Genomic DNA, 72,089 nt, shown 5'->3' with positions numbered 1-72,089 from the left:
TCTGGTCGAGATGTGTTATATGTGATGCATTCGTCGGGTAAGAATGTTGGATTGATTTTTTCATTGCGGTTTATGGTTTGATTAAAAGCAGACTTTTGACAGTATGCTCTTGTTTTCAAGGGTTCTTTGTCAAATTCGCTAGATTTGTTTTGGATGTACTTTTTGACATGATGAAGAAATACCCAATGAGATTTGAAGAGTTGACGGTTGATGTATAAAAACTTATTTCTCTTGATGAATTTGGAAAAACTAGGTTGTCGTTTCTTCAACGTGATGTTATGATAGAGGTTCTTTCTTCTCAAAATAAGGGGATTAGTCATGCATGAGTGATTAATGGTTTCCTTTGATTTGTTTGGATTCAGTTGGTTCTTGTATTTGAAAATTTCAAATCTTACTTTATCAGAGTGAAGGTTTAGATGCCCCTTCACGATAAAGTGTGTCAAATGATATGGATAAAAAGTTTCCCGATCTGGAAACTGGATTTGACAATTTGAAAATGTTTAAACAAGTGTTTTTGAGATAAAAATCTGTAAGATGGTAAAAGATTCTGATGATACTGATGATGAAATTTTTTCCGGATTATGATAGGAGAGACATCCTCTATTGCACGATTCGTTTAGGATTCAGACAACGTTGTTTGACACAAATTTAGCTTGAGAAATAGTTTTGATAATTTGTTTTTGTCACTGTTTGATGAAAAATGATTTTTGATAAAAAAAGGCTTCTAAAAATGTTTTTGAAAATTTCAAAAAATTTCCAGTTTTGACTCTCTATTTTTCAGCCTTGGATCATGTGCTAGAATAGAGTCTAGATGCGCTACTTAATTTACTAGATGCGCTACTTAATTTACTAGATGCGCTAAAATAATAACCACACACGCTAGGCTGCCCCCAGACACGCGCTAAAGTTTGGACTCTCTGAAAATTGTTGTCTAACTGTTGAAAAACCTATGCGCTATTCTGGGCCTGTCACGCGCTAACTTTTTGACTTTATGCGCTAATGTTTGGTTCCTACGCGCTAAGCTGTTGCTGCCACGCGCTAAAGTTTGAACTGTTTAAAAAATTGTTGTCTAGCTGTTGAAAAAGCTACGCGCTATGCTGGGCCTGTCACGCGCTAACTGTTTTGTTTTATGCGCTAATATTTTGTTTCTACGCGCTAAGATGGTGCTCCTACGTGCTAGACTGTTTATCGGATGCGCTAAAGGATGTTACACTGTTTTGCCTTAGGATTGAAATGCTACTGTTTTAATTCCACATGCTAATTTGAGATTTGGATGCGCTAACAGAGTTATTCCACGCGCTAAGAGATTTCTCTGATGTGCTAATCTGCCCTGATTTTTCTTTTTATCTGATTTCTTGTGGATTTTGAATTTTGTTGTGAAACTTTCAAGTGTGATGGATGATTTCCTGAAATAATAAATGCAAGCACGACACAAAAAGTACAACCATTTTGCCTAATCTAACAAAAAGTGTATGTTCTTGCGAGGATGTGTTCAAATCCCCAATGTTTTAATAGGTTTGGATACAAGTAAGACATTTCAGAAAGACTCTTTAGTCAAGGGTCATAAATAACATCATAGCCCACTAGTCTCGATACTCCATCAGCTCAAACAACCATGTCACCCCCTAGAGGGCGCCCGTTTTTTTTGCCTTTTGCCAGAAATTAACCCAAAGTGAATTGCTTCACAGTTGAGTAATCTTGGGGGCGGATTCTTCCCCACCCTTGCACTATGATATTACAAATGTTTGGTTACTGACTCGGTTCAAAGTTTCTAATTCTATGGTTCTTAATCAGGCTTCTTATTCGGCTGTCAGTGATAAACTCCCTCAGGAGGCTTCCCAACCTTTAGAACAAAGGCTTTACGTATCTCGAGGATACTGGGGGAAGGCTAATCACTGCGCGCAACCGTTGAAAAGGACTTTCGTCACTTTCCACATTTGATTAGAGTGGGTTGGAATTCTTGGCGTCAAAGCCATTCCCCAATTAAGTCGTTCCCTTCACACCGGCCATAAATGGCTTTAAGAGTTGATTGCAACTCCTTGGAAAGGCAGGCCTGCTAAAGGATGTAAATGCTTGAATTTAAAGAAAGCAGTAAGAGTGGTCTGGATTTTTGATCACCCAGTTAAGGGGAGAGCATATTCCTACCACTTTCAAGACAAAGCAATCAAGTTTATTTTATCCTTTCAAATTAGTGATTTGCTAAAATCTATGCGGAGATGTTGCTCCACAAAACATGGTGTTTATTTTATCCGAGCAAATCAATGATTTTCTAATCTATGAAAGGGAAATGGTCAACAAAGTAAATGTTCGATTTTGCGGTCAACAAAAGAAATCGGTTACAAAGGAAAGGCGTCCGCTCCACCTGCAAGAAATTTATTAGAGTCCTGCAAGCAAACTCAAAAAAAAAGAGAAAATTGTTAGCGAATTTGGGGGACTTCCACAAGTCTAAAATTTCAATTCGGTTACAATAATTTTTATTTTTTTTTGTTTGTGATGCGCTACAGAACAGACTGTACGCGCTACAATATATGTTCGATGCGCTAAAATGAATGATCAAAGCGCTATTCTGTTCTCTGAATGCGCTACTCTATGTGTTGGAAGCGTTGTTCTGTCTTTTTCCCTTTCCCGCGCTGTGCCCTACAGGAAAATTTAAAATTAGATGCGCTAATGTTTGAGTTGCACGCGTGGTATTATGGACTATAAGCGCTGAACTGGGGATCGTATGCACTATTCTGGTTAGTGAATGCGCTACTCTGTGTTTCACCCGCATCGAGACCTACAAGAAAATATTAGAGGGAGTCATGCGCTGCAAAAATGTTTCCACGCACTAGTTTGTAGACCGCACGCGCTAAACAGAGAGCTGGATGTGCTAGACTATTGATCAGATGCGCTAGGGAATGTTTCCCACGCGCTGATTTCTGTTTTCCACGGACCTGCAAAAGTGATTAATTTGAAAAACCAATTTGTTATTTAGGGTCGGGCCCCATGGTGGATGCCAGAAATGTATGCGAGAAAAGTGGGCTGATAAAACTTAATATGTGAAAATATTGTTTAATACTAGTCCACACACACACAGAGGACTTCTTGATGCAAGCTATGGAGTAACGTAGTGTTACTCAGCTTCCCAAGGGGGGTCCCATGGTTCTCTATCTCACAATGTCCCTCAAACCAACGTTTTTGCTCTCAGATCACTGAGCAAAATGGTTTAGGGATGGCAAATATGAGAACGAGAGATGCTTTGATAGATTTTAGTATGAAATGGAGATTAAGCTATGTATGATTCTAAAATGCAATACACTAGATGATAAGATGACGAGGTTAGTATGAATACTATCCTAACATGATATATTTAGTCTATGATTGAGCTAAAATGATAAAGAAAGTACTCTAGCATGCATATTTAGTCTAATTCCTGATCTAAAAGAGGCTAAATGATGAGCATAAAGATGATATGAAAGCTTGAAAGTATTTGAGCATAAGTATAATGCTTCAAATTTGAAAGATGATTGTTAAAAATGGAGGAATGAGAGCTCTATTTATAGCACAAATAGGGCAATGGATGGTCAGGATTGAATGGTTTAATCAAGGGTTGAGTTTGAAAGTTGGGGATCCATGTGCACAATTGGCACCAATGAAATGGTGAAAAGTGTCAACATAGGGTTGGGTTGAGAGAAGAGGTTGGAGGCATTAAAGGCCTGAGAAGACCTCATGGTTATCTAGAGGCTAAGGGTCAAGTCTAAATTAAGATTACCCACTGGATTAGGAGTTAATCCAAGGATAAACCTTTGTGCAAATGATTAAGAGATAATCATGGTCAAAGCATTAAAGCCCTGATGAGACCCTTGGGTTGGATAGAGGTTGAGTCAAAACAAATGTTTTAACCATGTAGGAGGGTTTGTGTTAACCATTAATGGTTATTGGAGACTTTGTGGATTAAGTGGTTGAAGGTTGGAAGCTTTCAAAGGTTATCAAAGACTTTGAGACATTTAGTGGTTGAAGGTTGAAAGCCTTTAATGGTTATCAAAGACTTTGAGGCTTTTGAGAAGTGACTTCCCTTTGCTTAGGGATGTGACAAAGTTTAGAGGAGGGGTTAGGTTAATTAGAAGTGATTAGAAGATTCTAGAAGGGATTAGAAAGGGGTTTGAGATTTTGCAAGTGGATGGGGGGGATAATAGGATTTAATTGATTTAATTCAATTTGGTTGCAATTTGGGGAAATTAAATAAATTAGATTTATTCAATTTAGGATAACTATTTAATTAAATTTGAATTTAATTAAAAGTGGATAGGGGGATTTAATTGAATAAAATGATTTATTCATTAAATGGGTATAGTGAATTTTATTTAAATAAATTGAGTAATTTACTTAATAAAATAGAAGAATGTGGATAATTTAATTAAATTGGATTTAATTAAATAGAGAAATGAACATAAAATATTCATTTAGAAATGTGGTTATTTTTATATGTCTACAAAGGTAATAAGGAAAACTCAAGGGAATCTTGTCACATGATGTGGAGGGGAGACCCACAGAGATCCCACGGGACAAGGATCAAACAGAAACTAAAAAGCATTTTACTTATCCCATAGGGTAAATTCGAGGACACAAATGGCCTGCGGGATAAGAACAAAGCAAGCAAAGACATTAAGGCCTTACCCAGCGAGGTAGACAAGAGAGTGAAAAGTTTCCTGAGATAAGAAACAAGGAAGAATTAAAGCAAATGCTTATCCCGTGAGGTAAGGTCAGGCTCGCAGGGGGCCTATGGGATAATAATTCAGGGGTCATTTAGCAGTCAAAAACAGTAAGGATACGTGGACCCAGGGTGCCACGTTGACCAATTATGGTCGTCGAATCTTCATAAAGGCCCGGTCTAACGACCATGTTTTAATCATTGATTGGGCCTGCTGGAGGCCTAGATGGAGAGATCTCGCGCATCCATCTTTGTGCGAATCTCTCAGATCAACGGTCAACATTTGAATTCATGGAGGCAATTGGCATTTAAACTTTTGCAAGTGGGTTCTTCTCATCCCAACTGTTAAGACATTCTTCTTGCTTAGTAAACACCTCATATCTGATCCGATCACCCTCCAACCACTAGATTTGCTCGTCATTACTTCAAACGCGACCCTGCAAGGCATTTTTAGATGCCACCATGCCCTCCTTAATGTAGAAGAGAGACTTTTTGTTGGCAGGGATTACTTTGCTGAGGGGGGCTTTTTCACGCTTCCAGAGACAGAGGACTAGCTTGTTGAGCTATTACAATACGCCATCAGATCTGTCCATCTGATTTTTTTTGTAACCTAACCCAGGTAGGGTTAGGGTTTTCTTGATGTAACCATCTAAGTTATGCTTGAACTATAAAGACAATTTTGTATATTTTTTCTCAGGATCTTCTCCCTTCTTTTCTCATACAAAATTCTTATGTTTCTCTGCCCTTGTAAATTTTTTCCCTACCCTTATATGAATAGAATTCACCTGTTCTGCCTTCTTTCAGTTCTAACAATCTGTGTGTTTCTTTTACCTCTTTGTCTGAGTACATTTTTAATTGTTTCCCGAGTATAGATGACTATGTTGATTCCTTGTGGATATCATCTGTGAACTGGATCAGTTCCTCCTGCTATCCTACAAATTCCAACCTTCACTCTGCATTTTAGGGGTTGGTTAAGATAGGAAATTGTGCATACTTGGGTACTATTATTCATTTTCTATGTAGGTACAGGCATGATAGATCATCATTTCAGTCTAGGTGCAAACCCCTTTCCCCTCTTTGAGTTATGCTTCTCTCTCTCTCCCTTTTCCCCTGTCATTCATAGATTATTTTTATCAGTATTGGGTTGATCCAACACTTGTTCTCAGATTGAAGAGGAAGTTGGCCTTTTCCAAAGACTCAGCCTCACTTCTACAAGTCCCACACTTGGGAGGTTGTTTCTATGTGTCACAAGGTTGATGAGCTCAGAGGTTCATCAAGGGTGTAGACTTTTTTTATAACAATTATTGGCACACCCGGTGGGAATTTTCAACATTCTTGCTAAGGATTCAGTGTTTCTCATAGTAAATAATCCTTTGGAGGAAAACATCAAGAACTTGATGACTCTGTTAAGGAGAAATTCAGACTCTTAGTGATACCAGTTGCTGCCTTATGCCAAGGAGACACACCAGATCATCTTCTAGAGGTATTTTCCAATTTATCCAGCTTCCTTATTCAAATTATAGGAGTAGAAGAGGTAGACTTTGTTTGTCATCAATTAGGGGAACTCAAGCAAATATATCTAGACCCCCTAGGTCTCAGTCTACCCCTCCTATTACAAGATTAACATGACCTAGAGGCCCTTCTATCCACATTAATAGGCCCTTATTTCATAATGAATCCCAAGAGCACATACCTTTATCACCTTCAATGGTGGCAGTCCCTTAGTCCTAGCCCAAAATAATGACATTCTAGTACAAGCCTTAAAGGCTATACCATTTTTCACTAGAGATACATTTACCTCCCCGGAGGAGCATATACAAGATATGGCAAGAATTTGCATGGTATTTGATGTCATTGAGGACAATTTTGCAGTGAGGCTTCTTGCTACCTCATTCAATGGAAAGGCCCTTCAGTGGTACAGAGGACTAGCTCCTAACTCTATTCAGAATTGGGATGAGTTTAGGGAGAAATTGTGCAAGCATCTTGAGGACAAAAGTGACCATCTATCACTTATGGAGCAGCTAACTACAATAAAAAGAGCACCCCATGAGTTCATGGGTGATTTTAACTATAGATTTGAAAAGACATGGGATAGAATCCCATCGTTAGTAAATCCTTCATCAAACCATGCTTTCTTATATTTTCTCAAGGCTTTGAACAATGAAATAGATGCAATGATTCAATCTATGGGAGGAGATAAACTCCCATTAGCTTATGAAACTGCTATAAGGGCATAAAATTGCTTAATACAAACATGAAAGTTGTCTCCTAGGCCTCCAATGCCCTTATTTCTAGAGGCTCCTACCCAACAGCCTGTTTTAGCTCCTATCCAAGTGGCTTTCACAATCCATTTGCTTACACCTGTGCCCTCTTCCTTAATTTATGAAATTAAGGAACTACAGGCCTATCTTGAGACATCAATGAAGAAGATGATTAGCCCATTACAACAACAACTGCAAGGACATGGAAATGAATTGGTCTCAATCAAGAGATAGTTAGCACAGGCTAACAACAAGCCTTATCAGCCCTGAAACTAGAATTATCGACAACAAAGATCAAATTTTCAAGGGCAGAACTAATGGAGCAATACTAGGCCCTTGAATAGTTTGAATCCAATAGCTGCAAGCACCTCAAAGGCTATAATGATAGTTTAGAACAATCTTGCTCAGGAACAAGATTGGTGTGTTCCATGCAATCAACCCCATAATCAGGCCTCGTGCCAGAACGATGAGTTTTCTCAGGCCCTAGTAGCACAAGAGGAGCTGACAACATTAGAGCAACAATAATTTGTTGATTGTCCCAGTCATACGCAGGGAGATACAACTTTTATGAATTTTCAAGAGGCTGATTTTTGTAGAATAAACCAGACGAGTGGGGACAATGTGGTCAATATCACAAGATAAAAAAGGAGGGCCATAGATCCTAGTGCAAGTTCTGCAATAACAGTTTAGACTCCATCTGTAGCTCAAGCTTCACAACCTATCCTACAATCTTCAATGCCAAAGACACCTGATAGGGTGGTTTCTCTACACAAAGAGCAAGACTTGACACAAAATGTCAAGGAGAGAAATCTACCTAAGGCTCCTATAATATCAAAACTGGACCTTGTTGTTGCAAATGTCTCTGCTAAGGCTCCCATCCACTTTAATATTGTTGAATAGATGAAGAGGGTCAACCTCAATTTATCTATGTGGGGATTATCATGCTATCCCATCTCAAAGAGATCTACTTCAGGAAGCCCTGAAGGGGATGGATGTTGCAGAAGGTACCGGTTAGCATTGCAGTTCTTCAACTTCCACAAGCTTGGTGCAACCTTTGGAGATAGAGAGTTCAAAGAAAATCAATAAGCCTCCCCCTTTTTAGTTGTCATTAATCATAGGAGATAAGCATGTTCATAATTGCATGATAGATAGTGGGGCTAGTAGTTCAGTTATGCCAAAGGCGATAGTTGACCGCCTAGGTATCAAGTATGAACCTATAACAAGAGGGGTGGTGTAACTTGATGGTACAGTAGTTCAGACTGTAGGAGTCATTAAAGGTTTAAATCTAACCTTGCATGCCTGCTCGGGTTATAGTGTGTTGCAAGACATCTTAGTGATTGACCTTGCTACTTATTTTGCTATTTCTCTGTCTAGGGAATTCACTTCCAAGATAGGTGGCTACCTAGATTCTTACTGGTCTCACATGTTGTTTAGGACAAGATATGATACCAAAGTAACTATTAGGGCTAAACCTATTGCCCATGATCATATAGAACCCTATAGCCCAAGTCTCATCAACATGAATTGTATTCTCTATGAGGAGAAAGAAGAAATTTTAATAAGAGAGCCTGCAACTCAGTTGGATGATGTTCCTGATTGTTTACTTGATGAGTGGTCAAATGCATTTCAATTTGACCTCATCAATGAGGTCAATAATATCAGTCTAGGCATATATTGTATACATGATCAAGGCACCCCCATTCCCAATATTTCAAAGGAAGACAGTGATATGCAGGGGATATGGGACATGTTCTTTGATGGTTCAAGGAACAAGAATGGTGTAGGGGCCAGTGTATTGCTAACCTCCCCCAAGGGGGAGAAATATTACTTTTCTTTCAGACTTCAGTTTAGTTGCACTAAGAATGTAGCTGAGTATGAAGCCCTGTTTTTGGGTCTCCAAATGACACAAAAGAGAGGGATCAAATCCTTAAAGGTGCATGGAGACAAAGATTTGGTTGTAAATCATATTAGAGCTCAGAGAACCACCAAGAACAACTTTCTCTAGTCATACAAGCATAGAGCATGGGACCTAATTGAGGGATTTGAAGCCTTCAATATTTCTAGTGTCCCTAGAAATCAGAATAAACATGTTGACCAATTAGCAGCAATTGGTGCCCAACATGACATTCCATCTCATGTTGCAACTGAGAAAGAACAACATATTAGACTTGTGGTAAGACATACAGTGCCTGATAACCAAGTAAATTGGCATGTCTTTTATTCTGATCAGTAGATTGTGAACTTCTTGCAAGATGAAACAAAGTTCTCCCATAGGAAGAAGGACATGCTACAGGACTAGTATGGAGATCAAATCATGCATCTTGGCTCTAACAAGCTGCCCAAGGGGCTGATTACCTTGGAGGGGATATTCAACCATGATGATAAAATGAAAGGGAAAGCAATGAACCTAACCACCAAGAAAGGAGACTACAAATCAATAGCCATGGTAGAAGGAAAATATCTCAATTTGGGGAAGGTATGTTCCCAATCAGATCAAAATACTTTTATAAATCTTTGTTAATAGTATAGTGATATTTTTTCTTTTATATATGAGGATCTAAAAGGGTTTTACCCTAGTTTAGCTCAACATACCATATAGTTAGATCCTAATGCTAAACCAGTTAGACAAAAGCAAAGGCCTGTAAATTCCAAACTTGAGCCTTTGATGAGGAGAAAGCTATCCAAGCTTATATAATCTACCATAATTTTTCCAATTAATAATTCCTCTTGGGTAACCAATCTTGTTCTAGTTAGGAAGAAAAACAGGAAAACCGGATTGAGTGTAGACTTTAGGGATCTCAAAAGAGCCTCCCTTAAGGATCATTACTCCCTTCCTTCCATGGAACAAATTTTAGCCAAAGTTAGTGGTTCTGAAAGAGTTTCATTCTTGGATGGATACTCAAGGTATAACCAAATTTTAGTTGAAGAATCCGACCAATACAAGACTGCATTCACTACTAAATGGGGTGAGTATGCCTACTATAAGATGCCTTTTGGACTAACAAATCCAGGTGCAAATTTTCAAAGAGCTATGGATATGGCTTTTAAGGGAGTATTAGTAGAATTTGTACTAGTATATCTTTGTGATATTACTGTATACTCCAAGCATGTAGTAGATTACTTTGCTCACCTTAAGAAAATATTCAAAAGGTGCAGGGAATATGGTGTGTCCTTGAATCCCAACAAGTGTGTATTTTCCACTGATCAGGGCAAATTACTTGGACATATGGTATCCAAATATGGTCTGGCCATAGACCCAGAGAGAGTGGAAGCCATTGTGTCTCTTCCACTTCCACAACACAAGAAAGGACTTCAAAGCTTCCTTGGAATAGTCAACTTTGTCAGAAGGTTTATCCCAAACTTTGCAGCTTTGGTTAAGCCTCTCACAAACATGCTAAAGAAGGATTTACCCTTCAAATGGACTAGTGAAGGGAAGGAGGGCTTTGATCAAATCAAGCAGGCCATTGCTTAAGCTCCTACCTTAGTAAATCCTAACTATGAGAAGGATTTAATCGTTTATACATTGGGAGGAGGTGCAAGTATATCTATTGTCCTAACACAGCTAAATCGAGATGATTTGGAGCATCCCATAGCCTTTTTTAGTGAAGGCCTAAAGGACTATGAAATTAGGTACAACTATATGGAGAAACAAGTCATCACAATTGTGAGAGCACTAAAAAAGTTCAGACATATGCTCTCAAATAATAGGACCCAATTCCTAGTCCCATATGCCAGTGTTAAGGATTTCCTTCTCAAGCAAGGTATAGATGAGAAGAGAGTTGGAAGGATCACTAAGGTCATGGAGTATGAGCTTGACATAAAAATTACCAAGTTAGTGAGAGGAGAAGGACTATGTGAGTAGTTCAATTCATCTTTAGGAAAGAGTCAGAGACCTCCCTCTTGCTGCAGGAAGAAGAGTAGGTTGACAACAAAAGAGATGCACAAACTGGTTGGTTGGAAGTTATGTCTTCCTTCTTAAGGGATGGTAGCTATCCTTCTCACTTTGATAGAACCAAGAGAAGGCATCTCAGATTGCATTCCATCCCTTATGTCTTATTGGATGACACATTATTCAAAAGAAGCTTGGATGGTGTCTTGTTGAGGTGCATACATGGAGATCAGACCAATAGGTTGTTAGAGGAATTTCATAACGGGTCCTCTGGTGGCCATTTCTCAACAAGAACTACAACCATGAAGATCATGAGAGAAGGTTATTATTGACCTTCTCTATTTAATGATGCTCAGTTGTGGGTCAGGAGGTGCAAGGAGTGTGCACTTTTTGTAGGAAAATGAAGATTAGCAGCCCCGCCCCTTCATCCCATTTCAATTGATTGACCCTTTTCACAATGGGGGTTTGATTTCAATGGCCCTATCAATATAATGTCAAGTGCAGGCCACAAGTGGATTTTAGTTGCCATAGACTATTTCACAAGGTGGACAGAGGTTGTTACTTTGAAGGATGCAAGTAAGAATTAAGTGGTTCAATTACTTGAGGGTATTACAACCCGATTTGGAGCCCCTTCCACCATCATATCAGACAATTCCAAGGCCTTCATGGGATCTCAGATTAGTCTATGAGAAGTGCAACATGATGTGTTTATGAAAACATCATCAAATTATTATCCTTAGGGTAACGACTTAATTGAGTTCTCCAACAAAAATCTCATTAGAATCATCAAGAGGACTCTTGAAGACAAGCAGAGGTCGTGGCACCTCAAATTGGGAACAACCCTGTGGGTTGATAGGGTTACTCCCAAGAGAGCTTTGGGAAGCTCGCCTTTCATGCTAGTGTATGGGAGGGAAGAAAGGCTTCCCTTATCCCTTGATTTTTCATCCTTGGACTTGGCACATCAGTTGGAGCTCCTAGAAAATGATGCCTTATTAGTGAGGTATGTTGAACTTATAGAGCTTGAAGATGTTAGGGAGAAATCCAAGGAGGCTTTAAATGTCAATTAGGGGTAGGTAAAGAGATGTTTTGACAAGAAGACCACTTTTAGGACTTTCAGGGTTGGAGACCTTGTCTTGAAGTGGGACGATGATAGAGAAAAGCCTGGGAGACATTCAAAATTTGATACAATATGGAGTGTTCCCTATGTGATCACAAGTTGCAAAGAGACTAATGCTTTCAATTTGGCTAGATTGAGTGGCAAAGACCTTCCCATTGCAGTAAATGGGATTCACCTTAAAGAATGTGCTTGAGGCGAATTCAATTTTGTATATATCTGTAATATATGTTCTTTTTCTTTCCAAGAAGTGCTTGAGCACAGCCTGCTCTTTCAGTGTGGCAGAAAATTTTGACATTTTGTAGGGGTGGAGATTTATTTTGTTCCAAGTTTTGACTCTGTGCCCAATGGATACCCAAAGGTTACTAATCAGTGTACCAAGAAGGATTTCCATCTTCTCCAAGTCATCAGAAATGTTGGCTATTTTTGTGCTAACCTTTGCAGGGAGAAAAAAAACTCAGGTCTTGCAGTATAAGGTCCTATGGGACAAGGCAAATAGAAGAACAAAGGACTTTCTTATCCCATGCATTCCTGTGAGATAAGAAAATAAAGGTTTCAAAGAACATAAGGGGATCCAATTCTATTTTTTGAGTTGACCGGGTCAGCCGAACAACTCACTTAAGTCTACTGGCTGCAGGGTTTGATGGTCATTTGTGGGCCAATTTTCCTTCCTGCCCTCTCACCGACCGATGGCGGTCTTCTCTTGGCAAAAAAAATAGCGTGCAGGATAAGAAAGTAACTAAAAAGGAAGCATTAATTCTTATCTCATGGAGTTTCAAGGACTTCAGCTGAACCACACGGGATAAGGAACACAAAGCATAAAGGTTTTTTTTCTTATCCTGGGAGCTGAAAAGAACAGAGCACAAAGTGTTGCAAAATAAGAGTAAATCAAGGCAATTCTTATCCCATGAGGAAAATAGAAAGGACAAAGGGATCATAGGATATGTGGACCCAGGGTGCCAGGGTGAAGAACTAAGAGGGGGGGTGTCAATCAGTTGTTAACAGATTATAACATTTAATCCATTGAATAACCTTTAACCAGATTAAGTACCAGTAAAGCAGAAACAAATACCGGTAAACAATGCAACTTAACAAATAAACAAATAATCAATGCAAAGCAACCATACCACATAACACCATGATTTGTGCGTGGAAAACCTAAAAAGGAAAAAACCATGGGGGGAAGCCTACCCACAGTCAGATGATACTTCTGCAGAAAGTATGTGTTACAATGAGGGCCCTGCACATGCAGGAAGGCACACTGCCTAGAGCGCACTGCTCATTACAAAAGAGTCTCACTAACTACAGAGGTTAAAACCACCTCAAGATGAATGGACAACAATCCAGGAGAATGAACTGCTAAAGATAGCATCTACCATGCCTGATTATAGTCCTGGTTAAGCTCAATGTTGGAGGACTAAATCCTCTTTTGAATCCAATTCAATCACCAATGATCAACCAACTCTTATGTCTGAATGATATTACAATATTTGCACATTACAATACTTGACCATGACCTTTTCCACAACCATGATACTCTACAAAGAGTTTCTACCTCTTATTTATACAAATCCTAAGGCCTAAACCAATTAGGTTGGCCACCTAAAAGATATTACAATAAGATCAATACATAAATCCATATTACAATGATATGCCATGTCGGCTTAAGACCAAAACAATAATAACCAATTCATAGAACATCCCAAAATATCTTGGTAATGTGTAGAGTACACATTAGCATGATACCAGTCCATGGCCTAGATAGGTACCGGACCTATTCTGAGTCCACCACGCCAAACCAATATCTTCAAGTAGTTGAAGCACAATCAGAGAACATCTTCAACATCCTAAAATCCATCTAGAAGTTGCACCAACACCACTTATACATCCTATCAAGATTCCTGAATGAAAGCTTTGGCAGTAAAACCTTAAACTAGTTCCGATAAGGGTGTACCAGAGTGTATGATCACATCTGATTACCAAGTCAATACCACCTGACCAAGACATTCTCTAGAAGCACGTACCACATGTAACCAAACATATTCCCTAGATCCAAACATTCTGGAAGTGTCCAACATGTAGTCTCTTCTGTCGGTAACACTAGATCTTCTACTGGTAACCAAAACCCGTCTGCCGGTGCCGGTAACCAACCATAACAACTAGTGTTGACATCAATGAAAAAACATCAATGCAACACATAATCAATTCATCCATAATGCCAACAATCTCCCCCTTTGGCATTGATGGCAACACTAGATGTGAAAAACATCTAAGTACCATGAAATGCCAAACAAGTCTCCCCCTATGGAAGATAACCAGCAATCTTTTGAATAAGTCTCCCCTTGTGAATTATATCTTTGTAAGGTTCTGAATTTATTACTATCTCTCCCAATTTATTTTTCACATTACTATCTCTCCCCCTTTGACATCAATGCCAGAAATATGACAAAAAATATCAAAGCAAGAATATAAACCTCAGTATCTCAAAGCCGACTACTCCCCCTGAGTAGTATCACCACTCATTAGTACGAGAATGAATAATATCTTTGATAATGCATGTTGGACTGATGACAAATTGCATCAATCAAGTCTCTGTCGGAGGGGCAAAAATCCCTAACCTATCTCTTAAATACTCAAATGATTCCTTAGACAACGGTTTAGTGAATATGTCTACAATCTATTCTTTAGTGTTCACATAAACCAATTTGACTTCCTTTCCTTCTACCTTGTCCTTTAGAAAGTTATACTCTATTGATATATGATTAGTCTTAGAGTGAAATACTATATTCTTAGACATGTCAATAGTTGCAGAGTTATCATAGTAGATAACTATTGGTTCACTACAATTTACCCTGATATCCTTCAACATCTACTTCATCCACAAGACCTGAGTGCAACTAGTAGCTGCTGCAACATATTCAACTTCTGCAGTAGAAGAAATGCATGACTATTTTTTGTTGATCCATGAAACCAATTTATTTCCAAGAAAAAGAGCTCCACCAGAAGTGCTCTTCTTGTCATCAGTATCTCCTACCCAGTCTAAGTCAGTAGATGCACATAAAGTGAAATAATCATTTTTAAAATACCATAAACCATATTTTGTTGTTCCTTGCAAATACCGAAATATCCTTTTTATTGCACATTCATGATTTTCTTTAGGATTACTTTGATATCTTGAAACAATACTTACTGCATTCATAATATCTAGTCTAGTCTGAGTCAAATATAACAGACCACCAATCATTGATTTATACCTTGTCAGATTTACCAGTGTAGAAGTATCCTTGATAGATAATTTATCACTTGTCACCATAGTACTTACCAGTTTGAAATTATCCATTTCAAACTTCTTCAACAATTCCCTCAGATACTTAGTTTGACAGATAAAAATGCCTTTGTTAGTTTGAGTAATCTGCAAACCTAAGAAAAATCTCATCTCACCAATCATGGACATTTCAAATTCATTCTTCATATTATTGGAAAATTCCATGCACAATTTATCTTCTCCTCCAAAAATGATATCATCAATAAACACTTCATTAATAAGAATATCATCATTAGTGATCTTATAATATAAATTACTATTAGCACTGCCTTTAGTAAAACCAAGCTTCAAAAGATATTTATCCAACCTTGCATACCAAGCTTTAGGAGCTTGTTTCAATCCATATAAAGATTTTCTCAATCTGCAAACCATATCTTTATCGTCTGTCAGTGAAAAAACATCAGGTTGCTCAATGTATACTTCTTCCTCAAGTTCACCATTCAAAAATGCACATTTAACATCCATTTGATAAACCTTATAGTTCTTATAAGCTGCGTAGGCAAGAAATAGTCTAGCAGCTTCAATTCTAGCTACAAGTGCAAAAGTCTCACCATAATCAATTCCTTCCATTTGAGAATATCCTTTACAAACCAATCTAGCCTTGTTTCTTACAAATTGACCATCTTCATTTATTTTATACCTAAAAACCCATTTAGTTCCAATAACATTCTTTTTTTAGGCCGGGGAACTAAAGTCCAAATTTCATTCTTCTCTATCTGATCTAATTCATCTTCCATAGCCTTTAACCAATGTTTACCCTTACAAGATTCAATAATAGTTGCCACTTCAACTTGAGAAATAAGACATACCTCATCATTTGTTAGTTTTCTTCTTGTCATAACTCCCTTATTCCTATCTCCAATAATTTGATCTTCAGAATGATTTAATCTTACATACCTTGGTGTCTTCTGAACTTCAGGTTCCCTTCTCTGATCATCAGTCACAGTTGAATTTTTTGATTGTGTCAGTGTAACTATCTCAGATTCTTGTACCGGTTGAGGCATTGCCGGTTCCGATTCATCTTCCTTTAAAGCATAGAACACCCATTCCTTTCCATTGTCGGATCTACTAGTAGATTCTTCTGCTTGTTCATCTATAGAGTCATCACTTACTCCTTCCTCATCTGCTAAAGAGCATTGTTTATATTTATTGAATCTATATCTGTTCTGGTTAGGCTTAAATGATTTCTTAACTCTTTCCTCAAATCTTGCATTCCTTTCAGGACATCTAGAAGAAAAATAACCAATCTTATTGCATGAAAAATATTTAAAGGGTGTGTTTCCTTCATACTTACTTCCAGTCGGACTTTTAGGTACTCTTCTAGCAAATAGGGCTTCAAGTTGCTCAAATTATTCATCTTCTTTCCTCATGTCTTCCAATTCTTTTGCATATAGGACTTTCCAATCACTTTTTCTGGTAGATGATGATGATGATGATGATGCATGAAAAGTAGGTTTAGACTTTACAACTCCAGAAGATCCAAATTCTTCAAGCTCAAAAGTAGATAATTTCCCAATCAGAATGTCTTTGTTAACTGAAGAGTTTTCCATTGTTCTCAACTCATTAATTGCAGTTGCCTTCATCTTGTAAGCCAGTGGAAGGGCTCTCAATACTTTGGAAACTATTTCATCTTCACTCAAGGATCCTCCACAACATTGAATTCCCATAACAATCTCATTTACTCTTTCCATAAACACAATAATTCTTTCATTATCTTCCATCTTCAAGTTTTCATATCTTACTCGGTAACCATCAATTTTAGCAATTTTCACAGTAGGGTCACCTTCATTTAGAGTTTGCAATTTATCCCATATAACCTTTGCCAATGATTTATCAATCAATCCCATGATCTAGTGATTAGTAAGTGTACACAAGAGGGCTTCTCTAGCTCTGCAATCATTGTCAATATTCTTATCCAAGTCTGCAAGAGCAGGATTGCCAGATGTCAGATCATAAGGTGTATATCCTTTCTCTGTGATCTCCCAAATATCCTTGCCAAGACATCTAAGATGAGCCTCCATCCTGATCTTCTATATTCCATAGTTTGTTCCATCAAGCTTAGGGATTAGAAGTGTTAGCTACCATATGATCTACCTCAAGCGGTTAAGCTTCTGCAAAAGAGGACCAAAGCTCTGATACCAATTGTTAGGATAACCGGTGAACAATTGAGAGGGGGGGTGAATCAGTTATTAATAGATTATAACATTTAATCTATTGAATAACCTTTAACCAGATTAAGTACTGGTAAAGTAGAAACAGATACCGGTAAACAATGCAACTTAACAAATAAACAAATAATAAATACAAAGCAACCATACCACATAACACCATGAATTGTACGTGGAAAAATTGGAAAGGGAAAAACCACGATGGGAAGCCTACCCACAGTCAGATGATACTTCTGCAGAAAGTATGTGTTACAATGAGGGTCCTACACATGCAGGAAGGCACACTACCTAGAGCGTACTGCTCATTACAAAAGAGTCTCACTGACTACAAAGGTTAAAACCACCTCAAGATGAATGGACAATAATCCAAGAGAATGAACTACTAAAGATATCATCTACCATGCCTGATTATAGTCCTAGTTAAGCTCAATGCCAGAGGACTAAATCCTCTTCTGAATCCAATTCAATCACCAATGATCGACCAAATCTTATGTCTGAATGATATTACAATATTCGCACATTACAATCCTTGACCATGACCTTTTCCACAACCATGATACTCTACAAAGAGTTTCTACCTCTTATTTATACAAACCCTAAGGCCTAAACCAATTAGGTTAGCCACCTAAAAGATATTACAATGATATGCCATGTTGTCTTAAGACAAAAATAATAATAGCCAATTCATAGAATATCCCAAAACATCCCGCTAATGTGTAGAGTATACGTTAGCATGATATCGATCCATAACCTAGATAGGTACCAGACCTATTCTGAGTCCACCATGCCAAAGCAATGTCTTCAAGCAATTGAAGCACAATCAGAGAACATCTTCAGCATCCTGAAATCCATCTAGAAGCCGCACCACCACCACTTATGCATCCTATCAAGATTCCTCAATGAAAGCTCCGCCAGTAAAACCTTAAACCAATGCCGGTAAGGGTGTACTAGATTGTATGATAGTGTAAGGAAGTTAAGTAGCGGAAACAACTTCCTACACTAACCTTGAGAGGAGGGTAATGCAAAAAACTTTCAGATCATTACAACAGTTACAGAAAATAGAAATAGATATAATAGCAATCATACCACGACACAATGATTTACGTGGGGAAAACCCTTTCAGGAGAAAAAACCCACCCTCCAAAAGCAGCTCAATATTTTATTCAGCAATCAAAAACAGATTACAACATACTTGCAGAGAAAGCTCTTCGCAGGAGTACCATTAATCAGAGATTCAGAGGCAACTCAATAGCCATAAGACTCTTACACACAACCTCTATCTCACACACCTCATAAATAGGAGATACAATACAGGAAACCGTCAAACGGTATTACAAAACCATGGACTAAAACCACCCAATAAGGTGTAGCCGACCTTATCTCCCTTCTAGATGCCCTATGACATGTTAAAGCACACATCAACATGTGTCGCTCACTTTTACAGCTCATTTATGTATCCGATACAAATTATTTTTCCTATTTCAGGAGTACAAACTTCCGGAGGCCATAACTTGAGAACCGAGTGTCTGATTGACGAACCGTTTGAAGCACTGGAAAGCTCGCGAAGTGCTCTATCACCTCGTAACCTGCTGCGCCAATTACGGCCACTTTTCAGGGCATTTTGGAGCCTCTAAAGCCCCTAAAATTAAGTTTAAACATTTTATCGCACCCCTCCAAGATGAAAACTTTAATATCTTCAAAACTAGCTGTGACCTTGCAACGCAACTTTACTGGAATGCTTATCTAGCCAACCAGAAGCTTCAGGGAGAGTTTCGCACCATTTCGTGCTCAAATAAAAACTTACTATAAATAGTAACCTCGCATAAATGCAAGGTTGAGACACCATTTTTCCCAACAAATCTCCCACTTGTCGAACACCTTGCAGGAGCGGAAGGGAATGTCAACACAATGAATCAATTGCTAGGGGCCATAAGGCCCATAGACTCTAAACACCATCTGAACTTCTTTGTGCTCACAGCCTTAGTTAAAGCATCTGCAACATTCATCAAAGTTTCCACCTTAACCAGCTTCACCCTACCATCTTCGACCATATCTCTAACAAAATGATACTGAACATCAATATGTTTGGTCCGGGCATGAAATGTCGGGTTCTTAGCTAGGCTAATTGCACTTTGACTGTCATAGTAAACTGTCACTGTACCTTGTTTTATTCCAATATCCAAACACAGTCTCTTAAGCCAAATGGCCTCTTTACAAGAATGAGTAGCTGCCATATACTCTGCTTCAGTTGTGGATAAAGCAACCACAGCCTGTCGCTTACTCATCCAACTAATTGCACCACCAAACAAAGTAAACACATAAGCACTAGTGGATCTTCTGCTATCAATATCACCTGCCCAATCTGAATCCACATAACCATGGATATCAAGGGAAGTCATGTCTCCAATTGAATTACCATGATAACACAAAGAATACTCTGAAGTACCCTTCAAATATCTGAAGACTCTTTTGACTGCATCCCAATGAACTCTATCAGGATTAGACATATATCTAGAAAGTACTCCCACTGCTTGGGCAATGTCTGGTCTAGTACAGACCATAGCATACATCAAGCTTCCAACCGCACTCTGGTAAGGCACTCTGCTCATGTCTTCCATCTCCAATGGGGATGTAGGACAATCTGAAACAGATAGTTTCATTCCAACTGTAAAAGGAACACTCAATGGTCTACAATTCTGCATGTTGAACCTCTGTAACATTGAATTCACATACTTACTCTGGCCTAGCCATAGCTTTCTGTTCACCCTATCTCTTCTAATTTCCATCCCAAGAATGGGCTTTGCTGCACCAAGATCTTTCATTTCAAATTTAGCAGCGAGCTGAGACTTCAGTTCTGAAATCATACCTTTCCCTTTACCAATGAATAACATATCATCAACATACAATGCAATGAATAAGAAATGATCACCATCAGATTTATAATAAACACAGTGATCTGATTTAGAACGTTCAAATCCCAAACTCAACACATATGTATCAAATTTCTGGTACTACATCCTAGGACTTTGTTTGAGGCCATACAAAGATTTCTTCAATTTACAGACCAAATTACTTTTGCCTTTCACCACATAGTGCTCCGGCTGTGTCATATAAATATCTTCTTCCAAATCACCATGAAGGAAAGCAGTTTTCACATCCATTTGCTCAACCTCTAAATCATAAGCAGTAGCAATAGAAAGCAAAAATCTAATGGACGTCATTTTTGCAACAGGAGAAAATATCTCACCGTAATCAACACCCTCAACCTGAGAGTAGCCTTTTGCAACCAACCTTGCTTTATACTTCTCAATGCTTCCATCTGAACCAATCTTTTTCTTGAACACCCATTTACAACCAACAGGTTTTCGTCCTTTAGGCAATGGTACAAGATCCCATGTATCATTTTTTTTCAAAGCTGCCATTTCTTCCTCCATAGCAATCTTCCAAGATTCTGCATCATTCATACCTAATGCCTCTTCTACAGATTTCGGTTCATCCACAATAGTATTCAAAGCAAAAATACATCTCCAATCATTAGTTGAATACCTTTCAGGTGGTTGTCTATGTCTTGTAGACCTTCGAACAAGCTGAGTTGGAGGTTCTTCCTCCTCTTCTGAAGATTCAGAGCTAGACGAGCTCTCCTCAACTTCTTGCCTATCTAGGGGTCTCGATTCAACTCTTTCAGGTGTAGAAGGAAGTTGAATCACATCTTCTTTTTTAGTCTGTTCTGGCTGCAATGTAAGAGAAGGAGACTTAATTTTTCTAAAAATAACACTTCTACTGTGAATTACCTTTTGTGCAACAAGGTCCCAAAGCTTGTATCCTTTCACACCATAACTATACCCGATGAAGATACATTTCACAGCCTTGTTCTCCAACTTTGTTCGCTTCTCCTTTGGCACATGTGCATATGCCTCGCAACCAAAAACTCTAAGATGTCTCAATGAAGGCTTGTGACCTGACCATGCTTCCATAGGCATTTTATCAACAAGAGCTGATGTAGGAGACCTGTTAATCAGGTAGCAAGCAGTGGCAACAGCTTCAGCCCAAAACTTTTGTTCGAGACCAGCACCACTCAACATACTCCTAGCCTTCTCCATCAGTGTCCTGTTCATTCTTTCTGCAACTCCATTCTGCTATGGAGAATACGGAGTTGTCTTCTGCCTATTAATTCCACAGTCTTTACAGAATCTATCAAAATCATTAGAGCAAAACTCACCGCCATTATCAGTTCTCAAACATTTTATTTTCTTTCTAGTTTGCAACTCAACCATTGCTTTAAATTCTTTAAAACGACTAAAAACTTCAGATTTACTCTTTAGAAAATAAACCCATGTCCTTCTACTAAAATCATCAATAAATGAAACATAATATGTGGATTTTCCAATCGAAGAGACATCTACTGGACCAAACACATCAGAATGGATAAGATCGAAAACACCACAAGTTTTATGAGAACTCGAGTAAAACTGAACGCGGTTTTGTTTTCCATAAATGCAATGCTCACAGAAATCAAAGTCAAGATTACAATCATTCAAACCTTCAACAAGGTTTTTATTTTTCAAGGTCCTTAGACCCTTTTCTCCAATGTGGCCAAGTCTCTGGTGCCATAACATAGTCTTCTCTGCAGGTAACTTTGCTTCAGAAGAAAGAGCACCCTTAGGTACCCAAAAACCATTTCCATCTGCTGAAGGTGAAACCTTCAAATCTTCCAGTGAAGTATCCGCAGATTTACTTTTTATAGAAGTGTTATTACACTCAACAGTGTATGCTTCAAGCTTATACAAAGTGCCAAACCTGACACCTCTAGCAACTACCATAGCACCCTTAATCATCTTACATCCTGCTTCAGAAAAGACTACCTGCACACCTGCATCTATCAGTTTGCTCACAGATAACAGGTTTCGTTTTAATCCAGGGATATGCAGCACACCATTAATCCTTTTTATTCTACCATCAGAAAACCTGATTCTAACTTTACCTCGACCAATAATGTCTAGAGGTGAATCATCACCCAAGTACACCTTACCTCCATTAAATCCTTCATATTCAGAAAACCAAACTCTATTGGAAGTCATATGAAAAGATGCACCTGAGTCAATTAGCCAGGCATCATTACCTGCATGAGTCGCCAAAGCCGCAATAAATGCATCGCCATCTTCCTTGTCAGACTCAGAATCAGAATCGAACTTTTTCTTTTTCTTCTTCTTCTTTTCTTCTTTGCAGTCCTTACGGATGTGACCCGGTTTACCGCAGTTCCAGCAAATGACTTTGGACTTTCCAGGAGATTTCGATCTCCCTTTGGATTTGGACTTGTCACGCTTCTCATTCTTCTTGCCTTTCTCCTTAGGTCTTCCACGAACGGTTAGGGCTTCCTTTGGACTGATGGATACCTTCCTTCACATCTCTTCACCGAGTAGGGCACCCACCACATCTTCAGATTTCAAAACAATAGAAGTACTACCGATAGCCATAACAAGAGAATCCCACGAATCAGGCAAAGAACAAAGCAAGATCTGACATTTCTCCTTCTCATCCATCTTAACACCGACGGATACTAATTGAGCCACCAACATATTGAATGCTTCCAGGTGGTCTGCAATTCGTCCACCCTCTTCCATCTTCAAGGAATACAATTTCTTTCTTAAGAAAATTTGATTTAATAAAGATTTCACTTGATACATCTCACCAAGCTTAGTCCATAGCTTCTTTGTAGAGTTCTCTTCATGGACATTGATTAGAACAGAGTCTGCCAGGCACAGTCTGATTAGACCCTTGGCTTTTCGGTCCATAACATCATACTGAGTTGCTGCAGTAGGATCTGAAGGCCTTTGGACATTCGCATCAACAGCATCCCAAAGATCTCGATCTATTAGCAGATCTTCCATCTTCAGCTTCCACATCTCAAAATTACTTCCATTAAATTTCTCCACCTCTATTCTCCCTGACAAACTCGCCATCTGAATATTCCTGCAACAAGATCAAAAAGTGTCTTCTGCACAAGCTCCCACTCAAATCTGGATTAGTTCAAAAAACCCAACTGCCCACAATTGAAACCAAAGGTGATCAGGCTCTGATACCACTTGTAAGGAAGTTAAGTAGCGGAAACAACTTTCTACACTAACCTTGAGAGGAGGGTAATGCAAAACTTTTTCAGATCATTACAACAGTTACAGAAAATAGAAATAGATATAACTAGCTGTGACCTTGCAACGCAACTTTACCAGAATGCTTATCTAGCCAACCAGAAGCTTCAGGGAGAGTTTAGCACCATTTCGTGCTCAAATGAAAACTTACTATAAATAGTAACCTCGCATAAATGCAAGGTTGAGACACCATTTTTCCCAATAGATAGCATCCAATTACCAAGTCAATACCATCTCACCAAGACATGCTCTAGAAGCATGTACCACATGTAACCAAACATATTCCATGGATCCAAACATGCCAGAAGTGTCCAACAGATAGTCTCTTTTGTCGGTAACACTAGATCTTCTACTGGTAACCAAAACTTGTCTGTTGGTGCCGGTAACCAACCATAATAGCTAATGTTGACATCAATGAAAAAAGATCAATGCAACACATAATCAATTCATCCATAATGCCAACAGTTGGATCTTCATAAAGGCCCCATCTGACAACCATGTTTTAATCATCGATTAGGCCTACTGGAGGCCTAGATGGAGAGATCTCGCGCGTCCATATTCGCGTGAATCTCTTAGATCAATGGTCAACATTTGAATTCATGGAGGTCATTGGCATTTAAACTTTTGTAGGTGGGTTGTTCTTGACCCAACTATCGAGACGTTCTTCGTGCTTAGTCGACGCCTCATATCTGATCCAATCACCCTCCAACCACCAGATTTGCTCGTCATTACTTTAGATGCGACCCTGTAGGCCATTTTCAAATGCCACCATGTCCTCTTTAATGTAGAACAAAGACTATTTTCCTTGTAAGTGTGCTCAGTCATGCTTCTTGGCAGGGATTACTTCGTTGAGGGGTGCTTTTTTGTACTTCCAGATACAAAGGACTAACTTGTAGAGTTGTTACACTACACCATCAAATCTGTCGATCTAATTTCTTCCCCTCCTTTTTGATTTTTTTTGTAACCTAACCCAGGTAGGGTTAGGGTTTTCTCAATGTAACCATCTGAGTTATGCCTGAACTTTAAAGGCAATTTTGTATATTTTTTCTCAGGATCTTCTCCCTTCTTTTCTCATGCAAAATTCTTATGTTTCTCTACACTTGTAAAGTTTTGCCTTTCCCTTATATGAATAGAATTCACCTATTATGCCTTCTTTCAATTCTAACAATTTGTGTATTTATTTTGCCTCTTTGTTTGAGTACATTTTGAATTGTTTCATGAGTATAGATGACAATGTTGATTCCTTGTGGATATCATTTGTGAACTGGATTATTTCCTCCTACTATCTTACAAATTCCAAGCTTCACTCTGCATTTTAGGGGTTGGTTAAGATAGGAAATTGTGCACACTTGGGTAGTCTTATTCATTTTCTGTGTAGTTACAGGCAGGATAGATCATCATTTAAGTCTAGGTACAAACCCCTTTCCCCTCTTTCAGTTACCCTTCTCTCTCTCCCTTTTCTCCTGTCATTCATAGATTAGTTTTATCAGTGTTGGGTTGGTCCAACACTTGTTCTCAAATTGAAGAGGAAGTCAGCCTTCTCCAGAGACCCAGCCTCACTTCTGCAAGTCCCACACTTGGGAGGTTGTTTCTATGTGTCACAAGGTTGATGATCTCAGAGGTTCGTCAAGGGTGTAGACTTTGTGATAACAATTTCTGCCATCTAGTCTTTGAGATCTTCCTTTATCCTTCTCCTTTATAGCCAAAAACAAAAACTCTTCATTTTCATCATCACCATCTTCACCCTTAGACGAATATGCCTCCATCGAGAAAAAACCCCTCTTGCCTTTATCTTTTTCATTTGTCTTCTTGTCTTTGTCATTTATTTTGTATCTATTTCTTATCACCATCACTTGATCTTTTGAAGTCTTCCTTATACATACATTTAGAAGCATAATGACAATTCTTCCACAATTAAAGAATTTCAAAGGTAACATACATTTGTAACTTTTGGTTCTTCTCTTCAATCTCCTCACAAAGTTTGTTTCAATATCATCCATATCTCCACTTGCTTTTGGTTCATCATTAGTCTTCCTTGAAACATTGAATGTAGTCTCTTTCCTTTCCCTTTTGATATCATACATTTCGATAATTTCATAGATAGATAGTGAACCATGGAGCTGGCTCATTGTATACTTATCCAAATCATGACTGTCTTCAATAACACATTTCTTGGATTTGTAGAGTTTTGGTAGAGTCAGCAACACTTTTCTAATAACATCACTTTCTTCCATTTTTCCATTGGCACCTTAATAACATTTACTATTTCATTCACCTTGTGTATATAGTCTTCAATATTATCATCATTAGACATTCTTATATTCTCAAACTTGTGCTTTAGTTTCATTATCCTTGCTTGCTTTGTCTTTGGATCTCCTTCACATGCACAATTTTCAATCCTATAACCTTAGAAAATATGGTATCACTTATATAGTTAATATTTGTAGCTCTAGCTTTCACATTGTTCTCATGATTATTAACCTCATCCAGAATCTGAGGACCATTCATTAGAATGGTATAGTCAGCCTTGACAATTTCCTAAATTCCATTTGGTAGAGTTTCTAATTAAAATTCCATCCTTTCCTTCCAATAAGAATAGTTTGTGTCATCAAACTTTGGTGCTTTGTATTTGGGTTACTACACCATTTTGGATCCACCTCAAGTGGTTAAGCTTCTCTAAGAGGAACACCAGTCTTATACCAATTGTTGAACACATTGCAAGACTGGGAGGGGGTGCATCAGTTCGAGTCAATTCTTTTTAGATCTATATAACTACTAATCTTCTACTCTAATTGCAAAGCAAGAAAGTATAAAGCACATTCAACACATGAATACATCTTTTACATGAAAAACCCTATGAGGGGAAAACCATGGTGAGAATCACACTCACAATATAATAAAATTGATTACAAGGTTTTAGGCTCATTGCAAAGGATAAATATGCACTTGATATACTTGCAATGCTAAGGCATGAAACCTTAGGGCAAGATACAAAGAGAGTTGCAAAACTAAGATGCACTATCTTAGGGAAAGGTACTTATGTCTACCATTGAACTCACTACCCATTGATAGGCAAGAGAAATAACCGAAACTAAAATGAGTAGGATCTCTTAATCATAAAATTTACCTTGAACCTTGGTATCAAGCGACCAATATCATGGCAAGCATATTTTATCACAAATACTATCTTTGATCACTATCGCTTTGGAGATATTACTACCAAGGCACTTCTCAACTAACTTTCGCCCATTACCAAAACAAAATCGACTTGAATATTATTCTCATCCACTTCATGATAATTCATGCTCAATCCATGCCTTAGCACATACAATCATACAATCTTATATACAAAGTTCTTCATCAAATCCCTCAATTAGGTTGACCAAAGAAATATTACAAAAATTGGATCACCCAAAAAAAACACACCGATCTTCTCCAAGAGATAAAGGGGACCCAAACACATTAGATTATATTTATTCAAGTAAATTACAATGAACCACACATGCTACCACCATATCCAAGATTGACACCAAATGAAACGTGTAGAAAAATAATGAAAGACATCAATCAGTCGACCCAAAAACATCTTCCAATGTAAATTACTAAGTGCAGATCACCACACACCATGGTGAGATCCATATCAACAATCTTCTCATCCTCCAAAGGTTATCTATGTTGGAAACCAATAACACTGAGAGGGGGGGGGTGTTGAATCAATATTATACTAGAATAGTAAATGTTAGCCTTATTAAAACATTCATAGACCAACCAGTATACCGATATAAATAGAATTGAAAGAAGTAAAACAACTAATAAGCCAATCACATAAATCAGAATCATAACAGACAAATTTATACATGGAAAACCTCAAATAGGAAAAACCACGATGGGATTTGTGACCCACAATATCAATCCACTGGCCATATGAAGAGATATTACAAAATATGAGGGGCCTACACTTGTAGGAAGGCTTACAACCTAGAGAACACTGAACAAACACAATAGGAGCCTCATTGACTACATAAATTCCAAACTACAATCCAGAAAAGTGTGAACTACTAAGATAGCATCTTCTATGCCAGATTATAGTTCTAGTTTAAGATTTGTCTATTCCGATCTGAATCCCTAAACCCTTTATCGGAATAACCCTTACAATAATTTCCTCACATACATGATCTCTCTAATATATTTTGCATCATATTACATTCACATATCCATATATGTCTCATGTATATATTTCAAAATGATCTTTCAAACTGTCTTATATACCCTTACATGTCTTATGTTGGCTTACAAAGATATATACAATATCAAATTACATGTCGGCCAGATAACATAAATGCATAAACATCAAAATCAATTGTCGATGATGGGTCCAAGATCTGTCGGCCTTCAATACCGGTAACCTAAGAAATCCTCTTTCCCTGTCGATATTGGTGTCGATGTCGATGTCGGTGTAGTATCTGTGAAGTGCCTATTAGAACACCATAGAACCAAAACATGAAGCCATAACACAATGCCATGTTTCCATCAATGACAACATAGTGAAATCAACCAATTGAGTGTCAATTGCCAACAATATCCCCCTTTGGCATTGATGGGAACACTCATGTGAAAAATGGTCAAGGTTTCATTTGCCAATTTCATCCTGCCCTGTTCCCCCTGAGCTAAATATGCAAAGTACTCCATATCTCCAAAACTCCCCCTAATGTATACAATTCTTTTATTCTTTTCATATCTATAGTAGTCCCCCTTTGAAATCAATGCCAAAAAGAAATAGAAAAGGAATGTCAAAGATTGAATATCCCCAAAAATGTCTTACCGGAGCTTGACAAACTTCAAAATTTCTGGATAAGCCTTGTCCAATAACTCCACATAAGTATCCCAACTGGTTTTGAATGTGTTGGAAATAGATACAAGTCCACTCAATAAATGTGCAAAAGACTCTTTCTCATTTACCTCTGTCGGTGTGGGATTTCCCACCATATCCATGCACTCTTTTTTGTGTACACAGAGTATATCCAACCATGGACTCACCAAACCTCTCAGACTTCTGACTCTTCTAGTTATTTTGTCTCTCTCCTTCTCAAGAATAGAAATATGGTTCTCTAAAATCAAAATTTGACCATCAATTGATGTAGTCCATGAAATCAATCCGTCAAAAGAGTTGGCTATATTTGCAATTTTCTTTTGAATCTCCTTTATCTTTTTATTCACATTAGCTATAAGTATTTCAATGTTACAACATACCCTATATATATTTGTACATTGTTTCAAAGAGTTTTCTATTAGGATCAACTTCTCCTCGATATTTTTCTTCTCTATTTCAATTACCTGGTCAAATGCAGCTCTCTTAGCTTGAGTAAATATTTCTAGTGCTTTCTGGTTTGAGATTTGTTGTAAGGATTGAAATTCCTTTGAGATATGCTCAGTGATTACCTTAAGCTTTCTGAATGGGATCGCTTCATTCTCAATTTTATACTCCAAGACTAGTCTGTGTAGAACAGTGATTGATTGATCTATAATCCATCTATCTGTGGATCCCTCCTTCATTAGTTTTTGAGCTGCCACCTCAGTGGGACTCATCTCTGTGATGTTTTTCTTTTCTACCTGAGAAGTGTCAATTGACAATAATGATGGGGCCAACAATCGGTTCCCTACCGAATTCCCCTGTCTTCTCCTCTGAAGATTTATCCTTTATAGCCTCCTCACTTGCACCGGTGGCTTTGCCACTTGGTACAGTCTATGTAACTATCGATTCCTTTGTAGGAACAGTAACCTCAACTTGTACATTTGTATCCAGAGACAATTATCCTCAACATTAGTATCTTGTAGAATATTAGCTTGTTCATTCTTTGTATTAACTGGTATCTCAGTATTTGTCTGCACATCTATATTTACTGGGGGCTCAATTTCCTCATCTTAATGTTTTTCAAAACTGAGGGTGAAGTACCCATAATCCCCTTTCCTTTACCTTCAACCGGGGTATCTACAGTGTCTGTCTTGGTTTCTGGTGAAGTACAGAATCCTCTATTTTCTCCAAGAAATTTAACCCATGCTATTTGAGTCTCCTTTATTATTTCATTTACTCTTCCTAGCATCAAATTAGTTATCCTATGTTTTCTATTGAAAACTTTTATGTCTGCCACCTCAAGTGTCTTTTCCATTTCATCTGGAGCTATAGTAACATAGATAAATAATAGCTCTTGAATTTTAATGTGTTTATCCTCTTGCATAGCTGACAATCTTCTAGCATCTAACATGCTATACAACTCATTTGGTATTTGATTTTATATTTCTATTAAGGCTTTCTTATAAATGTCCAAGTATAATAGGACTGCTTCCTCTACCTCTCTTTGTTCATCATTCTCTAAGTTTTCATAATAAAATTGGACATTCTTCAACATGCCATCTGTAGTAATTTCATCTACTAATTTTGCACAAGTTGTAGGTGGTATGATAGTCACATGACTAGATTCAATTGCTAAGTCAATGCCACTCTTCTTCTTTCTCTTGGCAGTACCGGATGCAGCTATAGGTGTAGCTTTAGGTGCTTGCTTTTGTGTCGGTAGCTTGATTGTGACCTTCCTAACCGGTTGCTTCTTATCTTTTGCCTTTGTTTCCTCTAGTTTCTTCCTAACAACCCTCTTAAATGCCAAAGGTGTGTCATCCTCTGATTCTAATTCTGCAATAACAGGCTCAATATGAACTTCAAGATCCTTCCTTTTTATGTCTTTCTCCGGGACATCATCAATTAGTGCTTTGATGTCCTTTGAGACCTTCTGCACAAATTTTCTTGCTTTTCCTTCTTGTTTCTCTCTTTTCTTCTGGTTGAACTCTGTTTCAACCTCTTGAGTTTTCTATTGTGCAGTGCCATAGGGCTTCTCTACCTCATTAATTGGTGCATCAATCAACATTTTTGCATAGGCATCAAGAATCTGTGCATCCACCTCATAGCCCATTTCCTCAATCCAAATTATCCGGGGCTTAACTACTTCCATGAGTGTCTCATCCGTCTTTACCATAAAACATATGTCGGTAGAATGTTTTTCTACAATATGCCTAGGTACCCTTACCCTAGACCTCATAGATTTTTGAAATGCCTTAAAATATCCCCATACCTTATCATCTCTCTAACTTCCCAAAGCAGAAATTGATTGTTTCAATTGTCTCCCCATCGGGATGTGAAAAGCCCATTGCCTCTTACCAGAATTGGGTGCATCATTTAGAAAATATAACATCAGACAAACTAACAAATTGCCATGTCGGAATGTACCCTTCTTCTCACCCTTAATCTTCCCTAGATTTATTAACAACTCATCAAGCATCCAACCACATAGATCTAATTTTACATTATCTATCATCATTTTGTATGCAGCCAAAATGAACTGGAAACATAATTTAGTCAGTTTGACTGAGTTACCTTATATCCAATGATCATGCTACCGAATTTGATATCCATGTCAGTGATAGTGCTCACTTTCATGAATCTTTTGTCAGATGTTGTGTTGGTGATCTTCCTCATAAAATCATTTGAAACCTTCTTGTCTAGATGTTGCCCAACCAATGGCAAACCAGTGATTGCCCGAATGGCTTCCTTGGCGATTTTGTAAGGTCTATTCAGCCATATAAATTCCCCATGTACTCTACTCAAGACATATCTGATTATCTCATCCTTGAACTCTGGAATATCCAAAATGTCTATAAACCATATTTCTTCAATATGTTTGTATGTCAATTTGATCTTTCCAGATTCTCTCATCATCTCAGTCATATACATGCCCTTAATTTCTGAAGTTCCCAAGTCCTCGATATGATAGTGAATATATTCCCTAACATCCTCAACATAGACAACTCCCTCCGGAACATGATAAAATGCTCCAACTGAATCTTTTAGGGTAGCCACATGTGGATACCGCTTGAAAATTGGCCTAGGGCAGTCCTTGACCTCTACTACAGTCGGGTTTGCAATAAAAACAAGAATAGATGATGATAGTGCTTCCATGTTTAAAGATAAATACCTTTTGATCGCTCTTGGTGAAAACCTCCAACAATTTCTTCCAGACACCAGTGAAATCACTTAAGAAGAAATCTGATTGCTTTGAATTGCCTTTCATCGCACTTAGTCTCTCTAAATCGCTTTGATTGCAAGGTGATTAACAATGAAGTGTATTTGACCTTTTAACCTTCGAGAAAAAAAAACCCTAATCTTCCATTGACATAAATGTCTATCGGTGAAAGATACCGGATCTCACTCAGAACATATCCATGCTGAATAATCATTTCCAATATATGGAATATTTGCCAGATAAGTAATCGGGATATTCCCATTTGATGATTGTTCTTCAATCTTCCTAACCCATCTCTGAGTATGATCTTGTCGGATTTCACTAACCTTCTCTTTTCCTTTCTTATTTGATCCTTCATTACTAACTGGTGGATTTATGCTTCTACAGAACTTAGCAATATGTCCAACCTCATTACATGCATAACATGTAACATTGTTCTTTTGAATTGCTTTGCTAAAACTGGTGAAATTGCCTGACCTGCATTGATTAGCCATATGTCCAAATTTTTAACAAGCATAGCATTTAACATTTATTCTGCAATCTTCTGTCTTATGACCAGAATTATTGCATTTAGAACATTTGCCGGGAGCAGAATCAGGGTTCTGATTTGCTCTGTTTCAACATTGCCTAGCCATGTGACCAAATCTATTGTAAACAAAACATCTACCATTGAATTTATAAGCATTAAATTGTCTTACTAGTGCCTTATGGTTTTGATCTTCATTAGCAGTACTAGAACTTTGTCCTTGCTCAAATCCAAGTCCACTAGAATCTCTAATCTGCCTTTGTCTCTTCAATAACTCATCAAGTTGTGCAGAGCTGATCTTGAATTTTTCTTTATACTCACTTGCAGTAGTTAAATCTTCTCTCGGTATTATCATATGTCTCTCAAGCTCTTGTTCATTACTCTGGGATTATACCAAATCAGTTCTCAACATATCATTTTCATGAACCAACCTACCACATTCTTCAAATTTGTTCTTTAGGGATACAACAAGATTTTCTTCCTTTTTCTTTTTATCCTCAATCTCCTTAGACATCCTCATACTTATAACTTGCATTTCATTCTTCATAACCAAGTTCTCCTGACTCAATTTCTGACATTGTTCCTTAAGTGCATTTTTCTCTTCATCGTCTTGATTTTGTAAAAGTTCCTTCCTCCTAGCTTGAACAGATGATAGCCTCTCTTGTAGGACAAGAATGAATTCCTTAGCAGAATTCAATTCATCTTGTAGCTTTAAGTTCTTCAACCTTTCAACATCATAATCTTCAAGTGCCATCTCAAGTTGCTTCTCCAAAGCCATATCCATAGATTCTGGTTTCGAGATCTTCCTCAAGCTGTTAAACTTCCTCCAAGGCACAAGGCTCTGATACCAATTGTTGGAAACCAATAACACTGAGGGGGGGGTTGAATCAATGTTATATTAGAATAGTAAATTTTATCCTTATTAAAACATGCATACACCAACCAATATACCGATATAAACATAATTGAAAGAAGTAGAGCAACTAATAAGCCAATCACATAAATGAGAATCATAACACACAAATTTATATGTAGAAAACCTCAAAGAGGAAAAACCATGATGGGATTTGTGACCCACAATATCAATCCATTGGCCATATGAAGAGATATTACAAAAAATGAGGGGCCTGCACTTGCACGAAGGCTTACAGCATAGAGCACACTGCTCAAACACAATAGGAGCCTCACTGACTACATAAAATTCTAGACTACAATCTGGAGAAGTGTGAACTGCTAAGATAACATCTTCTATGTCAGAATACAGTTCCGGTTTAAGCTCTGTTTGTTCCGGTTTGAATCCCTAAGCCCTTTACCGGAATAACCCTTACAATAATTTCCTCACATACATGATCTCTCTGATATATTTCACATCATATTACATTCACATATCCATATATGTCTCATGTATATATTTCAAAATCATCTATCAAGTTGTCCTATATACCCTATGCACATTTTGCATGTCTTATGTCGACTTACAAAGATATATACAATATCAAATTACATGTTGGCCAGATAACATAAATGCATAAACATTAAAATTAATTGTCTATGTCAAGTCCAAGATATGTTAGCCTTCAATACCAATAACCTAAGAAATCCTCCTATCCTGTCGGTGTCGGTGTCGGTGTCGATGTAGTATCTATGAAGTGCCTGTCGGTACACCATAGAACCAAAACATGAAGTCGGAACACAATGCCATGTTGCCATCAATAACAAGATAGTGAAACCAGCCAATTGAGTGTCAATTGCCAACAATCTGGACTAGAAGAGCATAATCCAAACAAGATAGATCAATCAAAATAGTTGAGGCTCAACACAATAGAGCATGTCGATCACATACCAACATAACTAACTTGTGGAACAAGACCAACACTTGAAGTTAAATTGTAATACTTCACAAACCAAATGAATATGTCCTCCAAATTGCAACCCTTGAATCTAGAAATCTAGAAGTCACCAAGTAATTTTCAGACCAGGCTAACAAACATACTTACTATAAAAAAATAGCAACAGCTAACCTCATCATTTGAGAAATCAAAGGACTTGCACACTTGATAGTACACCAATCACAAAACATAAACATTATATCCAACTCCGCACATCATGATCTTCATAATCTAGAAGAATGCAAATCATTCATCCCCTGGAACATTAAATACTCCTATCATATTAATACTTGTTTTACTACAACCTTCTGACAACTTATGTATGCAAAACATCAATATTAGGCAACATGACAACATCTAAGCATCTAATCTTGGATATTTACTAAACACTTGCAATCAAAGGTAAATGAAAACCATATAAGACTAATATCCATGACAACACAATGCATTAGCAATCATTATCTATAAGTTTCCATACATCCCTATTATAATTGTTGCACATTTTGCACAAGCTAACAAACCAAACAAGGTACCATTTTCTACACATAGGACATGAGTACTCTTACCTGCATATTAAAGCTTATTCAACATAACTATCAAACAACATATCAGTTCTCTTTTCCATACTGAAACATTCACAAAGTGTAGATGTTGAGAAAGCTAAAACCACTATCAGACAAAGCATCAACATTTGAACATAAACAACAACATCTGCACTAATATTTTTGAACCATGTACGTTGCATGACTAATCATCAACTAAGCACCAAACAAAGGATCAATAGTTGAAGAACTCGACAAACACATCAATTGATCACCAGACAAATCATGAAATCATCATCTGAACATTATTAGGCCATCAACTAAACATAAAACAAATCATAAAATATATCTAAATCTGGATGAACATTAGACAAGTAGACCATATTCAACATCAATGAAACTGATCAACTCATTATGAAAAACACAAGAATTTTTTTACATCAATGACGACATAATAGAGCATCATTTAGGTTTTGAACAGTAGCAAGCAAGGAATGAAAATCTATAGTTTGAAAGATAACTCCCACACCTTGATTTTTATCTAAAAGACACAATGTATTTTCTCAATAGCTAGCTCAACATTGTGGCCACCAAAATAGGAAGAAAAAGCCATGTTTTGTTGAAAGAAACTCACACAAAGAAAACTCGAGTTCAAACTCAATCATTTCTACCAAAATAGACATGTTTCTATAATTTTGACATCCCAAAATGGTCTTTCACCTCTTGCACAAGATCTAGATTTAGTCTACTTCAATTTTAGAGGAGTTTTAAAGTAGTTTTTTAGAGTCCCACATTGCTATTCAACCCATAATCACGTCGAGAACCCTAGTTTTGGGTTTGTTGATCAAGCTTTTTAAAATATATTTAAACCCATCATTTTGTTATGCAAGGGGTTGGATAATATATGCAAACACTATAGCAAATTTATTTTACAACTTCAATGTGGTTTCCTATAGAACTTGGTGAATTTGAATGCAATTATCTGATTCAAACATTTTGTTGTTTGCATGTGTTAAGCAAAATTTCTTTCTAGATAGTATTGATGATTGCACATTGGCTCTGTTCGAAGTGATAACCTGATTGGATTGTGTTTCTACATGTTTAAAGAAAGACTTGTCTCATATGTGTGCATGGATAATAGTTGTATGATTTGATGAGTTTTAAAAATTAATTATTTAAGTTAATTCCTTTTGTAATTGCACTGCATCTATATGAATTGTGAGAATCTAATTTGTATTTATATGGTTTTATTCAATCCAATTTAGTCATTGAAAGCAACAAGTGTATGTACGTGTGTGTGATTATCATTATTTGATTAGATTTCATTTCATCTATTTCACTCCTTGTATCACTCAGATATCTTTTTCTATTGTTTTACAATAAATGATATAATAAGATGTTATAATAGGCTCCTTTCACTTTTATATATGGTTTTGTAGGTTTACATTAAAAAATACCAAAAATAGATCTTTGAATTGTGAGAAATTTCCAAAGCTAAAAGATTTATAGATTTAGCTTGGAAGTATTGAATACCAGCAGATCCCTCATTAATCGATCATGTATCATTCCAATTGACCTATCACACAAGCTAAGACCCGGCCTTTAGTAACCTTGGAGTGAGAAATCCCACTTTTCAAGTGAGGAGAGTAATCTTGAACTTCCTGTCACTGTCTATGCTAACATCATAGTCAATAATGATCTAGTCTATTCAAGATTTAAAAAATAAATATCCAACTCTTGAGGTTTCCTTTCTCATAGTCAACTATTATTCCATCTAGTTGCACACCAAATATTTTGAGTTGATAAACCAAGATCTTGTATTTATAGATAATCCTAAGTCAATCATTCTTATCACTTAATTGAAACATCTCATTTAAAAGGCATATAACAAGAGAATGTGAGAATTATATCAACATCATATCTTAAAGATTGCAAGAATCAATGAATGTGTGCAAAAATATTTGTACATTAGCAAAGGGTATCGATTGCTATAAAATAAAATCAACAATCTCCCTTGTGTAATACAACAAGGCCCATTATTATTTTAAACAAGCATTGTATCTATTGGTATTTTTCAATTGAGTTTCCTATACTAGAAACCTTTAAAGATTAGCCTCTTCATATGATCAAAGGCTTCTAGGCTAGTGTCCAATGAAGAAGGAAACACCCTACTTAAACCCTAAGGCTTAAACCTTCTATACTTTTGGCTTTGCTAACCAAGGAGGGTAATCTTATTACAATATCACTTTAGCTTAAATTTAGGCACTAATATTACATTCAAAGCATATATAATTTATATGTAAATCCAAAATTTATGTGTATTTCTCATGGCTAGATTATATTGGATTTTCTTAACATTAAAGATCATAGCATCAAGTCTTGCACTTACAAATTAAAAACAAGCAAACTAAAAGGAAATGAATTCTTTTTAGATTTAATTTAAATGCCTCAAAACTCTAAGCCCTAATATTACTAAGACCAATATTACTTTATAGGGCCATAAAGTCAAGCCAAAACAACATCTTTTGCAACCTTTACACAAGAAACTTTCCTAACTGATTCATTGTTTTGCACCAAACCACCCAATGCTATTTGAGACACAATTCTACATAAAGATTCAAACATAATACTTAACTCCTTTGTGTCTTAATCCAACTATTTTAATTATTTCCTTGAAATAGAACAAAAATCATAACACACTGCATTACAGAGATGGAATATTTAAGCTTCCATAAGGGATCAAGCATCACATGAGGAGACAATTACACCAAATAGTCTTCAAATCTATTTTTATTATCAGATATGAAGAATGCTTTACAATAGAAAAATGATATGTTTGTCTCTACTATTAGCTCCTAATACAACACTACTCCAAGTTCTCCTAGAGATCAAAATTTTAAAACTATGCCAAAGAAGAAATACAATGGCTCTGATTTCCCTTTTATAGAAACAAAGGAGCAAAAAAAGCTTCAAGCCCATTGTACATGTGTCATTCATACATTTGAGATCATAAATGACCATTATCCTAAGAATTATGATGTCAGACCTTAGTGGAATATCAAAATAGAAAAATAAGTTAAAAAAGAAGAATATTCTACAATCAGCTACAAAATTTTAAAATTCCATTCTTTGGAAGAGAGTGCTAGCTACTTCTCAAGATAACATGTTGACTTGTGGGTTTTTAGGTCAATCTTCTCAATATCTCTCATCCCACTTGGCCAATGTAGCATCACATGGCCATGAACAGTTCACCATCCTCTTTAGCTTGTTAATATACGTGTGGTATTTTGAATCAAGGATTGCTCTTGAATCCTTCTGATAGTTATCACAAATGACCTCAAAAGCATAGAGTTCATCTAGCATTCGATTCAACTTTTCCATCTTCAATTCATTATCTTCAAATACCATGGTTGATGCTCTTTCCAATAGTGAACTCACCTCCAATTTCCATTGGTCCAATGACTTTGGATTTCCTTGGCCATCCTTGATGTTAGGCAATACTCTACATTACATTTTCTCTATCATCCTCAATTTGCTCACCAATTGTGCTCTTAGATTTGCAACTTCGCTCACAACTCAATTTAGACAATTCATCATATGAAAGTAGTTTGGTGGAATGGAACGATTCCATAGATTTTTATAATGGCTCACAATAGTTATCATCTCAGCTACTTTAGTCACTTCATCATTAATCCTCATTCATGTGTAAGTAGATTTCATATTTTTAATGATTTATCATCTTTGAATGTGCACCATTTATTAGCAACAGTCGCATAGGAATGAACAACTGAGCTTAAAAGATCAATCCCTTTAAAAATATTCACTAAGCTTCGCTTTGCACTAGGATCCACCCGAACATATGTTATTACAGTTGAATTTTTGGGGTGTGACTAGGCTCTGACATCTCTATCTCCTCGAGGCCCTACTCCAATGAAAAGGCTTTGGCATTCTCCGATGTGTCTTTGATTTCCAATAGGCCCATTCTCAATTGGACAATCTGTGTGCTCCCGGGGGCTTAATGACTCTAACATACTAGAGGGCCATGAGGCTCCACATACTAGTGATCTAATCTCCAAGGAAATAAAGAAAATCTAACTTTGAGACTTAAGGAAAAGGCATTTATCGATTGGGCAAGTTACTAGGAAAGAAGGTCGGTGACTGATGAGACCTTGACAACACAAAATTGTGACTAAAAACCTGTCTTTGATTTCCAACAGGCCCATTCTCAATCGTATGGTCTATGTGTTCCTAGGCGTTCAATGACTTTGACATGCTAGAGGGACATGAGGCTCCATAGACTATTGATCTAATCTCCAAGGAAATAAATAAAATATATCTTCAAGACTTAAGGGAAAGGCATTTATCGGGTGGGCAAGTTACTAGGAAAGAAGGTCGATGACCGATGAGACCTTGACAACACAACATTGTGACTAAAAACCTGTCTTTGATTTCCAATAGGCCCATTCTCAATCAGATGGTTTGTGTGCTCTTGGGGGCTCAATGACTCTGACATGCTAGAGGGCCATGAGGCTCCATAGACTGTTGATCTAATCTGCAAGGAAATAAAGAAAATTTAACTTCGAGACTTAAGGAAAAGACATTTATCAAGTGGGCAAGTTACTAGGAAAGAAGGTCGGTGATTGATGAGACCTTGACAACACAACATTGTGATTAAAAATTGAAAACCTGTCATCGCTGGTCAACATAAAAATATAACAATGAACCAAGGGAACAAAGAAACTTGCATAGCTAAGGGTTTAGGGTTTAAGATCCTATCAAGACTTATGCCAAACATTAAACCAAGAGATTGTAGGGTAAAAATGACTAAAATTTTGGGGTGCTACCAGTATCTAGAAGCAAGTACAAAAGAACATCATAATGTTAAAAATGCATTGACAACAAACATATCTGTGAGGAGGATGAGAGGAAGTTTGAGGGCTTTCACAATGTTGTTGATGGAGGTGATAAGGAGGAGGCGATTAAATGTGTGGGATGTAAAGCTATTTTCGAGGAACTGAACAGTGTGAAAAACAAGCTGGACTCTCTGGATATGCAGGTCAACAGAATTGCGAAATTTGCCCTGAAGGTCATGCATTCCTTGACCACTACTCTGTGTTTTTTGCATCAGGACAAAGAGAACCATGGTGGCTTGGGAGGTGACACCATGAAGGATCTGTTTGAGTTCCTTGCTGATGATTGGACCGGTCTACTGCTTTTCCAACACATGGTGGCTGGAAAAAATGAATAATGGGTATTTTTTTCAATTTTTGTTTAAGGTTTCGATGTTGGATTTGTTGGATCCTGGTTATGTTTAATCTCAGCATCAACCCTATGTGGCTTGTTAAAACTCTTTTTATTATGACCAGATATTGCAGTATGAACAATATGCTTACTATTAGGGTTAAGTGGTTTAATGTTAGTTTCTTTGTTGATTTCTGCTTTATTAGATGTTATATGGACAGGATTGCCTAAAATCTTGTGATTTTCTATAGTAGTAGGTGGATTATGTTTTGGATAGTTAAGATAGGGATTGGCTAAGACACTGTCATTTGGCAGTTGTCTGTGTGTTGTTAATGCTATCTGTGAGGCTTGCTGTGTAATTCGGGTCAGCCCCCTTGTTTTGGCTATTTTTTTATAAAAAACAAACATACATTTGGTATATAGACTAATCATGCAATAGAAAAAGTGTCAAGATAAGGCCTTATGTCATATATTGTCCCACATTGGTCCAATCATAGCCAAGATTTATCATAAAGTCTAAATCAAATCTCATATTCTAATTATCAATCACAACTTATCATAAAAATAACCAACACATCAAAATTTACAAAACTAAACACCTCCATCATCTTATCAATTTATAAATGAACATTTCACTATTTCTAATTAAATTATTTAGAATGCTCATTATTTAAATTAAATTTAAACAATAATTTATAAAATATAAATATTATCCCTAAAGTTTCCACTCATCATCAATTTTAATACTTCACATATAATCTTCTTTTTTATATAATCGTTATTTATTTCCTCCCTAACATATAGCTATATAGTCAAATGCGGTATTATTGTAGATGAAGTGGGATTTCAACACCGCATGTGGGAGACATGGCTAATCGAAATTGACCTGAATGGAGGGAATATTCGCGCTTTAATAATGTGCTCTTTCGACCCACAGACCATAGTGGACGGAAAGATAGTTGGTATGGAGCTTTCCTTCATGACAAGGAAAGGTGACCTTATGGAAAGTCAAAGGTAAAAGGCTCCTATGCCAAATAATAATATAATATTTAGTAGCAGTGGTGTAGGATCTGAGTTCCCTTTAAATCCTCATTCTAGGTATTTCTGTTTTAGCTATTAAATTATTAGAAATAGAGGAATTTGTACATCAAAATTATTTAGGAATTAGATTTACATTCTGATTATAGTTTCAAGGGTTTGAATCTTTGTAGATTGTGTAATTAAAGAACGCACTACCATCCTCATCAAATTAAACAAATGTATAATCAAACTTGGACGTGAAAAGTTATGGAGCAATGTAATAATAGTGAATATACCTCAAGTTTAAGGAATACAAGCAATCATATTACTTAAATGTTACAAAGCTAATTGTGGAGGGGGGAAGTGCACACTTTGCATTTTTACTTTTTTATGTTTTATGCAAATTTTAAATATTTGTTTTAGATTTTGGGTGCACTTACTATACTAAAATTGAATTAAATTTTTTATTAGGTTAAATCACGAGTTTTAGAGGGCATTATTAAGCTAGTTCCTAAGATGTTTACCTCTCTTGTTGGATTACTCAGGTACAATTAAGGATGAGTACAATTTGGTCCTCTAGTTTTATATTTTGAATTTCTACTTTTAAAGTAGATAATCGCGGGACATAGTTGTTATCCATTGACATGTATGCTAATTTTTTTAAATCATGTCTATGGTTGTTATCTAATGAAATCATCGAATATCCCTTTTCATATTAAAATGTATTAACAAATCATCATAGGATTCCACACATGATAGAGAATCAATTCACAACTCAATATTAATTTGCATAAGAGACAACAATACATGTGTTTATTAGGTTAAATCACGTGTTCTATAAAACACTATTAAGAGAGTTCATAAGAATTTCAACTCCCCTTTTAGATCACACCTACAATTAAGGATAAGTACCATTTGGTTCTTTAGTACCAAATTTTAAATTTTCTACTTTCAACATACATAATCTTGGAACATAATTTTTTATCCACTGACACATATGCTAAGAGTTTTGAAATGTGTTTCTAGGTTTGTGTATGCAATGGCATCATATAAGGTTAATTTTCATATCAAAGAGTATCAATATATCATCACAAAATTTTACACAACATAGAGAATTGATTCACAACTCAATCTCCATTTGCATAATGAACAACAATCAATAAATCAACATCTACTAGTCCCAATTTTTCTCTTCTTCAATATTGTGAAATCAACCCAAGGACATGGCTAATATTGAGCAATTTAAATACTTATCCCTGTTTTTATAGAAAACCCTCATTGGTGATCAAGCACCACATTTTTGGACATAAACACACTTAGTGGCAAACATGCTTTACAATTAAAATTATTTATTAGATATAACAACATGCATAGTATGCAATCTTGTAAACTGGACCTAATCATTATTATGATTTGCCCGAACATCTATAAAAGCTTTAGATTCACTCATGATTAGCTTCAAATCACCATTTTAATTCCAAATTTTAGTTTTTAGATCTTCATCACGCCTCATTATTCAAACTCAATACCACATTAATTTCTAGACAAACCCTAACCCATCTTAGTCATTTTATCATATTTCTATCTCATTCTATCTCAGATTACTTAGGTTCTCAATTAATCAACCTCAAATCAACTAATTTAAGAAAGGGTTTAATCATTATATTAGACTTATGAATTAATTGTAGTAAGAATTTGTTTTCTTATACTAATAATAGAGTCAATTTTTTATTTTATGTGTTTTTTATATTAAAATCAACAAAACAAGGGTGTTGACCCTTTACACAAACAACTTACAGCACACTAACCATCAACATACTTATAGCATATAAAAAATAACAAAGAGTCATCATTAAGGAACTTGAAAATTTCCTTGTAGTTCCCTTCATTGTTAGCATCTTTACCCAAGAATTTAATCTACATCAAACACATGGAAGTGGTCAAGTTGTGCACCACCCTCAAACTAAACTTGGAGATGCTAATCATCTTCTACTCTATCTTCATCACCTTTTTCTTCAAGGCATCTAATTCCTCTATCGTGGTCCTGCAATTGGTACAATTGTACACACTCTCCCATTTTTTATTGTTTACCTCTTCTGGTATGGCCTCTTGGGTCAATTCTAAGGGTTCATTTTTTACCACTTTGTTTAGAGTTGTTGTTGGTTGGTTTGTTTGAATTCTCTGCCTTCCCTGTTCCATCCTCGACATCATCTTCATCCTTAGTGACATCATCATTGTTAGTTACTTCCTCCTCCTTTGATTCCTCCTCATAATCAACCAGTTTTTCTCACCGAATAACTGACCAACCTATTCGAGCATCTGTGATTAGTGATTTTGCACTTACTATCATCTTCAACACCCTCTTCCTCCCTATCAATAACTACCTCCTAAATGGTAATTTTATGTTTTTTAGCCGAGGAGGGTCTTTGGGATTTTATTTTCTTCTCCATGTTAGAGGTGGTAGTTGAGATTCTTTAGCCAGCATGCTAGGGGTGGGGGCAGTCGGGGAATCAGAGAAACATAGGTCTTTAGTAGAAAAAGAGATTTGCAAGCACTTATTTTTGCTAGTCCTTGAGGAAGCAATTATGGTAGCCACAGGGAGTGAGTCAGATCATGGGGCTTCAAGGGCTTCTGTAATCATTTTTTATCTACATAGGCAAGGGGCCAAGCTAAAGTGGTATAGACAAAAAAATGAGGCCCTGATGAGGGTTATAGGTTTTTGACCTTGATTTTTGGCTAAATCCAAAGCATCATCAACCAAAATTTCCCGAGACATTAGTAGAAAAAGTAGAAGATAGAACAAATCATGGTTATGCAAATTATTAAGCAGGGGAAGATGGTAGTAGGAATAGATTTTGAGTCTTCATTCTAAAGTGTAAAAATTCATTAACATTAGACAAACCTCGTTCCACAGGCTTGACAATTTGGAATGAGCGAATCCTTTGTGTAGCCTAACCGGTTCCTTGTCCTCCTTGAAGAATTGGGCTAAGATTTCACTGTCTGATAACCCAGCTTTGCTTCTTTCATTTTCTCCCTCTAGTGGAGAGACTTGTCCCTTTCTCAATGACTTCCTCACTGATCTAAAATGAAACACCTCCCGTAATAACCCTCCTATCTACTCTATACTTAGTAAACTAGACATATAGGTTTTCATCGTAACCATTTATGCATTCAATAAATTGGGCCACCCCTCCCTCATTAGAATTATGTCAACAGTGGGGTTCCTTTTGAACTCACTGTGAGTGGGGCCAAATTCTAACCTTGTCCCCACCCAAAGTGAAAGTTATCATGGTAACACAAAGAACCCAAACCAAATACTTAGCCATTTCTTTTTCTAATAGTCTAAAATTAGCCAATAAAACAAACTTTTGAGCCTTTAAATTAAATGTCTTAATTAAATTCTTGCCAGCAATGATGTAATAATTGCTAAGTACTCATAATAAACCCCAAACATACCAACCCTTTCCCTACAAACCAAATGAAATATAGTGGTGGGATTTTCTAGCATGGGAAATAACAACACTTAAGACCATCATTACAAAAGTTATTTTTGGTCCTAATAGTCATTTCAACTACTTGGTTGCACAAAAAATGATAGCTTATTGATTTTATTATGTTGCCCTCTAAGGTGGCCACATGACAAACCCATGTATGAGTTAGTCGCTTCATCATTATAACCCCTTCACTAAAATGATGACTCCACCCTTTCATCCTACTTGGCTTGTAGTATTGTGGACTGGGCTTCTACATCATCTTGGTAGTCATCACCAACTTGATAGTTAGCTTATTGTACCCATGATTGTTGGCAATATGGAAAGATTGATTATGTGTAGCATTGATATTTTGTCATTGATGTCAACACTAGATGTTATGGTTGGTTATCGGTAGACATGTTTTGGTTACCGACAGAAGATCTAGTGTTACCAACAAAAGAGACTATCTGTTGGAAACTTCCAACATCTTTGGATTAATGGAATATGTTTGGTTCTATGTGTTACATTCTTCTGAAGCATGTCTTGGTTAGTTGGTATTGACTTCATGATTGGATGCTATCATACACTCTAGTAAATCCTTACCGAAAGAGCTTTTATTGAGAATCTTGTACAGGATGCATAAGTGGTGTTGGTGTGGTTTCTAGGATGCAGAAGATGATCCTTGATCGTGATTCAACCAGTTGGAGACATCGCTTTTGCGTGGTGGACCCAGAATAGGTTTGGTGCCCATCTAGGTTATGGACCGATATCATGTTAATGTGTTCTCTACACATTACTGGGATGATTTATGGATTGATTAATATTGTTTTGGTCTAAAGCCGACATGGCATATCATTGTAATATGGATGCATATAATGATCTTATTGCAATATCTTGTAGGTGGCCGACCTAATTAGTTTAGGCCTTAGGGTTTGTATAAATCAATGTAAGATCTCATTGTATATTATGGTAGTGGTGTGGACAAGAAAAGGAATGTAATGTGCAAATATTGTAATATCATTCAGGTAGAGGATTAGGTCGATCATTGAAGATCAAATTGGGTTTATGTAAGAGGTCAAAGGCCTTTGGTATTGAGCTTAACCAGGACTATAATTGGGCATGGCAGATGTTATCTTTGGTAGTTCAATCCACTAGATTGTTGTCCAATTATCTTGAGGTGGTTTTAACCTCTTTATAGTCAGCGAGACTCTTTTGTAATGAGTAGTGCGCTCTAGGCAGTGTGCCTTCCTGCATGTACAGGCCCCTCATTGTATCACATACTTTTTTGCAGAAGTATTATCTGACTATGGGTAGGCTTTTCACCATGGTTTTTCCCTTTACTGGGTTTTCCACGTATAAATCATGGTGTTATGTGGTATGGTTGCATTGTGTTGATTATATGTTTCATTGTTGAGTTGCATTGTTTACCGGTATTTGTTTCTACCGGTATCTGGTTCTGCTATTCTGGTATTTAATGTTTATGTGATCTGGTTTAAGGTGGTAAAGTGGATTAATTGATATAATCTATTAACAACTGATTCACCCCCCCTCTCAGTTGTTCACCGATTATCCTAACAGGTGCCATCTTTACTTCCATGCGGTCCACGAGTAGGGCATCCATGTCAACCTTGTAGAATCCACCCCTCGTTGTCTTACCCTGTACTAAGAGGGTCCCACTCTTTCTTTCGCTTGGCCCTATTGTACCCATGGTTATCCATCCATCTTAGGTTATTCATCCACCTTGAAGCTCCATGTCCCCCACTTGTCTGCCAATCCTATTAGAAGCCTCACTATCACATCTAGTCATCAAGCAATTTAAATTTGTCTTCTACCTAAATAATTTGAATTTTATGCCTTTACTTCACATCCTCTGTTCCAAAAAGAGCGAGCAGAGAATGACACCCAAAATCCAAACCTCCCAGTTTTTCATCATTCAACATGCTGATTGGATTTACTATCCTATATAAGGAGTCTTTGAATATTGGTAGGTAGGCACTCCCTCGATCTCAAACATATGGGGTCCAATTGCTAGGCCCAAAGCAACCATGGCATCTACAACTTTGTTTCCTTCCTTGAATGTATGCCTTATTTCAAAATTCTTGAGCCCTAAGAGCAGTTTGTGAATATCACTAATAGTCCCATCACTGGTCCATCCTGTAATGTTATTTCCTTTGATAGAATCCATAATGAGCTTTGAGTCACCCTTAATATCCAGAACTCGGATGCCAATTGAGAGGGCCATCTTTAACCCCCAAAGAAGTATCATTTCCTCTAGAATACTTGTGTAAGATGCCTGGTTACTAGTAATGTTATATGTTAAGTATTGAAGTTGTTTTAATATTTACTTTTATGCATATTTTATATTATTTAAAGATAATTTATAAGACATTTTAAGATTGGTTAAGTACGGATTCTATTGGAGCCCTTTCCCATAAAAGTTAAGATTATGCTAGCATATTAATCTAAGCTAAGCTTGAATATATACCATGTAACATGATTCAAGTTTTTCAAAAGCCTTAGGCCTACAAGAAGATATCCAAGTTATAAAAGACCGAAAAATTAATTTACTTTAAATTTAATAAAGAGCCACATACCATTTTTTTTACATTAGTTTTCACTAAAAGAGAAAACCTACTACCTTATGCTATTTCTACTTGACCATTTCCTTCCCTTTTATATTCCCATAAGATAAGGGTCCAATCACCCCTCCTAAATTATTACTTTCTCCCTACAATCTTTACATCCCCATCTAACATACCCTCTTGGAAATTAATTTCCTATATAGATTTTCCCCTAGCTCCAAAAAGCTACTTTTCTTGTAGTAACTAACTAGTAAGTACCTCCCTAGAGAGGGAGGGAAGTGTAAGCAGGTCAACCCAATAATTCTATCTTGGTGTACTACCATCAAATTATCCATATAGACTCCTAGGTCCTTATAGAAGGATACAAGTTTTTTCTTCTATTTGTAAATTAGATATATTTCTTTCCAGAAGGTTGCAATTCCTTCTTATAGACCCTTAACTAGACCTTCCTCCTAATGAGGATGATCCTCCTAACTTGCAAAGGAGGATGCAAGCAATTTTTAAGGATATAATCCTACATAATTTCATCCACCACCATCACCTACAAATTATCCAAAACATCTTCTTCTATGGAGGATCAGTGTTGGGAAATTTCAATTCTAATCCTATAGTAAAATTCATAAGATTCAACAGATTGGACTATTACAATATGGAAATCTACGCTTGTATGCAAATCTAAAACATAATTTGCCTTAATATGAAAAACCATTGAGATATTCATCTTCATTGTCATGCTAACATAAACCACTTTAACATGCTCAATAAACCTATCTTACATAAACATAAAATATCAATGAAATAAACATTTTATCACATACAATAGGAATGACAAAGAATGATGCAAATCAACAACATGAAAATAACATCTCACAACACAAGATTGACATGGAGAAACCCTTGTGGGGAAAAATTCCACCAAGAAGAGAGGCCAAGCAACTGTATTATCCTCAAATGTATGAGATTACAATAAATTCGCTTCCATCACTCCTTTTGTGTCTTCAATTTGACAATATTTCATTACTTCTCCAACTTGCAAAAAAATGGCTTTGATATTCATACCAATTTATAGAAGATCCGGTGTGAAAAAAAACATTGTATATTCTCAAAACAAGAGGTATATATCACCTCCAAAACAATACAACCCCCTTAGTGGAAAACCTATTAACTTAGTATTAAATAATAAATCTTCATATGGCCTTCACAAGGGCACCTAATAAATAGCCAATCAAAATTATAACTATTCAATGCACCATGTTACTATTTGACAACTTGGATGAATCCACAAGTAGAACATGAAACAACATGCACACTTGGGTGCCCCGCTCAGGTGAACATACAAATGACATTAGTCAACATGCATTGGAATGCAAGAATGATGATCCCACTCCCAAAGTGGACCCCTAAGAAGAATATTCCTCTAGTATTATTTTAAACATCACTAGAATGTGTTTACTTGTACCTCTTTGGATTGCAATTACAATTTCTATTAGGAAAAAAATATTAAACATTTTAACTCTCTTGCTGCTTAGAAAAATTTCTAGGAAACATGAGAATGAATTAAGAATGCAAGGTTAATGTCACATCTTAACACTCAAGACCTAACTTCATATGTGTTAGCTAGTACTTAACTTCCTAACATATCTTTTATAATGAAATTGAGGAAAGGAAAATATAGAATGAACAATGTACTCTTCAACCTTTAATCTAAAATTGCACCTCCATAGTGTGAATCATGACCCCTTCAACATTGTACACAAAAAATCATCTTTACAAGCCCTCCCTACTTGCCTAACCACCAACCAATGAACACCTAAAGAAAGCATGCAATGAAATCAATTTAAAATAAGAGAGGAATCGACCTTTTTTAAATAAGGCTCCCACATGCTCTAATGAGTGGGGACTATTGAATTCTCATATTACTTATATACTTTCTTAAAGAAATTTATCATGCATCCTTTGTAAGTACTTGCATGAATAAAGAGATAAATGATGGGGTAGATAGGAGATACAAAAATCTTTTTATAGTCCGCATCTAAAGAAAATGGGACCTAGAAGAACACCATGTGATGTAAATATTGGAAATAATTTTAAGATGCAATATCTAAGGCCATAAGGGATGATATCCCCTCCTGAATATTAATCTATCACTATCAATTGGATAAAGGTAGAAGGTCAATAGTTACTATAGACAAACTCTCCCTAAAAGTTCCATTAAAGTTTAGCTGCATAAACCCTTTTGACATTTTTTTTCAAGTAGTTAAATATCTCTTTTTTAATTGATTACCCATATGTAGGGGCTATCGACTTCCAATCATGGATGATTGATACCGTAATGGTAAAAAATCAAAATTTATTTCTGTCAAAGAAGCTTGGCCATATGTGATGATGATGGATTCAATCATAATCCAACATCCTTTCCACTGCTTTATCTCTCTAGAAATGGTTATTTATTTCCAACCAAAATATCATAGGGTGTTTCCATATGTGATCTTTCACAACATAACTAGATTTATTTTTCCTTTAAGATAAATACATATATTTGTCTTGAGGTAGTAGGGAGGGTCGATTCTTCTTTCTTTGAGCATAGTCGATACTTAGAGGTACCTACAAAACCACACTTCTTCAAATTATCTTTCTTATTCACATTTACAAGCTATATAGATGTATTACACTTTGATAACACTTATTTACACCAAATGAGTTTTACGGGCTAGTCTATTATTAGAATTTACCTAGCTAAGAATAATCAAATTAAATTCATAACCCATGATCTATCTCCATTCCAACTTAGTTAATTCAATATGAGCAGAAGAAGAACATGAATCATGGAAACCAGGGATGAATAAAATAAAATATCTATATTAAAAGAGGGGAGCCAACATGTTCCTTCCAAACATGCTATTAGAAAATCCTTCCTAGCTTATCCACCCAACAATCCTTAATTTTTGTCTCCCAGTTCTCTTCCAAGCACCTCTAAACCTCCCCCATCCTAAAAATCTTATTGAGAGGGGGTGGCACATTCAAAAGTCTTAGAAATTGGCTTGTTCTCCATTCTTTATATCCCAAGTAATAAGATTAGAGATTAGTTTTCTCTTGAAGAGATAAAGTTCTTTAATATTAACCCCTAATGAGGCCTATCACCCTAAGGCCCCATTATGCATACTTATCCCCCTTCATCTTGCTATTGATAAATGCGTTCTTAGCTTAACAAGTGAATTTCTTATCCTTTAAACAATCTTGTCATAATAATATTTTACGTATTACATTTATCTTCCTTAGGATTAGTTTGGGAACATGGAAAATTGACAATAAATATGCTGGAATGGTTAGCATGATTGCCTTTATCAAATTCTATAATTCCCACTCCTCTTGATCTTTCCCTTGACAAGCCATTTCCCATCTTAACAAAGGAAAAATCTTATCCTTTGAACAACCTTACCATAAGACTATTTCACATAACCTATTTAACCTGACAACAATTAGTTTGAGAACCTAGAAAAATAAGAATATATATATATATATATATATATATATATATATATATATATATATATATATATATATATATATATATATATATATATATATATATATATATATATATATATATTGAAATTACTTGCATGGCTACCTTAATTAGAGCGATTTTCCTTGTCAGACTAAGCCATTTCCCCTCTTATGTACACTAATTTATTTTAGATTTTTTCCACGACTTCCATCTAAACCCAAGCTTTGCTTAAATCAATGAAAACTGAGATTCTTACATATATTAGAAGTTTAGGGCTTCTCCATTCTTTGAATCAATCTAGAAATTATATTTGAAAAAAAAAAGACTATAAATTTTGCTACATTTATTAATGTATGATACTTGTTCATACAACTCTAAGGCTAATTTAAGAATTTTAGCTTTTGCCACACTATACATAAATTAAGAGATCCAATTTTTAAGATAATATTATATTTTTGAACCTCCTCTTAACTTACAATTATTAAACAAATTTACCTAGGATTTTCACTATTAAGATGAAAAAACAAAGAAAACATCATTGTTACACAAAAAATATATCAAATTTATAACTAACATAATTTATATTTATATATTTATTTTTTATTGAAATAAAAAGAATTTACTAACACATAAACATCTACAAAACAAACTTTCACCTTCCAATTCAATTTTTTAAAAATATTATTCCATGTAGAGATAAAAAGTCCAAAACAATGCTCTTGGTGCAGTTAAATGATGGGCACAGATAACATCATCAATGACAATAAATCTAATACTAATAATCCAAACTTATTACAATAATACAAAAAATTAAGGATACTTTTGCACTAATAAATTCCCGTACCTTGCAATCATCTATAATAGTTTAAGGCACAATCACATTTCAAAAAGTAAATTTCCCATGTCCTCAACTAGGTATTATCACAAAGATTAAGGATAGTGCAGTTTGAAAGCATAAGTTAAAACATGTTTATCGTGATTAATGATAGTTGGGAATCGGGATTCATAAATTTAATAATAATTAGTAATAAATAATTTAAAAAATAAATACAAATATTAAAGATGTTTAGTTTCACTATCTAAGCAATGTTTGTTTATAGTGATAAATAAAATTATATATAATAAAAAAAAAATCAAATTTCATATTGTTAATGATTTATCAATATATATAATTAAAATATATATATTGAAATTGGAGCTTTCTATTTTCAATATAATAAAAAATACAAAATTTGTAAATCGCAAAGATTTTTAGGCAATTTCTACTGGTTAGATCTTTTTAATCTGTCTTATGTAAATTTGTGTTTTACAATTATACCATTTTGTATAACGAATAGCAATTACCTATAGAAAATTGGCTTATGCAAATTTGTGTTTTTACAATTATACCATTTTGTATAGAAAATAGCATTGGAAACAAATTTCACCATTACAAACATGATCAGACAACTGTTAATAGTAACCAAAAATTTGAAACATTTTGCAAGATAGAGAATATTAATTGTAATCCATGAAAAAACATCTGTCAAAGAAGCGGCAAAAGGGCCAGTCCAATCGTAATTGGGCCCTCTAAAGTTATCCATTTCTTCCCCACAATAGTATTTCTCTTATGATCAAGGGCCTACCATGCCTCTATTGGTGGTTGCTTTATTCAATCACAGTAATTAAAAGTTTGTGAATCCAGTTTGATCAGCAAAATTTTATTGTCAAATTCAGCATTTTGTCATATTAAGGTTTTCATCAGCTATTTGACTTATACCCATGTTAGATGGAGGGGCGGTGGATGATGGGATCCTGCCAAAGAAAAAGGGAAAGAGAAAAGCTGATACGTAAGGAGAAGACAGGTTGGTTGAGGATGACTAAAGCAAAGCTGAATGTATTATTTCATCTGTATTTTTATATGTACAGGTCCCAGCTGCTGTCTTTTTGAATGGCTTCTCAGACCAAAAGCCAAAGCAGAGATTCATGTGGCAATATAGAAAGCAAAAGTATGGATTTTCCTTTTCATAACTAATTTTGAAATGGGCTTTACTGGTCATTTGTTGTCTAAAATGGGGGAAGTTGCAGTCCTGTATAGAATACTTATAGAGCTTAAATCAATGGCATCTGACAGGACAAGAGTGTATATTTTGTATGTTCTTAGAGTACAGTGTCAGTGATGCAATCTGTTCTTGCCCTTGCCTTGTATTGCTAATAATAGCTGCTGATTGAAAGGCAGTGTTCTGTTTGCAAGAGCAAACAAGAAAATACCTACCCATGACCTGAATCTGTTGTGATCATAGAGTCGTTTTGTCCTCTGCTTATATTGCGTATTGATTTGGATTGCCCATTTTTGAAGATATGGACAAGAAGACCTTTTGGATTGTTAGCAACAGTGTAGGATCCATGGTAGGGTTTTGTTTTAGGTTTGCCTGGGAAAACCCTATAATCTCCTTTCAGCTGTTCTGTCTTGGCTTGCTTATGATTTTGTACCCACAGTTTTGCTTCAGGGTATTCCTCTCACCAGTAGTTGTTTATACTGGCTTCTTCCTTACTGCACTCCTCAGCATCGGACATAGGCAACAGCAGGAGAAGGTTGCAGCTCTTGAGAAGAACAAGGGAGTGGTCAAGGAAGGAATGCCCCTCAATGAGGTTTGCCAGTTGAGGAGTCTTTCAGAGGAAACCATAACTGGGTTTTCAAGCGGGAAATATGATGAATATGCAGAAGAGAGTATTGTATCAGAAAAAATTCAGGAAGAGGAGTTTAATGGTGGATTTGTAGATGGTATGGAAATAAATAGCAGAGAAATGGAGACTGAGGTCTACGAGAATAGGTCATTGGACCTGTCAAATGAAGAAATTAGGGCTCCTGATTTCCAAAAGGACCAAAATCGCGCTAAATCTGTACATTTCAGTGATAATCTTATTGAGGGGGTTTATAGAACCCAATTGGATGTGATCATGGAGGAGAATGAAGAAGAAGAGCGGAATCACATTGAAATTTCAACCCCGAGAAAGATAGACAGTGATTCGGACGATGAGGCTCCAATGAATGTTTCCCCTCAGTCCGAGGACAAAGAGGATCAGCAACAGAGGAAAGTTCGCCTTGAAGATTTTTTCTCGCTTACATTGAACTGTGAGTCTACATGGAGAAGCTTTGGCCATCATGGTGCCAGTGCTAGCAACAACTCTTGTACTTCTGATGATGATGATGATGATGATACAGATAGTTCCGGGTCCTCTGAGGGTTCACTGGGACATCTGGGTCCTCTATTACATATAGTTGATGATCCCAAACATTCCCATTCAGTACAAAGTAATTTTTTTGTGGAGGATTCACTTCATTCCAATGGTGGGGGTGAAGAATCGCCTGTTGATTTTCATTTTAGTTGGACTGAGGAAGATGAAAGAGAGGAAAAAGAAAGCCTGTTTGAGATTGTGCATGCAGGGGATGCTCAGTCCATGTCGGAAGAAGACAACTTGATTGAGATTGCTCTTTCTGATCAGGAAAATTCAGAGCTGCCAGAAGTTCAGGCGACAATGGATCAACGAAATACCGAAGAACAACCTCTCAAAGCCCAAGAGCATCGGGAGAAGGATAAGTTTGAAGGTCCAGAGGAGGAAAACCTGATTGAGATTGATCTGTCGAAACACAGTATTGGATTACCAGAAGAAATTGAAGAGAAAAACCTAATTCAAGGAGAGCTATCTGATCATTCTGGGGATGATCCACCAGTCCATAGTGACCCTACTCCAGAAACAGAATCAAAATTAGAGGAGGAGATCAAGGCTCCTGAACAAAATGAATCATCACCAACAGAAAATCCTGGTAAGAATCAAGAGGAAGGTCATCCACAAAGAGCTGAAATAGGAGAAATCATAGAGTCTTCTGCAGAATCATTAAAGCTAGGTATGTAATCTGAAGATATATTACCGATCTCTTTTATTCATCCTCTTATTTTGAGGAATTTTTTTGGGCTATTGAACTAGTGATTTGAAGTGGATAGAGCTGAATGGTGTGATATGGATTTTTCAGAATCTAGGAATAATAGCCTCGTATATCTTTAACTTCCATAAAATGAATGAAGTGATTTGATTATTGCAGTGAGCAATTATATTGTAGTATAAATGAGATCCCCTGCTTGGTTTGTATTCTTTGTTCTCAATCAACATAACCAGAGCAGGGGAAAAATTGAAGTCCACCAATTTGGATTGTGGACTTGGATACTGCCTCCATTGGGCCAAATTTTATTGAGTCCAACCTTGTTGGCACATTAATTATATCAAACATTTTGGATCATGTGAGGGTATTGGAAAATAATTCATAGCTGTGTATGGAGGGAGCTGCTGTTCCCTACTCTTGTCAATCTGTAAAATTCTATAGCTCTTCAAGTTCTTTGTATTTGGATTTGGACATGAATATATTATTCGATAAACCCACATTTTGTTGTGGTGGATGTCTTTCAGGCTATTGTAATCAAGCAAAAATGCAATGAGTCAATTTCTTTCTGTGAGTATGAGTGTCGATTTAGAGATTCTTAAAACAATAACGACTGAATTCTGATTTTGACATGGATCTCTCTCTCTCTCTATATATGCACACTAGTTTTTATGAGTTTTATATATATATTTTTTTTGAATATTAAAATTTTCTCTCTTTTATTTTATCAAGTCAATTTTGTGAAAGAATTTTGTTATTGTAGATTTGTAGCAGAAAATAAATTTGTAATTTATGTTAATTCAACCAAATGCATATAAATAAGTATAAATCAAGAGATTAAATAATGATAATTGATGGTTGAATATTGAGACAAGTGTATTTGTTATGTTAGGAAAGTAAAATAAAGAGGGTAGAGGTATTTAGCTTCTTGATTGAAGAATGAATGTTATGTGAGGAAGATTTTGGAATACTCTTTATTTTTGTCTTAGAATGTGATTTTTTTTGTCAAATGAACACTTCAAATTTTTATAAAGTCGCTATGCAACATATAAAATGTACCTCAATGCATTGAGGGATGTGCCTAGATATATGGGGTGTGTTTTATATGGCTGCATGGCTAGTTCCCAAATTTTGCATTGGATTTTTCTTCTATCAAAGGAAAAGTTTGTAGGTTTCGGACGAGTTTGTTGTCATTGACTAGTCTAGTATGTTTGAATTCATCCTGATGCATAATGTAACTAGGACTTGCATCCCAACAAGGTGCAATGATTACATCGATAGCAATATATGCTATGGGTAATATATTGTAGGGCTAATAATAAATAAATAAAAACAAAAAGTAATAGTAAAGGAATATTTTGTATGGTTTGACAAAATCAAATCCAACACATAAAACTACATGATAACTGTTAGATATGTCACTGATGTGCAAGAATATTTTTAAAAAATGGGCAATGTTGAATTCACAAAAAATGCACCCGGAAGACTTCTATGGTGACCCTAAAAATGATGGCACGGAAGAGGAAAAGTAAGGTCAATGTGGAATTCGAGCTCATTGTTCATTTTCACAACCACAAATTCCATACTTTTGAAGTTTCAAATTCAAATTTCAAAATGGGCCCCAAGACATCTCTTTGCCTCTACCCAAACTATTGTCATACCAAAATTTTTCAATTCCTTACCCAAGATCCAATATGCACCTATGGATTAGAACTACTTCATTTTCACTCCAAGAAAATTCTTATCTAATTGTGAAACTCTTACAATCACTCTTGCTTTTGTCATAGAATCACACTACATTAGCATTCTTTAGTTTTTTCACTCGTTAAAAACATTTTCAAACCTTCATATTTGCTTCCTCACTATCTTCATATCCCATGAGATTGTCCTACCATAGAAAATATGCATATATACACATTTATATTTGTAAAAAAATTGTTGAAAATGAAATATACAGAACTTAAAACTAGAGATGTTAAAAATTAATTAGTTTTCTAAACAAAAAATTTGTTAACCACATCAAACAAATGCTTGACTGTAGTTGAAAATTTTATTGTATTAGTATAATTGCAAAATGTGTTTGACTATATAAGAACATAATCACCTTAAGAAGTTGGCTGTATTTTCTCCTTAGTTGTCATCGAATGCTCCTATTCCGAGTGTTACGATTAGTGTCGGGAATATGGTCATATTTAGGATTGTAGATAGAACCATAACCTTAATTACATCCCAACCCTAATATATAACACATTAACTCTAACCATAATGCTAACCCTAACACTACATCTAACCTTAATTTAAATCTTAGAAAAAATAGCTCTAATCCTAACTAAACCCTAGTGCTAACCCTAATTCTAATTCAATCGTAACGCTAACCCCAAGCGTTATCTTAGAATGACAATCCTTAAATCCTAACATTAACTCTAACCCTAATTGAGCCCTAATACTAAAGCTAACTTAAGTTTTATTTTAGAATGAAAACTTTAATTTTAACCAACACTCAACCCTAACTATAAGCTAACCTTAACCCTAACTCTAATTATAATTAAAAGATGGTACATATTATTTAATTTTGGTATATTTTATTTACTATTTACATTATATTAAGGATAGTAATTTAATTCATAAAAGATGGCACTTTACATATTGTAATAAAATAATTTTATACATTTTCTAATCATTTTTATGGGTAAAATAATTTTAAATGATTTAAATTTTTAATATTTTAAATTTTTTTAATAATTCATTCTAATTTTATAATATTTTTAAATGCAACATATTTTCTAAAATGACAACAAATAAGATAACAAAGATTTTGTTACAATAGAATTAGAACTATTATTAATATTTTTCTAAACTAAATTTCCACATAACACTAACTTAACTCTAGTTAAGCTCTAATGCTAACACTAACTTAAGCTTTATCTTAGAATGGACATCTTATTTTTACCTACCCCTAATGCTAACAATAAGCTAGCTTAATCCTAATCTCAACTACAATCAAAAGATAATACATATTAGTTAATTTTGGTAAAAACTTTTTAATTTTAGTATATATTATTCAATTTTTATTGTTAAATATTTTTTAAATGATTTAATTTTTCAAAAAGTTAAATTTTTTAATCACAATTTTTAAATTTATAATATTATTAAATATAACAATTTAATATATGTTTTTTTAAAATGACTACAAATAATATAATAGAATGAAAAATTATTTATAAAAGATGGTGCATTTCTTATTGTAATTAAACCATTTTATATATTTTCTAATAATTTTTTATTGCAAAAATAATTTTTAACTCTTTAAATGTTTTAATAATTTTTCAAAATATTGTTAAATATAACATGTTTATTAAGATGACAACAAATAATGTATTAGAGACAATTTTGTTACAAGAATATTTTTCTCTAGTATGTTTGGATTCATCCCTATACATAATGTAATTATGTTCTTTTGCTTGCCTAGTGTGCTCATGTGTCCTTTGTCTTTTCAAATATTTATGAGGTTGGTAGTAGTCAAAAACACTCTGATAGAGCCATTATTGTCTCACAAGGAGTCAAGTTCTCCTAGGTCAATCTTTAGAAATGTGTATAGAGATTCAAAGATGACAAGAAAGCCTCTTAAGATGATGCATATATATTCATAACTCCTTTTAGTGGACCAATTGAAGTGTTTTCCTAGTGATTGCTTCTTCAATGCTTTAAGATGAGAGAGTATGTTTGAGATACAAGAGATGTGAAATAAATGCAATTAATGTCTTTAAATACTAACACATAATATCAAGTCACACAAAAGTGGACTTAGTCAACTTTGGGTAAGTAATGTATAGGAAGTTAATCAATCAAATATGAATTTAATAATTTGAAAAGCAAAAGGACAAGCCTATGGTTGTAGGGTTTCCTTTACAATTATGGGAGTGTCCTAAGATTAGGAAATATTATATGGATATAGTTGCATAGATGAATATGATGAATGCAAGGATAAGATAGATGTGTAGGGACTTAGTCAACACTAGGCAAGAATGGTAAAAGAGGTCAATCAACCTAATCTGAATTTTCTAATTTGAAAAGAGAAGGCACAGGCCCATAATTGTGGGAGTGTCCCAAGGTTAGCAAATTCTATATGGAGATAGGTGCATAGATGAATAGGGTGAATGCAAGGATAAGACAAATAATGTATAGGGACTTAGTCAACACTAGGTGAGAAAGGTAAAGGAGGTCAATCAACCAAATATGAATTTTCTAATTTGAAAAGAGAAGGCACAAGCCCATATTTGTGGAAGTGTCCTGGCACAAGAAAATATTAAATGGAGATAGGTACACAAAAGAATGTGGTGAATGCAAGGATAAGGAAAATGCACAAGATGCATGCATATAAGGATAAGGCAATTTTTATGTATATGGGGATGTGGTTGTATTAGAGATAAATAAAGGATAGGGTAATGCAGAGAGTTTTTTAGTGGCAAATCTTCACCAATTGGTGAATTCTGCGTTTTTTTTTTTGAGGAAATGGTGAATAGTTTGGGGCAACATAGTGGTCAAATTGCTCAGAATCTCGAGGTTAACGGTACACTATATTCTGGCTTCACCATTGACCACACACCATTCGACGTGCATGCCCGTAATATTCACCTGGAATCACTCGGACGTGGGTATTAGATCACCTTCGTTATTCACCAGAAATAGTAAAATGACCACGTACCCAGGACCTAATTCACCAACAATAAATTAAATGTTCATTGCACGCATCGGCCAAATTTGCCAATATCAATTAAAACATTATAAGCATTCGAGGACCCATTTCACCCCGCTTAAATCAAGATGCATTTTGAAACGCCTGCACAATTAACCAAAAATGCAATCATGGATTGATATAAATACACTCTTTCTTACAATTTGTTCATGTTTGATTAGTAAATTTGGGAGCTCTCAATTCACATTTCGCAATTTGAGTTGGAACGTCGAATTTCATTGTAGGGCGGAGGGCCAGAGTTACAATCTTGCAACATAGGCCCAGGCATTCCTGATTCCCGATTCAGAAAATTGAGAAGGCATAAAGGTGAGTAATCATTTCTTCATACTTGATAGTATTAGTTTTAACTTTTAATTCATAGTGAGAGGTCAAGACTCAAGATGTCACAGTCAGACATGGGTGAGACTCCTCAGGGTGGTGAAGGGATTGAGATGTTAGACAAGGGTGAGACTGAGACTCCTTAGGGCGGTGAAGGGATTAGGATGTTAGACAAGGGTAAAACTTCTCAGGGTGGTGAAACTAAAGGGATTGGGAGGCCATCAAAACGGCCACAACTTAAATTTAAAGATACTACCATAAAGTGTTTCTTTGGAATTGGCAAAGTTTCTGGTCCATCAACTTCTGCAGTTGTAGAAGCCATTCATAGTAGCTCACCACCACCACAAGGTGGGATTGTCATTGAGTTAAATGCATCAAATGAGGATGACAATACCAACACGGTAGAAGATGTTCTAAGGGATACACACAATGAGATAATTCACTTAGATGCAAATGCTAGTATTGAAGATGATGTTGGTAGGAAGAAAAGAAAAAGGAAAGTAAAACTGGGGCAAGAGTAGGAGATGACAAGGAGTTTTAAGATTGATTGGGTAGCAAAGTACCCATTCATTGAACCAGTCCCAAACAATGATGAACAACCAACATAATGTAGGTGTAAGATTTGTAGCTGGAAAACTAAAAGAGAGAAGAAGATGCAGCTAAAGCTTGACACCATAGAAAAGCATATTAGTAAGGTTTATGAAAAATAGATCATAGACAGAAAGGAAACACCAGAGTAAGATGGAAATCAAAGGAAGAATGTCTTCATGTTAAGTATGCCACAAAATATGAAGAGCATAACCACAAAATGACATTGATTGGTAATAGTGGATTTGGAAATACAATCAAGGCTGGGCTTGAACATGCAGCGAAAGATGCAAACCTGGCAAAGACTGTTTAGATGAGTGTTATTTTTCATATTCTATCGAGAGGGCATCCTATGAAATATTTCCCAGAATATAGTAATTTATTATCTTTTTTGAATGTTCCTCACCATCCTATGTCACATTGGTCAATAAATGCTAGATGGGAAATGGCAAACTATCTCGCTGAGGTGGAAAAGCAAAATTTACAAGAGAGTGTAAAAGAGTCAAATTTCATTTCATTATCCATAGATGTAGTTACTGCGGTAGATAACATTGCTTGGGTTTGTATGCATGTGTATATCGTAAAAGAACACGTCCGTCGAGCTCATCTACTCTGTGTTCATAAAATGGGGGGCAATTCAACAACAGAAAATTTATATTTGAAAGTTAAGAAATCTTTGAATGAAATTGCTGGTATGGATGACTTGACAATTGCCAAGAAGTTGGTGTGTGTTGGAGCTGCAGTAATGCAAGGTCAAAGGATCGGTCTTTGTGCAAGAATACAAACTAGTATTGCATCATACATGGTTGGCATTCACTGCATGGCCCATCGAATGAATTTAGCATATAGAATTGTAAGCAATTTCCCTACAATTTCAAAAGTTGAAGATCTAGTCCACGAGCTCCACTCATTCTTCTACTGAAGTCCTAAACGTTTTGCAGAATTTCAGATTTTTGCTAAGGGAGTAAAAACAGGAAACAAGCTTCTCAGGGATATTGAGATCATATGGATCTCCTTGCATGGACTTGCAGAACGAATTCTAACAGAATATCAATCCTTGATCAGACTAATCTATGAGCCTCACAGTAGACAAAGCTCCTGATCTCTTACATAAGTTAAGTGATATAGAGACTTTGTTAACTTTAGCTAGTCTTCTCCCCATGTTGGATTCAATGAACAAACTTGTTAAGAAAGCCCAAGACAGAACTATGTATATCAATCAGTATAGCACTCTACGTAAAATGACATGCTTCAGCCTAGATGGTCTATATTCAGATCTAACAGGGTGAAGCCCAAATGTTTTTAGGTGGACAATTATAGATTTGAATCATGCTGATTTTTTTTTACATTTCAATACAAAAAATGAGTTATGTGTCTTTGTAAAAGGATTTCAGATACCAATGCACCAATCTAAGACGGACAAGCGAGGCAGAGCACTACCAGTTAAAAAGGAAGATTTTGACAGGATTGTTAAATTTGTTAGTGATAATTTGAAGTCTATTGCATATGAGCTTTCAATTGAGATTCGTGAAAGATTCCCTTGAGAAGAAATACTTGAAGCCATGGGTTGTGTGTATCCTCAATTTTGGCATTCAATTGGAGATAATCCAAATGACACAAAGGTGTTTCATAAAAAAATAGAGGAATTGATATTGACATTTTCAAAGGATGCATATTGCAATTGACATCCAAAAGAAGGAATTTTAAATTCAAGTCATCTTAAAAAATAATGTAAATGCTTTGCATTGACTATGAAATAGTAGTTGGTTGTCTTGGAGAATCCATTTGAACCTGGATTAATCACAAGGCTTTGGAAAAGGATAGATCAAAGTGAAGTATTGCGTATTGCAATACCAGAATATTTGAAACTTGTTGATTTATGTCAAACAATGATATTGGGGTCAATGGAAGATGAGAGAGTTTCCAGTGCATTAGGCCTTTTGAAATTAAAAATAAAAAAAATTAGACAAAAATTTGGAAACTTGCTTGAGGTTGTTTGTAACTCAGTATAATGTTAGAGATTTTCCATATGATAGGGCATTGGAAATTTGGAATTCCATGCATGAAAGACGAGGGTTGTGCAACACTTTAAAAGCTGGTGGTGCTACTACTAGTGCTAGTGCTGAGACAAATGATGGATTGCAGACTCAGAGTCAGCATGGAGACGAAGAAATTTTTGAATACTCGACTCAGAATGAAGATGAACCTGTTAGTACTAGTCAGTTTCCAGATCTTGAGTCCATTTGGGATATAGAAGCCTCAGACTGAGTCACTAAAGTGAATTAGTAGTCAATTTATATGTATTTATAATTATACTACAGTTCTTGAGTCATATTACAATTTCAATTTGCAATACTATAGTTGTCATTGATGATTTTTGATATTGTATTCCTTGAATTTGTCAATTAGGACAGATACTTATTTCATATTTTTAATTGTGAATTTGAATTATTAGTAAACAATTAGAATTTATTTTCTGAATTATTAGTAAACAATTGAATTATTAGTAAACTGGTTCCACATTATGTTGAACATGAAATGCAACAATTCGTGTCACAAGATCCATAAAATTATTCATATTGTATAACTGTTAGAACCTTTCTACTATTCTACATTGAATGCTTAACATGATGTTCATGGCGATTAGGGTTTTGTGTTTGTTTTTTGTCTTAGTTGGCTAGTAAACCGAAGTTGTTGTGCATTGAAAATCTAAGTTGTCCTCTCTTTATTTGTCCATGTCAACGTCAAGTCTGGTCAAACGGTTGGTCAGACAATGAGACATGTTTAATGTTTCATCTCTAACTCATAGATAAATTTCATGTTTAACAATTTATGTGGCGAGTTAGCGAGTGTTGGTTTGGGTTTAAATTGCGAGGTCTCTAATTTTTTGGGTGTTAGCATTTTCTGTTAGTGAGCTTGAGATTGTTAATGAAATTTATTTGGTCATGAGGTCTCGAATTGGCTTGATGCCATGCATTATAGCCGCGAGAGTTAGCGAGTAAGTCATTAATGGTCTGTGTGCCACTGCTCGTGCCTGTTTATGAAGGTAATTAACATAAAACATCAATTTTTGTTGGTACTCGCTGGGTCGCTGCGGTCAAGAGATAAATAGTTTTGAGATTTTATGGTTATCGCTAGCTCATCGGTCCTTTATCATCAAGTCAGTTTAAGTTGTGAGCTTGGGAGTACTGGGAGATTTTAGTTGTTGCTACCTCACAAGATGTTTTGCACTTGACCATTTTATGTTGTGAGGTTGCGACTGGGTGTGATTTTGTGTTCGCGGTTAAGTCATTTTAATTTGCGATCATGCGATGTGGTTGGTATTGCAACCTAGTTGGTTTCATCACTTGCTCACAGGTTTTGAAGTTGTTTAGCATTTTATGTTGCGATCTGGCAACAAGTAAGTTTTGGTCTGATTTTGTGGTCATCACATGCTCGCGGGTTTGTAAGTCTTAAGTCAAAAAGTGTTGCGAGCATGCGATGGCAGTTAAGTGTCTTGTTGTCGCGGGATCACAAGGGTTTAAGTCAAGTTAAGTATCGAGTTGCGAGCTTGTGATGAAATAAGTTATTTTGTTAGATTTGCAGTGGTCGCCAGCTCGCAGGTAAAGAAAGAATATTACAAATGTTGTTGTGAGGTTGCGACTTAAGGGCTTGATGAAGATCAATGGCCGTCGCTCACTCGCGAGATTCTTTGAGGATTTGTAAAAGGGGTTGCAAGCTTGCGATTAAGAGGATTTGGTAGCATTGTCGCTAACTCGCCAGTTACTTTACAAATTGTTATAACCAGTTGCGAGTGTGCGATTAAAGATGGGGATTGACACGTGGACTTGTTTGTCGGATTCTGTAAAAGTTTTGAATGGCAATCGCCAATCAAATAGAAGGGCATGAATTCAATTTTCGCTCAAGTAATTCAACTTTGAATTAATGCCACAATAGCTAGTTCATGCAAGTGTGGCAATTAATGAGACTTGAGAAAAGTGACAGTGCCCAAATACCATAAATTACATGATCGAACCGAGATTTTGAATAATTGCATTAATGCATTCTATCTTCGAGGTAATCTAGTGAATTGAGCTCTGCAACAATGTTGGAGAATTCAGAGTGTTGGGTGTGGGAAAATTTCAAAAAATTGGTTAAGTATTTTTCCTGCAACTAGAATGAGCAAGGCGACGAGTGGAACTGGAGGTTCCAAGCCCAAGGCCACTGAGGAAAAGAAGGATAAGAAATACAAAGAAGAATTTGTAGATTTGCTGCCAGGGACTTCCGTTGGTTTGAATACAAATGATTTGGCATGGAAAGATTTATGGAGCCAATGTAGAAACTTGACAACACTTCATATGACTGGTTGTGCTCTGTTTCATTATTTCTGGAATAATAGGGGTAAGGGTGTCCCGATGTCAAACCCTTGGGATTTAAATATGTCAAAGTTAATTGTGCCAGATGTGTATGTTGATGTGGATGAGATCAAAGAGTTGGCCAAATGCCATTGCCTAGTATCTAGGGTAATCAAAAGAAAGAACCAGTCTACCCTAGTTTCAATTAACAGAGCTAGCTTTGTTGAAACTTTCCAGATTATTGGTGCTGCATGTACATATATAGATTTGGAGCGGATTGCAGAGGATTATGACAAATACAAAGGTGTTATCAAGAAGCATGCAATGCCTAGATGCATGCCTACGGTGAATAGGAAACCGATTATAATTCCAGATAGTATCGAACCACCATTTGACATCACACCTTTCCACCATTATGTGCATTGTACAATCAATGGATTTGTAGATAGGAATCTGGAAATCATCAGAGCAATATAAACATTAGCCTAGTTCAATCACAAAAACTCAATTGCAGTGATAACAATCCTAAAAACATTCAATGAAAACATGAAAACAAGACATTCAAAACAAGATTTAAGCAAACCAAATGCAGATGTCTCCTTCATGTGGCTCCATTGTCCTTCTTTCTCCTTCAAATTGCTTAGTTTTGTGGATCTCACCTACAAGTGCATACACATGAGATGGAAGCAAGATTGACAAGACAACATAAGGGTACTAGAAGCATGATTGATTCGACCAGGGGCTTTGATTGAAGAAATTCATCCAATTTATAGATAAATCAGAGAAAAGACAAGATTAGCATGACATTGATATTAGAGGCAATTGATTTCAAAAATGGCACAATTGAGTGGAAAGAAGAAGGTTATGACACCTTCTATGTCATGAATTATGACATATTGCCAATGCAAAGGTTAGAGGACTAGAAGCTTATGACATCTTGCTATGCCAAAAGTATGACGCATGAGAAATTCATGCTTCCACCAAAGCACAAAAATAGGGAGAAACTAGAGAGAAATTAATTAGGTGGAAATTGAAATTAGGAAATTAGAAAATGAGGAAATTAGGAATTAGGAAAATTAGAAAATGAGGAAATTAGGAATTAGGAAAATTAGAAAATGAGGAAATTAGGAATTAAGTGAATTAATTAACAATTTTTCATTCATCAATTAATTCACACAAGGAGAGGGAATTAATTAGCCAATTAAATAAATATTTAATTGTGACAAGAAGACTTAGGATAAATAAATAAATTATTTAACCTAGAGGGAAAATGGCAAACAAGATTAAATGAATAAATCATAAAACCTTAGAAGATGAATTAGAAATGCAAGAACGACAATTAGGTCTTGACAAAAGATAATTAATGTCGATTCGATTTGATCATGATTTTAAATTGATAAAAGATTTGATTGATAAAATGCGCCAATTAACGAGGAACAATGATGATCAATGTCAAATCGATCGCAAAATGACAAAAATGACAACGATCGATGACAAAATAGATTGCAAAATGACCACGATCGATGACAAATCGATCACAAGATGACAAGATTGATAAGAGGACAAAACCCTAATTCCATCATCGATTAGGATTGACGATGTCCAAAATATGACAAATGAGCACGCACATTGATGCGACAGGATAAGATTGACCAAAATCATGATTGAAGATTATTATCGACAAGACCAAATTCGAGAGCGAGATAAATGAAGAATGTAGAAGAAGGACTCGATGCTCGCAAATGATAAAAACCAAGTGCATGACATAGGAGAAATGTTAATGCGACCCAAAAACCCTAAAATAAGGCAATGCACAAATGTTAAAGTACGACTCCGCAAGCGTTGACCATTGTTAGACATCTACATTTTGCCCCTCTTTGAGACAATGCGATTCTAAGCACTGTTTCAAAGAACAATAATGAAAATTCCCCAGACAATGACAATGACATATGCATGCCTCCTCGAGGAATTGGCCGGAAATATCTAGAAAAGAGGCCAATTGATCGATAAGAATGATAGAAAATGATAGGAGCAAACAGACTGAAAATCGAGATCGGATGCACAAATGACAAGCAAAGGAAGACACAAAAGACCATGACCAACATAGGATGGAAAGAGTGCATGTCCATCTATGCACTGACAAAGATCTATAAATGAGACAAAGAGAGTGAAAAGAGCTCATTTGCACTAGCCAAAGAGGAGAATTTGTTGCTCTGGAAAAGGACACGTGCAGAGAGATGGCAAACATTCCAATGGTAGATCACCTCAGAGAACGTGTACGCACCTACAGACGACTGGATGATGCGAGAGCAGCGGTATGTATCTCAAAAACCCATATTGTCAATTTTATGAATTTTGATCGCTTGCAGGACATTGTGGGGCCCATAGGGAATGCAGAAACTGACTTCTGCGTCTGTGTGAGTGCATCCTGCGCTTGTGTAGGGTACACAGGCGCAAGTTGATGCAACACAAGCGCAGGATACAACACACAGGCGTAGTTGTTCACTGGGAACTCAATTTTGGTCAAAAACAACATGCGAATGATCCGAAAAGGGGGGATAAGGATAGGATAGGTCAAAATAGATTAGAAACACCCTGATTTGGACATGAAACAAGGAAATGCAGCCCGTAGGAGCAAACCCTAAAACTGACAAAATGTGCCCCAATTGTGATGCAAAGTCGACAGTATCCATTGATCACGCGGGAGAACTGACCAGATTGCTTCATGTTACGACATAGACTCAGGAGCACAGATAGAGATACACTAGCAGGACTTGGAATATACTATATTACATTCATGCCTGAGATTAGGGCAAACACAGGACTACTTACCGCATTGGCAGAGCGATGGCATTCAGAGACTTCCTCATTCCATCTGGCGACTGGAGAGGCGACTGTGACACTAGAGGATGTATGGCGTATCCTCCGCATTCCGATTCATGGGGAGATGATAGAATATGACCCAGTCACAAGGAGAGATGTGTTGTGTAGATTAGATAGGAGGGACATCATCCTTGAGACATGGCAGGGATGAGGAGAATAGAGGGAGCACCCAATGACAGAGGCACGTGCTCCTTATGACAGACAGTGGACATTATGTAGTGTGATATTATATAGTCAGCCTGTGGGCCATACTTAGGACAGACGGTCCAATTTTGTACTCCGATATTATTTTGATATATGATATGATATGCATCGATATGATAGGATGCAATGTGTTATGACTTATAGTTATTTTCCATGTATGGATGACTTATGCACTGTTGATGTACCATTGTGGAACATGTATGGATATATATATATTTTTTATGTGTTTTCAATGCATTTATAATATGAAATGGATAAAATGCTTGATATGATGCTTGTTGTAATGCAAATGTACTAACCAATGAATGCAGGATGCAACATATGTGTTTGGGGAAATTGGAGCACTAGACCGAACTGACTATCCGAACTGACGAAAGAAATGTTAGTAAGAAGAAAATGAGATAGAGGACAGTTAGAGATGAAGAAAAACTTGCTTTTAGTAATGCACTTTGTAGGTGAGAACCTTTATTTTAATGTAGCAAAACAGATGCATAGCATCATGGCATTGAAGGCCAGAGCTGAAACGCAACCTTTTTTGCAAAAGATAGACACATCGCACACAAGGAATGAGTGAGGCATCCTAGGGTGCATACATCAAGGGTCGAGGTATGTGTGACATTCACAAAGCGAATGTACTTATCACAAACACCCAATGATATAGTTGCCCTAGTTTGTAACAAACATTCCACAAACAACAATCACAACAAAAAAAGAAAGGGACCATGAACCATCCCGGTCACTCTAAATCACTCAGTGACATCATCAAGCAACATAGGAACATGATTGAAGATAAATTAGTAAATGATAAGACTCACTAATTCCAACAAGTCAAACAAACATCTTGATCTTTATTGTCAAAAGTTGAAAGTGCTGATAGGACGATCATGCTGTCTGGTTTCAGAGAATGCGGTACCCCATCTAAGACAAGACACAGTCTGGTTTTGGGTATACCACACCCTGTATAAGACCCATGATAGTGTGCCAAGGACGAGTGATATTGATGTTGATGTTCGGTTGATAAGATAATTTTAATCAGTTTGAATGTTTGGTTTGATTGAAAAAGTTCATCTGTGAATGCATGATTGCAGTAAAGCACAGTGTGTGATTGAGAGTCATTGGATGTATGTTCAGTGATCTGTCTATGCACAACGGGGATTTTTTTTTTTTTCTTTTCAGGACTTTATTTGACTTTTTAGGGATTTATTTCAGGACATTTTTCAATTTTTTTTTTTATGGTTTTTGCAGGACATTTTTCAAATTTTTTTTTGGATTTTTTTTAAGGACATTTTTCAATTTTTTTTTGGATTTTTTCAATGATTGATCATGACAAGGGGGACACACCCAATGCACATCTGAAAGACATATATAGACACCAGGACTGAAACATATGCACAAGAAACGGAGTATGCAAGACACTGATGTTGACCAATCATAGGCCTGAAACAGAACATTGGGTCAGGACAAGGATAGGCATGATAAACCTTTAGAGAAAAAGCATAGCTAGAGGTCATGATAGATGACAAAGCAATGATCATTTTACACATGGCACCTGTTTGCCAGGTTTTCACCATGGTACTTGCCCAAAGCACCTGTTTTCCAAGTTTTCACTAGAGGGTGAATCATTTTTCTTGACTTTTTTATTCCTTTTTTTCTTTTTCTTTGTATTTCGCTTTTTTTTTTTTGTATTTTTTTGGAGCTTTTTGATTTTTTTTGTATTTTTTTAGGATCATATTTAAAAAGGTGCTGATAAAAAATTATGCCTAGTACTTGCGAAGGTGCATGCTATTTACAGGATCAGACAAAGGTTCACTTTCTGGGGTGGCAAGCTGATATGCCCCCAAGCCATAGGCTGCAGTCACTATGAAAGGCCCAACCCAATTAGGTTCAAACTTTCCTTTGATGATGTTAGTAGATTGTGCATTCTTGGGGTTTGCCTTTAAAACCAGATCTCCCACTTTGAAGTGTCACCCTTTGACCTTCTTATTATAAGAGTGATGGAGACGGTTTTGATATGCTTGCAAATGTGTCAGGGCTGTCTGACGTTTCTCATCTAACATCTCAAGCTGATGCAACCGAGAGACTCTATGCGTCTCATCATCAATTAGATGTTGCAAGGAAACATGCAAAGAAGGAATCTCCACCTCCAAGGGTAAAATGGCTTCCGCACCATACACCAAGGAATAAGGTGTTGTGCCAGTAGGTGTGCGGATAGAAGTGCGATAAGCCCATAGTGCTGGATTCAACTATACATGCCAATCTCGACCAGCGTCATTGACAACCTTTTTCAGGATCTTGATAATGGTTTTATTTGATGCTTCAGCTTCACCATTACCCTGTGGATAGTATGAACTGGAGAAACGGTGTTGGATATGAAACTTTTCACAAAGTTCCTTGACATCTTTATTCTTGAAGGGACAACCATTATCTGTGACTATGGCAAGGGGAACCCCATATCGGCATATGATATAATTCAATAGGAATTTTGAAATTTGCACACTAGTGATATAGGTCATGGGGATAGCCTCGATCCATTTTGTAAAATACTCTGTGGCTGTAATGATGAACTTGTGTCCATTTGCAGATGTCGGGTGAATCTTGCCAATAAGATCCAATCCCCATTGAGAAAAGGGCCATGGAGATATGACAAAATGAAGCTCTTGGGCTGGTGCACGAATGTAATTTCCATGGATCTGGCATTTGTAGCACTTCTTAACAAAATCATGAACATCATTTTCCAGAGTGGGCCAATAATACCCAACATGAATCAACTTTTTGGCTAAGCTCAGACCATTGAAATGGCCCCCACATATACCATCGTGAACCTCGTGGAAAGTCGTTTGTGCTTCGTTAGAATCCAAACACCTGAGGAGGGTATGGTCAAAGGAACGATGGTAAAGGGTGTCGGCAATGATGACATATTTGGCTGTCTGTCGGATGAAGGCTCGGCGTTGGTTAGCGGAAAGGCTAGGTGGTAGGGTTTGGGATTTCAAATATTGATAGACATCATTGTACCACGGGGAGTTAGGACCAACAATAACACACATCACATCTACTGTCGGAATGTCAAAAGAAGGGACAAGCAACTGTTTGACCAAAAATTCACATTTGTTCATATTGTGGGGCATATTTATCATGGAAGCAATCATAGCCATCGCATCTGCCGATTTATTTTGAATTCTTGGAACTTGACTGAAATGGATAGCCGTGAATTTTTTCTTGAAGAAAGCTACCATGTGCTTGTAGGGAATAAGCTTTTCATCTTTTGTTTCGTAGTCATCATTCACTTGATGGATGACTAACTGAGAATCTCCATAAACTTGTAAATGTGTGATGTTACAGTGGACTGCTACTCGGAGTCCTGTGACCAGTGCTTCATACTCTGCAATGTTATTGGTACAATGGAAAGTTATTCTATAGGACTTGGGAATAGCATCACCTTGAGGGGTGACAAACAATATGCCTTCTCTAGACCCAAACTTGGTATGGGATCCATCAAAGTATAACTTCCATTTATTAGAAGATGTGAGAGCAAAGATTGATTCATTCGAAAAACCGGTCAACATGGGATGATCATCATAAATAGGAGCCTTTGCAAGTTGATCCGCTATGACTTGTCCTTTTATTGCCTTTCGCTCCATATACTCAATATCAAATTCACTGAGGATCATAACCCACTTTGCTAGGCGACCCATCAAAGCTGCTCTGCTAAGCAAGTATTTCAAGGGATCATTTTTTACAACCAGCAATGTCTGGTGATTTAACATATAGTGTCAAAGTTTCTGTGTTGCAAAGACCACTACTAAGCATGCCCGTTCAATAGTTGAATAATTCAGCTCATAGCCTACTAGTGTCCGACTGATATAATAAATAGCTCGCTCTTTGCCGTTCTCATCCTGTTGGGCCAAGAGAAATCCTAGTGTCGTTTCAGTTGTAGAAATATACAATATAAATGGCTTTCCTTCTATAGGAGGCATTAGAATAGGCAACAACAACAAATAGTCCTTAAGAGTTTGAAAGGCTGATTGACATTGCTTAGTCCATTTAAAAGTGACTCCTTTATGCAATAGATGCTGGAATGGATGACATTTGTCTACCAATTGAGCTATAAACCAGCGGATTGACTGTAGCTTTCCTTGCAGACTTCTTAGTTGATGGAGATTAGAAGGAGGAGGCATATCCATTATTGCTTTAACCTTGGTAGGGTCGACTTCGATGCCTTTGTGAGAAACAATGTACCCTAGTAATTTGTCGGCTGTGACACCAAAGACACACTTCTTTGGATTGAGTCTGAGCTTGTAGGTCGCCATTCGGTCAAAGATTGGGCCCAGGATGGCTAGATGACTATCTCTAGTGATAGATTTGCATAATAAGTCATCAACATAGTCCTCCATCAAAGTATGCATGAAATCATGGAAAATTGTTGTCATAGCTCTTTGATATGTTGTGCCAACATTTTTAAGACCAAAGGGCATCACATTCCAACAATAGGTACCCCAAGCACAGGTGAATGCTGTCTTATGTTGATCTTCAGGAGCAATGCGAATTTGGTTATAGCCGGAGAAACCATCCATCAATGAGAGCATCTCATATCCAGCAGTCATGTCAACTATGATGTCGATATTTGGCAGTGGAAAGTCATCTTTA

The 72,089-nt window shown here is 36.2% G+C and overlaps 1 protein-coding gene across 1 annotated transcript; it reads left to right on the top strand.

The window, feature by feature from the left end:
* The first annotated feature begins 52,120 nt into the window (after positions 1-52,120).
* Positions 52,121-54,936, top strand: LOC131045203 (uncharacterized). The gene is made up of 2 exons (XM_057978748.2): positions 52,121-54,332; positions 54,459-54,936. Exons 1-2 carry the CDS (start codon positions 52,784-52,786, stop codon positions 54,488-54,490), a joined length of 1,581 nt encoding a protein of 526 aa, XP_057834731.2. The 5' UTR covers positions 52,121-52,783; the 3' UTR covers positions 54,491-54,936.
* Positions 54,937-72,089: the final 17,153 nt, after the last annotated feature.

Source organism: Cryptomeria japonica, chromosome 7, assembly GCF_030272615.1.
Source record: "Cryptomeria japonica chromosome 7, Sugi_1.0, whole genome shotgun sequence".
Classification (NCBI taxonomy): Eukaryota; Viridiplantae; Streptophyta; class Pinopsida; order Cupressales; family Cupressaceae; genus Cryptomeria; species Cryptomeria japonica.
The sequence above is the reverse complement of the archived record's forward strand: the minus strand, read 5'-3'. Positions and strand labels throughout refer to the sequence as shown.

Excerpts from the sequence above, each read along its gene's own strand:
- LOC131045203 (XM_057978748.2), top strand. The coding sequence starts at position 52,784 with ATGGACAAGAAGACCTTTTGGATTGTTAGCAACAGTGTAGGATCCATG. Across the intron at positions 54,333-54,458 it reads TGCAGAATCATTAAAGCTAG|AATCTAGGAATAATAGCCTC; the intron begins GTATGTAATCTG and ends TGGATTTTTCAG.